Below are 72,089 nucleotides of genomic sequence, written 5' to 3'. Positions count from 1 at the left end.
ATTGGAGATGAATATACGTTATCTTAATATTGTTACAGAGAAAGCAATTTTGCAGTTGCTACCAGCATTGATTAGGAAAGGAAAAAAATCTGCACATAGCATTCCTATTTAAAGTTTAAACCTTTGTGGAGGGAAGTCAATATGACCTTCATCATCTTATTTACCTGTAATGTATGCGCAAGCAACAGTAACGTAACAGATTTTGGTGGAGTCAGTAGCTGTATCTCAACATTTCTCTTGAATAAGTTCATGAACTTCACATTTTAGCAGGATAACGAAGGTTTCTAATCATTCTTGTCTGGAATTGAGTTTTTCATTTTGAAAGTTATCTGGAGGTGTTACATTAGAGATGATCCTGGAAATCAGAGACCCGTAGACAGCAATAAAGGTTTGAAGGTTGGAAAAGAAGTTATAAATCATAGCATATTGAACTAGATGAGAACTGCATTTCAGCGGGAGAATTGCAGAAAGATTTAGCTGCAGCTTTTGAATAATATATTTTCGCCTAGTATATTTTAGTCAGCTGCTTATATTGTCTCGTCCAACCATCATCAACAACTATAGGTCATTACAATTTAATGTGAAATACTTCTTGATTTAGGAATCTCTATGTTTTACTTAGCTGGAGAATTGTTTAATATTCTATATGGAAGTAGAAGTTTCCAGATTTTAAATTTATTAGACATTCAATCCCGATTCAAATTATGATTTGATATCTTTCTGTATGAAATAAACTTGATACACCACATTTAAGGATTAACTTGGTGTTTCGTTTTAGAGGCAACTTGAATCATTACCGAAACGTGGAAAATGAATATCAGTGTTCTAGTAACTTCAACGTAACTTCCATCATTAGTAAAGTGTGGAATAAGAAACTTATCTGTCAGTTTCCGCTTTCTGCTGAATGGTGTAAGTCTTCATCCATGAGACATGAGTACAGGGAAAACAGGAGTGCCGCCCTACTTTGTCAAATTTTTGAAGGTTGATGCTGCATTTAGAACCACTTGAAGCATAACAAAGTATCTACTGATTGCAGAATCAAGAAAGCAACGACCACATGGCGTATTGGCTGTCAAATACCTCAACGTTGTTGTTCTTAATCCAAAAAAGTCTGAAATCAGGTGGCGCAGTTGGTGCAACTCCTACCCGCAAACCACAACCTCCGACATCTCTATTTGGGAGAATGACAATGGTATTGAAGCTCTTGAATTTTCCTCACCTCTTTCTTGTTTAAGCTTGATTCTAGTAATCTAGTCCTGTCAAGAGTAATAGAACTTAGCTTTAGTAGTTTGACTCTCATGTCTTTTCAAGCTGCTGATAGTGCTGTGTTGTTTTCAGGGATTTCGTTCGTCGCCTTCTGCAGTCAATCTTGCTGCAGCTGCAGCTGCATTGGTAGTGCGCCAAGTTGAAGCAAAATACCCTGCTCTGCTTTTCAAGCAGCAGCTTACAGCATATGTTGAAAAGATTTATGGAATTATTAGGGATAACTTGAAGAAGGAGTTGGGATCACTCCTTTCCTTATGCATCCAGGTTTGTTGAAAAATTCTCCCAGCAATTCACTAACTGCATTTGTAACAGCTTTCTGCTCTTCCTTATTGGCTTACCACTTCCGCGAGTTCAGGATGCTCTTAGAGGTTGATGCATAATTGCCAATCCTTTCCACTAAATTTTACTCTTATCTAAAGATTTTCAGTCAGTTTTCGTTCATAAGCAGATATCATGGCTCATAACAGTCATAATATTATGCGTCATGAGGTATTAGGTCAGAGTCTACAGAGGATATTCTCTGAATTTTTTTTGTTTTTAGGAGCTCGACATTCATGAAAGTTTTTTTTCCGTTTTTGTTTCCCTTGTCACTCAGTATAGGGTTTTTCATTCTCCTGAGAAAAGGGGAACAGATTATAATGCCTATTTCCTTCTTTATCACATGTATTTCATGAAAAATTGATTATGTGTGATATATCAAGTCCTGTAAGCATTCAATTAATATTCTCTTTGAATTTGATCATGAGAAAACCTATATACTTGTGCTTTTAATACTTGATTATCTTGGACTTGAGAAATAGTTCATCTGAAAGGAGATGCATGTATTTATAACATTTTAGGTTATTTGGTACAACAATATTTATAACTCACCAAAGATAACGATTGTTAGCTGTAAGTTATAGTGTTTAATATTTTGTAAAGATAAAGGAATTGAACAAGCTGAGCAGACTTGCTTTTTTTCTTTGGTGATAAGGTAATGTTTGTGAGGTGTTGGAGCAGACTTGCTAACGTGTCAATGGTCCTTTAAGGCAAAACCATTTCTGCTTAGCAAATAATAAAACTATAGGTTGCTATCAGTGCATAGGTATAGCTAGGGCTATGCAAGTTGCTGAAGGAGAGATGAATGTTGACATAAAATGATCTGTTACCACACCCACTTATGAGCTTAAGTTGCATTTGCAATGCCTGGGTTGGACTCAATGTTTCGCGGCCCTTAGCATCACTATGTGAGTCACTTCAGTGCGTGCTAAGATAAGCACTCATTTCTTCTAATGCGCACGAAACAGAGCTATCTCCCGCAGTGTTTAAAGCGATCGCTTCGTTGCTTTAAGCGAGAAGCGAATCGACAACTCGTCGCTTTTCTGAAGCTGAGGCGACTCGACCATCAAAAGCGATCGCTTCAACACCTGAAGCGTGACACAGAAGCGAGAAGCGAAAAAGCGATCGCTTCAGTCAAAAGGGGTCAATTTTTTTTTAAAAAAAGATTGGGTCTTTTTTATATTATACAAAACATAGACCCCAAAGTGAAGACATTTCTTCTCTTCTTCTATTCCATCGAGCAACGCTTCTGCTGCTAGGGTTCTAGAAGTCCGTCCAGCCTCCAGGTAATTTCTTCTTCTTTCTTCTTCTCCTTTTTCTTCTCCTTTTTTTCTCTTCTTTCTTACTCTTCCCGTCGACTGCTGCTAAGTGCTAGGGCAGGCAGCGGTCCTTTTTTTCCTTTTATTCTTCTTATTTAGCCTTTATTTATTAATTTTTGTGTGTATTTCAGTTTATAAACTTAATTATTATATTTTGAAATGTTGCTGCTTTGCTGATTTTAGTATATTAAACATAATTGTAAAAAAAATCCATTTTTTTTCCTTTTTATTTGAAATGTTACTGATTTCAGTCGTTAAATTTAATTTAATTAAGGTGTTGCTGATTTCAGTTATATATATGTATGTTATATTTTCAGTTTATTTCATTATGTTTGTCTCTTTGCAAGGTTTGACAAGAGTGGGTTGCTCTAGTGGTGACCACCCTCCACTTCCAACCAAGAGGTTGTGAGTTCGAGTCACCCCAAGAGCAAGGTGGGGAGTTCTTGGAGGGAGGGAGCCGAGGGTATATCGGAAACAGCCTCTCTACCCCAGGTTAGGGGTAAGGTCTGCGTACAAACTACCCTCCCCAGACCCCACTAGTGGGATTATACTGGGTGGTTGTTGTTCTTTGCAAGGTTTACTTTATGTTCTTTAAGAATTGCGCTTCACTTCAATGAAGCATGCGCTTCGCTTCTGAAGCGAGGCGAGCCCCTGTCGCTTTTTTGCGCTTCTCGCTCTCAAAAACACTGATCTCCCGGGAACTCCTCTCCTAGTAATGAGCTACTGACTATCGATCCTACTGTGAGAAATGAAAGCGCCGTCCCTTCTTTCTCTCGCAATCAGGATAGCGGTGCAGTTGAACATTGAGTTGTGGAGGAACGAGTATCTAAGTTGCATACCTGAGTGAAGAACTGAAATTTTGTTGCCTAGAATGTACATATACATATCATTCTCGCTCTTTTGGAGAAGCTAGTTTTAGGCTAGTAGCTATTCTTTTCCATTTATATGTTAATAGGTAAAACACCGATAAGAAAAATTAAGTAAAAGATCTGCTTCTTCTCGTTTGTGGTTGTTTCTTGAGATTGTTCGAATTTAGCACTAGATTTTCCTATTCCCTTTAAGTTTTTAGTGTAGTTTTATAGTCAGAGTTGGACTAAAATTTTCAATTGAAGCCTTCCTTCTACATACTAATAGTAATATGTTGAAATTCAGGCACCAAGGACTTCCAAAGGAAGTTTGAGAAGTGGGCGATCCTTTGGCAAAGACTCTTCGACAAATCACTGGCAGCGGATTATTGAATGCCTCAACTCTCTTCTCTGTACATTGAAAGAAAATTTCGTATGGATCTCATAACATTTTTCTTTTACCAAATTTCCAAGAAAAGCTAATGCTTGCAGTTTATATATGTCTATGGATGCGAATTTTAAAACTAATTTTTGTTGTTTGTTTTTCAGGTGCCTCCAATTCTTGTTCAAAAGATATTTACTCAGACCTTCTCTTATATCAATGTACAACTTTTTAACAGGTGAGGGAATTTTGGTATTCTAAGTTTTTGTCTTTATTATATGTTAGTTGTCAAATACTTATTCAGCTAAATTTGCAATTTGCAGTCTTCTTCTCCGAAGGGAGTGTTGTACATTCAGTAATGGGGAGTATGTTAAAGCTGGTTTAGCTGAGCTAGAGCTGTGGTGCTGCCAAGCAAAAGAAGAGGTAAGTTCCGCATGTCTGTAATTTTACGCATTGCTAGTCATGGCTCAATATTATTGAAACAAATGGAACTCATTTCCTTTTTTTTCTTTACTTGCAGTATGCAGGTTCATCTTGGGATGAACTCAAACATATTAGACAAGCTGTTGGGTTCTTGGTATGTTAATTTCTTTCATTGTGGTTCGATGAAAGTTTCCAGCATGGGCATGGTTAATTCTGTAACAAAACTCCCCTGACATTTTTTATAGAATTGAATGTATAGTGGCGGACTTAGCTGTTGAAGTTTTCTCAAGGCGTTTTAGCTAATCACTAGTTCTTGTTGTTTCCTTTGGTATTGCAGCTGTCATGACTTGTTTGTTGCCAGATAATTATTCCTCATTTTTTCCTTTTTAGAATTTGTTCATGTCTACTTTTTTAGATGTAAATTGCAACTCAGAATTGATATCAATTTTCCGGTTTGTTTTTATGTATTGCAAGAACAACTGATAAAATTGCCTTTTCCTGTTACTTGTCCGCAGGTTATACATCAGAAGTATAGGATATCTTATGATGAGATCACCAATGACTTGTGTCCTGTAAGTCTCTCTTCCTCAAATCAGCATTAGCTCTGTAAATAGTCTTGTCTCACGAAATTCATATGTTGAAATAAGAGTTAAAATTGGATTTTTTCCTGTTGCCATTTTGCCATTTAGATCGAAAGAGTTCTTTGTCAAATTCTCCACTTGAGTTTAACACAAAATACCATATGTACTCTTTCTGAATTTCTTTCTTTTGCAGATTCTTAGTGTCCAGCAACTTTACAGAATCTGTACGCTCTATTGGGATGACAACTATAATACACGGAGTGTTTCCCCAGATGTAAGATATGATATAGTGATGAATTTTTTCTTATTGAAGTCTACAGTGTGTTTTCGCACGAGCATAATTGAATGTTTTGAGAAATTCCCTTCTCCTTGACTACAGGTCATATCAAGCATGAGGGTGTTAATGACAGAGGACTCAAACAATGCCGAGAGCAACTCTTTTCTATTGGATGATAACTCAAGGTAAGCGATTGTCCTTTGTGTTGTGAATATTTGTCCTCTTTTGCCAACTACAAACCTTAAGTTTGTAGGGGGTCCTATGACCCCCTAAACTTGTGAGAAGTGAATTATTACCCCCTTATTTGCTGATGTGGCAAATAGGGTGTATTAACTCAATTTGAGGCGCATGAGTGAAAAACAGCGCAAAAGAGTACCGCTTATGGCCCGAATATACCATATTTTCTGGTCGAACACTATATTTTTCCATCAAAAGCGATATTTTCCGAACAAGAGTTGGGCAAATGTCATTCGTCTTTTTCCTCAGCTAGTGTCAGAGCCACTTCCAGTAAACGCTGCCTCCTTTTCTGTATAAAATTCGAACACCCAACCAGCTCAAATCTTTTAGTATACCTGTCATCACAGCCAACTCAATCTGCAGAAAGCATCAAAATTTTCAAACAAAAACTTGATGAAATGATTTAGGTCCTTTGATAATGATAAAAGAGATAAAGGGTTAAGATGATTTAAATCTTTTGATAATAATAATAACAATAGGTGGTTACGGTGGAAAGATGATGAGGAGAAGATGGCGGGGAAAAAAAGTAAAAAATGAAATAAAAATCACGTCTTGGAAAAAGAAAGAGGAAATATGATGGGGAAAAACGGGTGGCAGTGCGTGGAGTTACATTGCCCAACTTAAATCTGTTTTTTTGGTTTATTGGGGGTGGTAATAACCCTTATTCTCCAATAATTCGATGAAACTTTTTTCCTCGTTATCATCCCTATTTGAAAATTCTGCGGCTAGTGATATTATTTTGACAACCTGTTTCAATCGTTCAAATTCCGTGTAATTAAAAGCATGAGTATAATTATTTGCTCCCCTAACAAATAAATCGGTGCAAGTGTTACAGTGGTCGCCATTATATTTTCTCGACCACCATCACGTGTATGGCAAAAGTTTTCTTTCGTCTGTTGAAAAATTTATTAACTCATCCACTCATTTGACTTACAAATTGTGCTTTACACAGCTTTTCTAAACTTCTATTACTAAACTATCTGGGACTTTCTATTTTCTTCTTTAAACTTATCTTCTAATTGTCAAAGATAACTTTCTGTATTTGAAATTTGGCAGATTCACTTTATGTTAGTTTACTGATCCGTACTTGTCCTTGTACATAAGCAAGTTCTTGCATTTTCTTTTTCTGCTTATTATAAAATAGGATATCTTTCAGCGCTTCTACATACATCTGTCTTTTCTCTTTTTGACTAAGAATGTCAGTTCTTCTGTTTCTTTATCTTCCATATGATCCTCTAGTTTCTCTTTTTGTTCCTTGTATTATAATTATATTAAAATAAAAATATGAAAAAAAATGTCAATGTTACTTATTTTTTTTAAACTTCTTCCATGGGTTGAATAAGGAAGCATAGATTTCTGGCAATTTTTTCGCTAGGTATTGAGTTTGAGCAGATGTAGGTGTTTTTCCAATATTGGGTGTGTTTATTTTAATACGAGGTGTGGGGATAAGATTAAATTTCAGTTCTTTCAGATATGGACGTAAAACTGTGCCAGAAATCATTACCTTACCTTGTAAAAGAAAAGGGAAAAAAACAACTATGCCAGAAATGAGAAGTCAAAGGGCGAAGTAGGGCAAAATATAGTAAACAAGCTGGTTTCTCATCGTCCGTGCCTATATCACATAAAGTATCAAGTTATTATTAAGTTATCTCTGGGTCCCTAGGAAAATGTATTCTCCATTCAGTTAATTCAGATCTATAAATAATGTTTAATTACCTTTAAAGAATGGCATGTTAAAAAAGGGAAGATTCAGAAAGTTCATAGACTTTGTTAGTTGTCTTCTTTTGATTTTATAAGTTTAGGTCGGCTTATATAATAGTGATGCAATTTTTCATCAATTTCCTCCTTGCTCGTTGTATTCATTTTCTTAGACGTATTCTAACTGATACTAGAACAAATGTATCATAACTTATTTGAGACTTTCTCTAGCTCCTTATTGGAGGAAATTTGCTCAAATTTATATTGATGTTTTTGCAAGGGATAAATTGAAAAAAGGAATTATTTGTAAATCTTTTTCTTTGACCTTTTATTCTAACAGGGATTCATGTTTGATAAAATCTCAATACTGAAATATGAAGGCTAAATTTTGTACCAATAAATATGAGTTAAATCAATTTTAAGTACCAACAAGTTACTGCTCTTTTTAAAAATATATCGATACAATTGCCAGATGACCAATTTTAGATTTAGTGACAAGTTCTTTTCCTTAAGAACAGTGTGTAGTTTCTAATGACTATATTCCTTGTGTTCTAAGTGTTGGATTGGACATGATATAGACAACTTAAGACTTCAAGTGCAACAATGTGAAGTAGGTGAAAACATTAGCTATAACAAATACATGTCTTTGAATGCAGCATCCCATTCTCCATTGACGAAGTCTCGGAATCGCTTCAAGTGAAGGATTTTGCAGATGTTAAAGCTGCAACACAACTTCTCGAGAATCCAGCCTTCCAATTTTTACACGAGTGAGGCCTAGGAACCTCGAGGGTTTCGTGCATTTTCGTTACAGATTTGTATGTCCTAGGTGGTGGATATATTCAATTTGTTGTATATTCATTCTTCTTTTTCCCTTTTCAATTTTTTTACCCAATATAGAATATTTTTTGTTTGTTTGTTTATAATTGTAAAATTTCAATAGCATAAAGGTTCAGTCAGCAAGTAGTGGGAGTTTTGTATTCGTTTTGGTGCAAAGAGCAGCAGCATTCTTTTATTAGGAAAAAATAGGGGGCAAAGTATGTTGGTAATAGTGATGGGTGTAAAAGTTTTGTATTCTGTCCAAATTTCATATATGTAATGAAACAGAAACATACATTGAACTCATCTATTGTCTTATGAAAATCATATCAAAGTTGATTTTGTACATTGCGTTGCAATTTTATTTGTAAGGACGTTATTCTCTGGTTATTATGACTCATTTCTCAGCCTTGCTAGTTAAGTAGATTATATGTTTTGTATCATTGCTCAACATATACTACTAAAAAATTAAGGTAACAACCTAGGGTTTTGCAATGTGATGGATGAGATCCTTCCGCCCTTAATTAAAGGTCTCGGGCTAAGAATGATAAAAAATTCTAGTGCGAAATGCTTCCACTTTAATAAGGGTTTAGTACAATGTGGTACCGACACCGAATAGAAAACAAAAAAAAAAAGGTAGACCACGCATAATCATTGGGTGGAAAGGACAAGGTTTTAGTTGAATTTGCAATATAATTTAATGAAAAAATTGACGTATATCTGAAAATCAAGAAAGTACACAACATTTTGTAGACTTGGCGTTTTGGTACCCCATGAGGATGTGTCACATGCTTTTATTAAAACTAACCACACTCCTCCATGAGGGTTTTGGGACCTTAATATTAATTTGCTACACTTACTGGACCACCTTCCTAGTTTTTCAACCCACAATTCAAGAAAACAACGTAGAAATTATAAAGATAATCGAGTTCAAAACTTAAGCTGTTCTCGTCTCAATGCTAATTAAATTCTGTTAAAACCCTACTCTAGATAAAAGTATTTGATTGCAAAGAGTAAGTTAACATGGCTAATTTTGAACTAGGACCTAACTCGATCTACAAATTAATGGAAAGTACCATCTTTTCTTTCAAGCGGTAAGAAGATATATATGGTAAATTGACATTCTTCTAGTCAAAGATATAAGTAGTACGTTGTCGACAGTTCAATGTGCACAAACTAAGCCAATCTCTAGTCAACGGATATAGTAGGCATTGAGAAATGAAAAAGAGTTGGGTAAGTTATACATTTTCCCGATCAGTTAAGAATAATTAAAAATATATATTTCGTTGCCAATCTATATATATATATATATATATATATATATATATATATATATATATATATATATATATATATATATATATATATATTGTGTATGTTTAAAAAAAAGAATTAGAGGAAGGAAGATGGAGTTGTAAGGAACTGAAAAGGACAAATTGTGAATTCATTTCACCTGACTGAGTTATCCAAACACCCTGTAATTGGTCCATTTCCCATTAAAGGTATTCACACCACCATTCTTCTTTGCACTTGGTGTCACTTAAAGATTCTCTCTGTCCACCTGGATAATACTAAGTCCACGCCCACCGTAGGATTTTTCAAATCAATAATTTGCTATCTCATTCGCTTTCGGTGTCTTGTGTGATAAGAATGTGCCGATGAGACTTAAAGTTAAGTTCTACAAGGTTGTAATTAGACCGACTATATTGTATGGAGCAGAGTGTTGGCCGGTCAAGAACTCTCATACCTAGAAGCTAAAAGTAGCTGAGATGAGAATGTTGAGGTGGATGTGTGGGCATACCCTGTTGGATAAGATTAGGAATGAAGTTATTGGAAAAGGTGGGAGTGGCCCCTGTGGAGGATAAGATGCGGGAGACGAGGTTGAGATGGTTCGGGCATGTTAAGAGGAGAAGTATAGAAGCCCCAGTTAGGAGGTGCGAGCGGTTAGCCTCGGTAGGTAGCAGGAGGGGTAGAGGTAGGCCTAAGAAATCTTGGGGAGAGGTTATTAGGCGAGACATATAGCGCAACTGGAGCTGACCGAGGATATGGCCCTAAAGAGGTCAAAGATTAAGGTAGAAGGTCCGTAGGCGAGCGTTTCTCTTTGTCTTACTCAGTTCGCTAGCATTAGAGTTAGTACGATATCGTTTATCCATAGATGGCTATTACTACCTAGAGTTTGACTGCATTCTTAGATTCAAACTTATTTCATCTTGTTGTTATTCCTACTTCTTGTAATTACCCTTTCTTTTTCAGTCGTTCTCTAGCTGAGGGTCTATTGAAAACAGCCTCTCTACCCTTCTAGGGGTAGGGGTAAGGCTGCGTACATCTTACCCTCCCCAGACCCCACTTGTGGGAAAACCACTGGGTTTGTTGTTGTTATTCTGAGTTATTCACAAATTGCTTAGTTTAATTACATTAAATAAATTTGTTAAATTTCTCTATTTTGGGAATTTGGGAGTTATATTGGGCCTAGATGGCCTGTCAGCATTTTATTTTGGGGTATTATCACTTTTAATCCGCGCCAGAAATTATTTACATATGATAGCCGAAAAAGTATATAAAATTTGTACTATAATTTTTGTATATAACATACAGAATATATATATATACAAAAAATATATAAATTTTATAATTTTTTCGACTATTATTTTTACGTTGGCTATACAATGTCATTTTTTCTATTATTTTCGAGAATTGAGTAGGGAGTACTAGCTCAATGGCACCTCCACGTATATCTCGTGCCTATGGACCGTTATTCGGACCCTTCTCCCACTTCTATTGCGGGAACGCAAAATCAAATTCTAAAAGATCCTTTGCTTCTTTTTCCACCCCAAAAAACGGTTGACCGACAATTAATATTTTTTTTCTACTAAAATTATTTGAACGTTGAAAATGATTCTAAAGCCAAATGGGTTAGTCATTTTCCAATTAATGGCAATGTGACTGCTGCACAAAATCCATCTATTTCTCATCGTATAAATAGGATTTTATCACATTCGTGTGGAAATATGTGGCTCTTCTTTGTTTTCTTTCAAAAATTGGACCATTCAACATTCTCAATAATGTCTGATGAAAGATTCACCCTATCCATTCCATTAAGATTGATCTGGACCACAAGGTTAAAATAATACAGCAAAAAAATAAGTTATCCACCGCCACTATAATCCTTTTAATTACAAAGATATCCAAAAGTATGAATTTCTCTCATTTTCTTAGACTAAACAACATTTTCTAGTGAAATTAGTCGCAATTTAATAATGTTCATAAACTATTCGGGTCCTAAGCTCAAAAGAGAATTCAGTCTAAGCCCATTAACTAAAGCTGATTATATACTTTTTTAAAGAATTAATCTAAATAGCTGCATCCAACCGCTTAATTAAATTTTAAAAAGTAGTCCCCATCCACTTAAATTAAAAGTAGCTCGTTGAGGTATAATATATGCATAATTTGTGTATTATAGGTATATATTTGTGTATAAACAATATATAGTCTGTATAAGGCTAGAAAATGTAGATAATAAATGTGACCGACTATTTGTGTAATGATCCCTAATTTTCCCGCCAAGAAACTTCTCATAACTAGGTAAAATATTTAAACAAGGATAAAAGCAACCATTTATTTCATTTTCTAAAAAAATAGATAAAATTAGAAAAGTGGGTGAATTAATATACATATTTTATACACTTTTTATTAATCCAAGTTGCCAAAAATATTGAAAAACTAAAGACACTGGAGAAAAAAGAAAGAAGAGACATACTCCTTCTGCCCAACCTGTTGAATACTTTTCACTTGCAAGGGTAAATTTTACCAACTCAGTTTTGCGAGGATCAATTTGACAAAATTTTAAATCTTAAAATGTAACTCAAATTTCGCTTAATATGAATAGAAGGACGTAGAAACAATTTCCAACATTTTGAGATACTAGTCTTAGAGTACGCTCATTGCGCGTGTATTTAATAGTATCAATGAATATAAGTTTTAAAAAAATTCAAAGATATTATGCAAAAAAGAGTTTGAATTATCAACAACTCCAAATTACTTGAGAAAAAAAATCATCAACGTTAATTACATTAATCTAACTCAATAGATCTCTTCTCTACAAATGCCTTATTATTTGGACTTTCGTTAGGAATAAATTTAAGTTTTCACGCCATCCTTTCTAGGTAGATCCCTTCGTTATTATGATAAGAGATGATACTTGCTAATATATGTTGTTACTTCCTTTAACTTATTATATAGTAATTGCTAATATCGGTTAGCCACGCATTCCTAATTTGATATTTGTTCGCGATTACATACAATATTTATCCTCTAGATAGATTAATTGATACTATAAGAAACTATGAAACTCTATGGCAATATTTTTGGAAATGTTTATTAACATTTCTTTAAAAAGAAATATCTTAAATAGCTAATATTTTAAACATTACCAAACCGTAAATCTTAAAATTTTAGCAATCTGAAAATAATCGTGAGTTGCTGAGTATAATTTTTGTATAATTGTCTTTAAGTTTTCGTCTCTTGGTATTTTTAAAGTGGAAAACTTCTAATGTCACCTAGATTATTATCTTTTCGGGTGAAATAACAATTTCTAAAATTATAAATTATTGTGAAAATTAAGTTACTCAACTTATAATAATTTATCTTATTGTGTTTACATTCCTACATATTAGGATTTCCTATATAGTTTAAATAAAAAATATTTAATAGTCAAAATTTTAGTTAATTTCAACTTCCTAAATATCAAAAAGTACTAATTAAATGATGATTTTGTCTAATGTGAAATTTATTTTCAAATAATAAAAAGGTCGATCAATTTTGCGTTGAAGTTTTGTGCTTTTATAATAGTCTAGAGTGAATGAAGAAGACAAAATTAAAAGAAAAGTGAAACATTATTTTCCTATATATTTAGTAGTTTTTAATTTTAGTCTCACATTATTTCCCAATAATTTGAATAAATTAATGTAAGTTGTTGTAAATACTAAATGAAGTAATATAGTACTAGTTTGAGTGTACGCGCGTTGCGCGTGTACCCCTGTCTTAATAAATGTATAATTTTAAAAAATTTACATAAGTATTATATTAACAAATTCCGTTTGAGTTATAGAAAAGAAGTTAAAAAATATTAGTTGCTGAAAATGGTGATTGTTGATCTTATTTAGCTAACTCAATAAAGGAACGATAATAATATAAGTCCTCAATCTTATTAAACGGTATATAATCTTAAGTTCATTTTATAAAATACAAATAAAATCAAGAAATCTTCTTTTCTCGCAAGCAAAAAATAAATTGTTCTATTTCTTTGATCAATAAAAAAATACTATAGAATTTATAAACAACTCAAAAAATGATTTTTTTGTTGTTGAGAATTTGGCCAAATAAGCTCTATGTTAGAGAAACGAGGGTGGCGAACATTGTCAATTAACTTAAGTTTTATATCCGGTTGGAAAAATCATAATAGAGCATTAAGTCACAGACAACGTATTTTATATATATCAATTATGTATCAAACAGCATGCTGTATCCCTTACAAGAGTCCTCCTTTCTAGAAATTTTCGATGTCCTCGCCCTTTTCTTCAGATATAGATTATAGAGTGAGTAGAGTAACTCAATTAAAAATAGTAAAACAAATATGAAGTGTCCATTGTACGTTCTATCTCCCAACCTGACAATAGTTTTCCAAACTCAATTAAGAAGAGCTAATCACCAAGATAATAAAATAAAGTAATATTTTCAAATTGTCAAAGATAGTCCGAGAAAAGTATAAACATTGATTATTATATTAGAAAAAGGGACAAAACATACCTAGTCGAGAAAAATGACGGGAAAAAAGCTATAACCATAGGCCAAAGCAGTAGAGCTCCAAAGACAAAGAATTGAGTCCTAGTGTTATATTAATTTATATATTAGGTTATTAGACTTGTTTAGGTTTTAGTTGTAAATTTTTTATTCCTTTTACCTTGGATTTATATAAGGAAATATTTTAGTAATTAATTGTATAGTCCTATATATTAAAACTTACTATATAGTTCAAAAATAGTCCAAATAAAAAAGATTTAATTATTTAAATTTTAGTTGATTTCAAATCCCTAAATATTAGACAAATAATGAAATTACAATTTCATATAGATAGATATGGATATCTTGTTTGGCTAAACTTTTAAAAATTGCTTATTTTAAGAAGTACTTATTTTGTAAATTTTCTGTTTTGAAATTGATGTGTGCTAATTTTCTTTCCAATCTACGCACATTTTACATTTTCATAAAATTCTATTCCTCAAAATGTGTATATATTTCGAATGAAGACTTGAGATTTTTTTTTCCTATTTCAGGACTTGGAGATTTGTTAGTACTATAATCGCGACTTTAAATTTGATGTTAGCTAGTTTAGGCAGTCGATATTATTTCTACCTAGTCATTGTTTATTTGTAGTTGGCAAACTTTGCCAATTGATTAAAATGTAATTGACATGTCAAAGAGATAAAATTTTATTTTATTTGATCTTATTCTTGTGAAAGGATTTAGCTGATAATCAGAAATAATTCTTTAAATTAGAATACTTTGGATCTACGCTTAATTCTTATCTATGCATTACCAACCAAGTTTGGAGCCGAACCGCGTTTCCTTAATTCTTCTATCTATTTTCTTAATTTTGAGTTGGTATTATTTGTAAAAGATAAGTAATGACATTGATTTTTTTCAATTCTTTTATTTTCTTTATTGTCTTTTTCCCCTTTTTTGTGGAGAATTAAGACCAGTCACAGATTATGTAGGCATTGTATTAAAATTGGATTTTATTTTTTGTCAGTATCTCATCCATCATAACCGTCCAAAAACACTTCTTGGTCAATATCAGGTAAACAACTTAAATTTTGTTTTTTTTTGGGCAACTTAATCAACTAGAGGAAAATAATAATAATGCCCTACAGTTATTATTTTTAATATTACATTATGAGTCTTGGTGGAGGATTAAAGAAATGAAAGGGGTTTGGTCAAGAGAACATTTAATTACAAGTAGAACTAGTAATGAAACAATTAAGATGATCCATATGATTATCTCAGATATAGCACATGTTAATTATTGGATTCATAGTTTGGTATATCAGAAACCATAATTAGGTTGACTTATTTTCTTGCTAATAGTCGCTGTGAAGTCTAAATGCCATTTCCATCTGGTCTCATGTGTTGTTTCATTTTTTTTAGTTCCTTTGTAAATCTTGGTCAAACTTTTCTTCATGTTCCAAAATAATTAAGCATTTTGGTATAATATGTGGTTACCGTTATTATAGTTATCTTGTTAGTTATGCACTTTTTCCCTTTTGTTTTTTTTTATTTTTTTGGTAAGTTTAGAATAAAAGGTTCAGTTCTCTCTCATGTAAGAATAAAAGAAAACAAATTAAGTTTGACTGTATTAATGATATGGAATCGTTTTTTTTTTTGGGATAAAAAATGATTTGGAATCTATTCGTCGTGGATTAATTCATCGAAACAAATAGAATTAGGATTCAGTTATTTCCCAGTTTGGGGAAAAAAGAAACAGGAAAATACATTGGTCAAATCAATTGGTGATTCTGACGCACAAATAAAATCGACAGATTCGAATTAAAATTTTACTTAAGAATTTACTTGTTTAATATAAAGTTTCTCTAAGGTTTTATATGAAAATATTTATAGTTGCACCAAATCGAACACAATTTTTGTCTTTTCAACTTATTAGGCTCTAGAATAATTGAAATTAAATCATATGATGGGATCAGTTATAGTGTGTAACTTAAACATATAGAGATATTTAAATTGTATTACTACAGAGAAATCAGCAGGTTTAACTTCTTTGAACAATAATTAATTCATTTTTTAGTTTTCTTTTTTTCCCTCTTACATTACTTCTTTATATGTAACAAACCAAAGAGGAAATGTGCCCTACTTCCTGACCCTTTTTTACTTATGATATATTCACCACTTTAATTTCTCATAAATGAAGACTACAACAAGGATTTGACTTTCTAAATTAAGAAAGTGATAGGGCCAAGACCCCATATGCAAGAGTTCACGTGGATAGCCCTCTTAATTACTTCTTATCAAAGAAAAAAATTAAAACCATCCACTGGAAATTAAAACTTATGGACGGTCCAAATCTGATCATAATATTAATTAAGCAAAAAAAAAAAGAACATGCATATACACGTAAAATTTGTATTCGATGCCATGTGCTCACTCCGCCATTAATTCTCCCGTTATAGTATTAGTTTTAATATAATTTTCTTGTAAGTAGAGTAAACAATGAACCTAACATTTTCGAATTCTGCGTTGTTTACTTTTGAAGAATAACCAAAACTAGTGTATAGTTTAATATAAATTAATTAATTAAAGTCAATGGGTATGGTTGCATGCATTAATGTTATATCATCTTGATGGGATAAAATTTGAAGAGCATGCATGCATCCTTTGAGATTCCACGTAAAATGTTCTGCAGACTGCAAGTTGCAAAATTATGACGTGTATCATTTATGCGGGTTTGGACAAATTCAATAGTTTTTGTTTTGACCCATGTATTATATTATATAATTCATTAAATATGAATAATTTTTTAATTGCAAACACAATAACTAAGACGAATTATAAGTTTGATAACAAATTAAGAAATAATAAATTTCAAATTCTAGTACCGTCTCTGGTCTACCTCGTTATCCTAATAAGGAGCCTCCTTTAGGGGAATGAATTATTTTTGTGGTTAGTTTCGATCGAGGATCCCTTAACGACCCCTTCTGTTTAACTGACCCTTCTGCTATTATAAAAATGGATGTCATTCATTTTTTTTTTTTGTGGCCTTTTGAACTTAATTAGGATATGCTTCCACCCCATTACATTTAATTAATAAAATATTTTTTCAGTAAGATTGTTATATTTGTTATTCATAGCGTGGAAAGATCAAATTAAATTGATGGTCTAAGTAGTATTACCTCTTATTTATATACACCTTTTAAGAAAGAGATTTAATTAATAATTTAAATTAAAAGTATATATTTATCAAAACAATCATTTATTACGCTTTAAATATCTCATTTTGTTAATTCTATTGAAAAAGAATCATTTGTATATGCGCAAGTCACATTCTTCTAGGCTTCGCTGGAAGACATAATATACGACACGGCATTTTCGTTCAAATATATATAGGCCGACCGTACTTGTGATGGTTCCCAAGGATCCAATATGACCACTTAGGGGCAGATCTACGTTTGGGGGAGGGGGTCACCGGAACCCGTTAACCTCGACAAAAAGACTATATATATATTTTATTTATATCTATATATATAATGAGGAGCCCTTAAATATTTTATGCGGCCCTTAAAAGCACAAAAACTTAACAGAGGCACTGGTTTGCTGGTTTGTAGGAGTGCTTAAGTACCTACACTTTCTTGATGACCCAGGTTTGAATCTGGGCTCCTACAACTTAAAATTTTTTATTTTATTTTTAAAGTGGTACCCCCGCGATACTCAAATCCTGGGTCCGCCTATAATGATCATTTAGGTCTACATTGCCACATTATATTGTTATGCAACAGTCTGGTTAAAAAGATCATGTTAATTTAGGATGCACCAAGAGACAAAAGGGAGAAAGGGGTTGGAGAATGAGGGGATGGGGGAATGAATTGTGCCACCTCCGATTTTTCGCGTGTTAAAGAACCTAATTCTTTAACCTACGAATTATAGACAAAAACAGGAAGTGATCAAGTGCGAAAATTAAACAACACAATAATTTTTACGTGGAAAGCCTTCTTGCTCAAAGGAGTAAATTATACCCTCGTCGAATTAGCATCAAAACTTCACTCACTTCAAAGAGCGATTTTAGGTTACAACTCAATAATCAAAAGACTATAAACTCTAATACCTTAACCCCTACAATCAATCCAATCATAGCTATCCCTTCCTGACTATAAACTCTAGTCTAGAAAGCTAAATAGACTCTTCAAAACTGTTTACCTATGATTACACTTCTCAATAAGCAATATAAGTTACCGTTTAGAATAATTGACTAAAACCTAAAAACTAAAGAACTTCAGTAGCTTCGTTTTCTGGACCTGGTTCTTTAGTTGAGAAAGTAACTCTTGCTATGGATTGCTATTTGCCTTGGATAATATCAGTGTTTGCGCGAAATAGCAATAAGTCTCAATATTAGCAATATGATGCTTTATATAAGAGTGAGATTGACCGAAATCCGCTTCAATAATGCTTGTAGGTTTTAAGTCTTATTTCCACGAAAAAAATTTGAAATACGTAATGTTTTATCCTCATTTTCACTTTGCAAGAAGATAAATAATCAAATTAAACTCTCTCTCTTTTTTTTTTTTTTTTTGTTGTGAAAGGTTGGATAACTACCCCTCTCTCTCTCTCTCTAAAGCACAGTAATTGGGAAACTAAAATTATTGCAAGGGTTTAAGTGCCTAAAACCATAGAGTGAAGAGAGGGGGGCGGCACCTCGGTTTAGAGTTAAATTAATAATCTAAGGTTCAACTGAAAATTATACATATTAATATATTAATATACATACTAGTACTAGTTGATAAAAGAAAAAAAAATTAGACTGCCAGGTGCAGTGCTTCTAACATGGCATTCTCGATGACTAATCACACTACGGTTAGACCTCTCTATAACAACATTTCTTTAGTTTCTTTTAAGAAATAATGCAATAAATTGAAAAGGTATAACTTGACACTGAAGCTTTAGACAAACGGCTTTACCGACTTCAATAACTGTATTAATATCTATATTATCCATTAAACAAAGAAATTGAATGAAGTAGTAGTAATTAATTGTAAAGAAAGGAATGAAATCAAAAGGGAATTAAATGAGGTTAGCCACATTTCAACCTCTGTGAGTTATTGCTACTACTAATGGACACACAACCCAATCTTCATTAATTAGTTCTATTATTGACCTTGATAATAGCCATAAATCCTTGTTATCAGGAAATTGTATTACTTCACGTTCTCTTCCATGTGATTATACCAAAAAATGGGATCTTCAAAATGACATTAATATCTCCAACAAATTTAGAATAATCCTCTGTGTTACTTTCTTTTCTGGCCTCATATATATATATATAGTTGAAACCAGGAAAATTCTCGAATAGTTGAAAAGAAAAGGGAAAAGGGTCGAAATTGCTCCTCAATTATTGAAAATAAAACAACTATATCACCTGTTTGATTTTGGTTTCGCCGTTAGCCTTCTGATTTTAAAAACTATGCCCCTCAAAACTAATGGACATCTAGGTCTGATTTTGAAAGGGTCAAGATTGCCCCTCAACTTTGTTAGTAAAAGTCCGTTTAGATTAGCTGATTTGAAGTAACTGATAAGCATTAGGTGCTGAAAAGCACTTTTAAGTGCTAAAACTGATTTAATAAATAATCAATTACATGTTTGGATACAAGTGCTGAAATTGATAATAAACTGCTGCAGTATTTGATAAAAAAAAATGTTGATAAGCTCTTTTTCTGTTAAAATAACTTAAATAACCTTAGAACTGTTTACACTTATAGGGGCGTAATTTCTTCAAAATTTTAGATTCCACATCGATTCAAATACAAAATATTCTATTTGTCATTTTATTTTAAATATAATTGTGCTTAGATAAGATAATTTTTATGATAAATATAATTTATTTTATGATAAGCATATAATCATAAGTTATAATAATTAATAAATTGACAAAACTTTCTTAGTAAAAAATAAACCTAAATAGGACAAAATATTTGAAGAGAAACAAACACTATCTTCATCACCACAATATTTAGAAAGCAATACGCCAAAAATTTTATATGTCCTCATTTATTATATACAGTTCAAAGAATAATACACAATCACATAGATACAAATATGCAAAAGGAATAGAGAATTTGCTTATCTTAAATAGTCAATAAGAATTGCAGACTTGAAGAGGGGTTAGGTTGTAAAAATACTTGAGGCAGTGAGTATTGATGTAATAGTTTTGTTCTAAAAAGGAATATTTTAAGGATAAAATAGTAAAAATTTTGGTTAAACTTAAAGTGCTTATAAGCTAAAAATTCATAAGCTGGGGGTGACCAGCTTATGACTTATTTTTGACTTATAAGCACTTGACTTATAATCACTTTTAACTTTACCAAACGCGTAGATAAACCGAAAAGTACTTATAACCTAGTTTGACCAGGTTATAAGCTTAGCCAAATACCCTCTAAGTTGTTTACAATTTCACTTAATTGAACACAATAGAGTTTTGTGAAAGTAATTAAAAGAGTGTATCTTTTGGTTTGAAAAATATTTAAAGGAAAAGAAAAATCAGAGAATAAATTAATGAATAGGAGTTATGGGTAGCCATTTTACCAGCTACAGAAAGAGATAGTGGAGATATATATTAGTAGAAGATGGATTTAGATGAGGGAATCAAATAGATTTTAATTGTCTTAAACATCAGGAAAGACAAATTCGACAGATAATAATAATAAGAATATATCAATATGCCTAATAATTGTTACTGAGATATAGTAGTCCATTTATCGAGGGTCACAAGCCATATTCGGGAAAAAAACAAAACATAATTTGTAAGCAAATATTCCATTTTGTAAGAGCAAATCGATAAATGAAGGATTTAGTGAGTCACAGTAGATATAGCACAAGAAAACGTTTACATAATGAGGATTCTCTAAATCTTTCCTAACTTTTAATTTTTCCCATATAGATTTGCTCAGATTTCTTCTACTTTTCCTATTTTCTTCTTAAAATTTTATTTCTCTTTTTCTTCTAAGGTTCTCAATTCTCATGGTGCCATGTGATCCACCTTTTCCTTTGGTACCAACACGATTTTAGATGGAGAAGGTGAATCTTATATTCCCTGCAGCCTCTCTCAGCTGACTATACTCTTATTTAATTTTAACTACTTAATGAGGACAAATATATATATATATATATATATATATAGGTATGTAGTTATATATCGATTCAATAAATATTTTGACTAACTACCAGGAGCGTAATTATATGATTGTAACCTCTCAACCCTTAACTAAGGTTTCACTATAAAATTTAGTGTGCCTATCATACACTAATTTGGTTTAGCGACATCGGATGGCTAAAGAAATTACGCCAAGAAAAAAGAGATATGATCATCTTTTAGTATATACAAAAATATCTGTCATTTCATGTCAAGAAGAAAACCTTCATTTTCTCCAATGATTGAAATGGCCAAACATAATTGACATTAATTAGTATAAATACATATATACTAGGTTGGTTGAATAATTCCGGAATTTCTGTATGTGAAATGAGTAGGGATATATACATAACAAATGATTTAACAACATTATATATGTATTTAGGGGAGGAGAGAGAAATAAAATATTCATGTATTGAACCTAACTCCATAATCAATATGCTTTGCAGCACCATTTATAGGAGATATACTTGACATGTGGTTGACCAAGAGGAAGTTTTTAGACCAATGAATAAGACCTTGATTTGTAGGGTTACCTAAATAATGATTATGACAATAATTAATTAGGACTCCCTAATTAGTAATTATGTGGTGGAATGGAAGTGGAACTCTACTACTTAATTAATTAAGAGGTGTCATCATATGATTCAAAGATTAACAAAATCCTTCCATCAGTTATTAAATCCCTAATTAATGGATCCTTTAATCCCATAGAGTAACGTAACCTGTGTCAAACATTCCAAATTATTAATTGTTTATTCTTAAGGTTTTCTGTTTTGTTGGTTTAAAGGAATTTTGTCTGATTATCACATACATTCTACTGCCAATGCTTCTTCCTCCCTTCCTCGAAAGCTCCTTTTGGTGGCTTCACACAGAATCTGAATTTGAGTTAAAAAAACAAGAAAAGAACAATAACCTGCATACAATCCTTTTTATAGTAAGAAAAAGGAATACACTCACACATTAGAGTTATAATTTCCTTTTTCCTCGTCGTTTTTTCCCCCTAGCTCTCTTTTCTTTTCTTTCCAAGAAAAGCAAATATTACCATTAACAAGATAATCTAGTCAAGTAAGAGAACAAAATGAGTACGTTATAGGCCTCATCACTATAATGCAAGCAGAAAAACAATATAATTTGATGAGAAGTACTTATATATGCTTAATTGCTCGAACTTGGTAGAAGTACTTAAAAACATGATAAGCCAAGGCTATCAATAATTAATATGATTAGAAGATTTTAAACTTAATACAGTTTATATATGAAATTCGGCATAATAAATTGCTTAATAAAGATAATTTAAACCCTGAGAATTTACCATGCGTTCGTTAAAGAATCCAAATGTACAAAATCACCCCACCTTCCCAATTCTTTACCCTAAAAATTGTTCGCCTATTAAAGCGGGTAATGAGTTGGGTTCATGAGATAGTTCTAGCCACATTCTTATTTATCTTAACATCTTTGAGAGTAGCAGCTTTTTCGTCGAACACTTTTTGTATTTTTTAAAGATGCTTTTAGGTGGAACCTTCAAACCAACAATATAATGGAATATGTATATGCAATTAGCTAGGGAGGAAATGTATGTTGTACAAAATTCCAAATCACTTCTTTCAATTATGGTGGGTACAATTCGGCAATACTTTTACTAAAACTAAGATCAGTGGCTCTGCTAAAAGCTTTGTAGATCTTAGCTAAGATATTTGGAATTTGTATTAATTATTACTCAACTTTCTGCCGAACCAAGAATAGGAGAGTTGGTAGCTCAGCTTTCAGGAAGTGTACTCTTCTTTTTTTTTTTTTTCAGTTTCCTACTTGGTTCCGTAGAACTCAATAAATTTGAATTCGCATCGAAAAATCTCGTTTTAAAGAGTAAAATATTTACTATCAAAAGTGATTTTATTTTTAAAACTCGAATTTGAGACAATTATTAAAGATGAAGAGATACTTAGTTACTATCCCATCAGAGTCTTTGACGGTAAAAATATATTGTTTTCTAAAATTTTAAAGAGGAGAGGAGAGACACAAGGAATTAATATGATATGCTAATTATGATTTTTATCTTTTTTTCTCCAACTTTAGTTTACGCGTGACCGAACTCATCATAGGTTTCATCAAAAGCTACACTTTTGTGTGTGTGCTGTATAAAACAAATTCATTAACCGCTTTTTGTTGCGTTTTTAATTTGTTTATTTGTTTCTATTTTTAGTTATTAGTCCCAAAATACAACTAATTAAAGATATTCTTCCCAATACACGGTCAGCCGACCCACACAAAGTTAAGAGGGGTCGAAACGAAGCTCCTAGGTCCTTGCTAGTACAAATTAAGAATCAAGTGGAAAAAGAATTAATTGTTATAAAATATAACTCAAAATAACAAAATGGAACAAGAAAAAACAAGCTAAGAGATATATAGAGAAAGAGAGAAGAGATTCTTATTTTTTTTTTTCAATTGTGTGTATTTTCCTATCTATTACAAGGCATTTATATAGGCATGAAAAGTGAAGAAAATATGTCATTGAATATGTCATTAAACATAAAAAATATGTCATAGAATATGTCATTAAGTATTTGAGATGAAGATCATGGAGGAAGAGTAGACATCCACCATAATTTGATATTTCTTATAACACTCCCCCTTGGATGTCCATAGATAATGTGCCTCGTTAAAACCTTATTAGGAAAAAAAATTCTAGTGAAGGAAAAAGAGTACAGATGTTTAGGAATACGCTTTTTAGTTGTCTCATTAAAAACCTTGCAAGAAAATCCAGTGGGACAAAACCTTGTAAGGAAAAAAGAGTACACCGCGTATTAACTCCCCTTGATGAGAGCATCAATTCACATCTTTGAGCTTTCGCATCCCAATCTTGTACAGTAGTTTCTTGAAGGTTGACGTCGGTAGAGATTTGGTGAACAAATCAGCCATATTATCACTTGAACGGATCTGTTGCACATTGATATCACCATTCTCTTGAAGATCATGTGTGAAAAATAACTTTGGTGAAATGTGTTTTGTTCTATCTCCTTTTATGAATCATCCCTTCAATTGAGCTATGCATGCTACATTGTCTTCATACAAAATTGGGGGTAATTTGTCACACTTCAAACCACATTTGTCTCGAATTAGGTGTATTATAGATCTCAACCATACACATTCTCGACTTGCTTCATGAATAGCAATTATCTCAGCATGATTAGATGAAGTAGCCACGATTGATTGCTTAGTCGATCGCCAAGATATTGCAGTGCCTCCACATGTAAACACATAGCCTATTTGAGATCGAGCCTTGTGTGGGTCAGATAAATACCCAACATCGGCATAACCAACAAGAACGGGACTGCAATCATTGCCATAAAATAAGCCTATATCGGTAGTCCCTTTTAGATACCGCAATATGTGTTTGATTCCATTCCAATGTCTCCTTGTAGGAGCAGAACTATATCTTGCTAAGACATTAACTGAAAAAGTTATGTCAGGCCTTGTAGTGTTAGCAAGATACATTAGTGCACCAATTGCACTAAGATATGGTACTTCAGGACCAAGAAACTCTTCATTCTTTTTTTGAGGTCGGAACGGGTCCTTATTCACATCAAGTGATCGAACAACCATCGGAGTATTAATGGATGTGCTCCATCCATGTAAAACCATTTCAATACCTTTTCTATGTAGGCAGATTAATGAACAAAAATCTCGTTTTCCAAATGTTTAATTTGCAAACCGAGATATAATTTTGTCTTTCTAAGATCTTTCATCTCGAATTCCTTCTTTAAATAATCAATTGCCTTTTGGAGATCTGTAGGAGTCCAATAAGGTTTATGTCATCAACATATACGATAAGTACAACAAACTCCGATGTTATTTTCTTTATAAAAATACATGGACAAATGACATCATTTATATAACATTCCTTTAATAAATATTCACTAAGGCGGTGATACCACATTCTTCCTGATTGCTTTAGACCATACAAAGATCTTTGCAATTTGATTGAAAATATTTCCCTGGACTTTGAATTATGTGCGTTAGGCATTTTAAATCCATCGGGAATTTTTATGTATATCTCATTATCAAGTGAGCCGTAAAGGTAGGGTGTAACCACATCCATTAAATGCATGTCAAACTTTTCATGGACATCAAGACTAATGAGATAACAGAATGTTATAGCATCCATAACAGGAGAGTACGTCTCTTCATAATCGACACCAGGCCTTAGTGAAAATCCTTGTGCAATAAGGCGTGCCTTATATCTTTGTACTTCATTTTTCTCATTTGTTTTACGTCCAAAGACCCATTTATAGCTAACAGGTTTAACACCATTAGGTGTTTGTACTACAGACCCAAAAACTTCACGTTTCGCAAGTGAATCCAACTTAGATTGGATTGCTTCTTGCCATTTTAGTCAATCACGTCTTTGTCGACATTCTCCAACGGATTGAGGTTCAAGATCCTTATTATCTTGCATAATGCTAGATGCAACATTATATGCAAATACATAATCCACAACTATATTCAATCGATTCAAATCTGTCTCAATATCGAATGGGTTTATTGATAGTTTTTTTATTTTCTTGAGTCTCAGGCTCATTGATTTCCTCGTGAATTTCAGGATTGGTTAAATCATGGGTTTCTTTCTGAGACTCATTCGTAGTGTCATCTTGATCATTTTTTTTCTAAGATTTTGATTCTTAGAACCCAATAGTCTGCCACGCTTTAGGCATGCTTTTGACTCATTAGCTATGACACTAGAAGATTATTCAATAGGGACATCAATACGGATTGGAACATTCTTTGCAGTTATATGTGATTCTGTTATTCTTTTTAGAGCTGTAAATGCATCTGGCATTTGATTTGCTATTTTCTCCAAATGGATAATCTTTTGCACCTCTTTTTCACAAATAGAGGCACGTGGATCAAGATGAGATAATGATGTATTTTTCCACAAAATTTCACGTTTGGTGAATTTTCCCCCTAATTTTGGGAAAAATGCCTCGTCGAATCGACAATCTGCAAATCGAGCAGTGAACAAATCTCCCGTTAATGTTTCAAGGTAGAGAATAATGGAGGGCGATTCAAACCCAACATATATTCCTAACCTTCTTTGGGGATCCATCTTGGTGCGATATGGCAGTGCTACACGCACATATATAGCGCATCCAAAAATTCTTAGATGGGATATATTAGGTTCATGACCCAAAACTAATTGCAACGGGGAATATATATGATAATTTGTCGGCCTGAGATGAATTAGCATTGCTGCATGCAAAATGGCAAGACCCCAAATTGAGGTGGGTAATTTCTTTTTCATGAGTAACAGTCTTGCTATAAATTACAGACGTTTAATCAAAGACTCTGCAAGGCCATTTTGAGTGTGAACATGAGCTACAGGATGTTCCACTTTTATCCCAATTGATAAGCAATAATCATTAAATGCTTGGGATGAAAACTCAACAGCATTATCAAGTCGAATAGACTTAATTGGATTATCGGGAAACTATGCTCGTAATCGAATTATTTGTGCCATTAATTTTGCAAACGCCAGGTTGCGAGATGACAATAGGCACATGAGACCATCTAGAGGATGCGTCTATTAAGACCATAAAATACCTAAACGACCCACTAGGTGGGTGAATAGGTCCACAAATATCCCCTTGTATACGTTCCAAAAACGCAGGGGACTCAATCCCAACTTTTGTTGGTGATGGTCTAATAATTAACTTGCCTTGATAACAAGAAGTGCAAGAAAAATTATTATTTAAAAGAATCTTTAAATTCTTTAATGGATGCCCATTTGAGTTTTCTATAATTCGTCTCATCATAATTGATCCAGGATGTCCCAATCGATCATGTCAAAGTACAAAAGTATTAAAATCAGTAACCTTTTGGTTTACGATAGAATGTGCCTCAATTGCACTAATTCTTGTCCAATACAGGCCACAAGATAAAGATGAGAACTTCTCAATAACCCTTTTCTGGCAGAGACATTCTTGGTAACGATGAGATATTCGATATTATTCTCATCTATTGTCGCAATATGAAATCTATTTCGACGAATATCTTTAAAATTCAACAAGTTCCTCTTAGACTTGGAGGAGAACATTGCATTCTCTATGATAAGTATTGTTCCATTAGGCACACTTATAGTGGCTCTTCTAGAGCCTTCAATTAGATTACTACTACCAGAATTTGTAGTAACATCTGCCTTACACATACCTAAATGAGATAAATATTTCTTCTCTTTGAATATTGTATGTGTCGTACATTAATCAATTAAGCAAATATTTTTACAATTGAAATTTGATCTAAGTTTGCTTTGAGAGATATCTTGTGATGACCCAAAATATCATCTTTAAATTTAATAAGTAATTCTGTATTCTAAGACCTCAAAAAGTACCATTTATCATTCCTTGACCTGTGTGCGAAGTACGAAAAATTTTCCGGAAAGTTTTTATGTGAAAAATGTATTAAAATGGGAAATAGAGCTTTAAAATTCAAGTGAGTTGACCTTAGTCAACATTTTTAGCAAACAGACCCGGATCGGTATTTTGACAGTTCTGTAACTCAGTATCGTGATTTGGGACTTAGGCCTATGCCCAGAATTTAATTTGGAGGTCCCTAACTCAAGTTATGACCATTTAACGGAACTAGCAATTTAAAGGCTAAATGTTCCAAGTTTGATCACGGGGTTGACTTTTTGATATCGAAGCCGGAATCCGATTCTGGAAATTTGAACTGCCCCGTTATGTCATTTATGGCTTGTGTGCCAAATTTAAAGTCATTCCGGACTGATTTAATATGTTTTGGCACGAGATTTGCAAATTAAAAGTTTAAAATTCAAAGTTCGAATCGGGGTGTGAATTATAATTTCAATGTTGTTTGACGTGATTTTAGATCCCGAGTCAGTTCGTATTATGTTACGGGACTTGTTGGTAAATTCTAGCGGGGTCCCGAGTACCCCGAGAGTGAAACGGATTGAAATCGGAACAGGAATTGGACTTAAGCAAAATCTGAAATTTTGAGTTTTGGTGTAATCGCACTTGCGGAATTTTGACCGCAGGTGCGAGCTCGCAGAAGCGAGACTTCTATCGCAGATGCGGTCTTCGCAGGTGCGACCCTTTTGCGCAGAAGCAGACGTCGCAGGTGCGACGTTTTTTTCGCAGGTGCGGAACCTCACCTGGCAGCCCCACTTCGCAAATGCGAGCTTTGTCTCGCAAATGTGAGACCGCAGGTGCGAAAATATAGCCCACAAATGCGAAAATGCTGGGCAGAATACATAAAATCGGGTCTTAGCCATTTTTACTCATTTTGGAGTTTTAAGTCTCGGATTTGGGCGATTTCAAGGAGGATTTTTACGACTTTGACTGGGTAAGTGTTCTTTATCATAAAGTGATTATATTTCACAAATCCATGTGTATATTCATCATTTATTTCGGATATAGATGGAAGAAATTAGATTTTTTGTAAAACTTTCCAAAAACGAAAAATTAAGATTTGAAGGTCCATTTGATATCGGAATTTGACAAATTTTGTATGGTTGAACTCGTATCGGAACGGGTGTTCGGATTTTGTGAGTTTTTACGGAATTTGAGACGTGGGTCCCATTGTCGAATATTTTAATAAATTTTGGATTATTATCCGGAAAAAATTATAAATTCATATGGAATTAATTCCTATGATTAGTATTGAATATATTGAATTGTTTGTGAATAGATTTAAAGCTTTCGGAGGCAAATTTAAAAGGAAAAGTTCTTGTTGAATAATTGATTGGAATTTGCAAAGCGAGGTAAGTGTCGGGATTAACCTTGACTTGAGGGAATAGAACCATTAAATTGTTTGTTATGTGAATTGCATGTAAACGACGTATAAGCGAGGTGCCGAGTGTCTATACGTCGTCAAATTAATTGTTTGCCTACTTACTTGAAAAATCATAAATTATTTTTAATCATAAATTAATTATTATAATAATTATTTCTCTCTTATTCTTTGCAAATATAAATGTTTGAATTCCTGCATTAATTGTTACATGCTATTTGAATTATGTGCCTTAATTGTTATTTGACCTTTAGCATAATAAATATTAAACTGCCTATTTGCTCCCTGATTTCCATAATAATTTGCTATTTGTCATTGTTTGCTTCATAATTAAACCATAATTATTGTATGCTTGTTGTCTCGAATTTTATATTAATTGTTACATTTATTGGAAAAAATTTCTTCTATAAAAATTGGTAAATGAAAATGTTGGAGGAGGGGGTTGTGCACCGCAACATGATTGATTATAATGAATATATTGGATGATCGGGTTGCATGCCGCAACAGACATATCAAAAGTCAATATTGGAGGATCGAGTTGTACGCCGCAACAGACTTATTAAAAATCAATATTGGAGGATCGGGTTGCATGTCGCAACAGACTTATTAAAAGTCAATATTTGAGGATCGGGTTGCACGCCGCAACAGACTTGTTAAAAAGTTTATATTGGAGGATCGGGTTGCACGCCGCAACAGACTTGATTAAAATGAATATGTTGGAGGAGTGGGTTGCACGCCGCAACATAACTGGATGTGGATTTATTGTGAGAGCGGGTTGCACGCTGCAACAGAAAATAATGGAAATGATAATTGGTTATGACTGCTGAGTTGCCTTCAATTATTATAAATGAATTACCTGATTTATTCCTATTATTGTTGTTGTTACTAATATTGCGTATAGGTTAATGTAAGTGAACCGCCTTAGCCTCGTCACTACTTTATCGAGGTTAGGCTCAGCACTTACCAGTACATGGGGTCGGTTGTACTGATACTATACTCTGCACTTCTTGTGCAGATTTTGGAGTTGGTCCCAGCAGCGTACCATAGACTTGCTCGGATTTCAGCTATCAGAGGAGACTTGAGGTATAACTGCATGACGTCCGCAGTTCTGAAGTCCCCGTCTATTGTACTTTAGCTGTGTCTTTATTTCTAGACAGCTTTATATTATTCAGACCTTTATTTGTATTTATTCTAGAAGTTCGTGCACTTGTGACACCAATTCTGGGATGGTATTTAGACACCGTTGTTTGATGGATTATTTCACTATATTTCAAACTTTGCTTCCGCATTTGTTTTCTTGTTATTAATAAATTTAAAATTATTTTAAAAATGGATAATATTATTCTAACGTTGGCTTGCCTAACAAGTGAAATGTTAGGCGCCATCACGGTCCGAAGGTGGGAATTTTGGGTCGTGATATATCCATATTTGCTTAGTCTTCTCAAAGAGCTTCTTGAGACGGTAGAGTCTCGTGCTGATAACGTGTTATAAAATATAACTCAAAGTAACAATATGGAACAAGAAAAATATGCTAAGAGATATATAGAGAAAGAGAGAAGATATTCTTATATCTTCTTCGATTGTGTGTGTTTTTCTATGTATTACAAGGTCTTTATATAGACATGAAAAGTGAAGAAAATATGTCATTGAATATGTCATTAAACATAGAAAATATGTCATTGAATATGTTATTAAGCATTTGAAATGAAGATCATGGAAAAAGAGTAGACATCCACCATAATTTGATATTTCTTATAACACGAATTTTAATTTTATGCCCTAAAAATTTTCTAAGTTAAAATATAAAATATTGATAGGTAAACTTCATGTTAAATATTAACGTGTCATCTAACATACTATATCATATTAAATTACACTACTTACGTAAAAAATCTATCACCGTTATATAACTTAGATAATTTTTTTTTTTTGAAAAATTAAAAAAATGAATAATCCTAAAATAGTAAAATTGGCCACGAGATGATGAGCTCCCAAGCTGTGAGGAGGAAAAATTGGGATAAACGAAACAACACATATCCCCATCAAATTGTGCATGGAATTTCCCTATAAAGTTTTATTGCTATTTTTTTTTTCAATCCGCCTTAGCATTTTTTGTTGATCAGTTTTTCTGGCTTTTGGGGGTTCGGTCACCGGCCCAGGCAGAGGTGGAAGAATGATTATGGTACGTACTGCTGATTCCAAAGCCATTTTCTTTCCCGGCCTTGTTTTTAATTTATATAATACTATAGTATATGATGCTTAATATTTAAACCTTACAAAAGCCAAACCCTAGCTCCCAAACCTTTCATAAAAAGCAGCGAAGCTCTATAATACCAAGGGCTCGTGCACATGCTTCCCTCTTCTTTCCAATGAATTCGCACTCGAAAGCATGAGTGATGGTGGGGGTACAACTATCATTTCTCCATCTCACTACTCTCTCCCATAAATGTTTTGAGGATATTTAGTTTAATTTTGGTATATTAATTTGAATTCACCTTGTATATATAAGACATTTATTAAAGGAGAAAGCGATCTTAATTAGGAATTACTTTATTTCAAAGCTCAAATCAGAAACCTAATTAGCTAGGTCAGGTATCGACAATGCTATCGATCATATTCCTTGGAGATAATATTTTAAAGATTTTAGTTATATATACACATTTAGTATAAAGAATCTTAGTACTATTTTATGTAATATAACTGTTTACCCGAAAAATGGATAGAGTTGAATTTATACGTAGTTTCGAGGATATGCGGCGTAACTTAACACAAATTGTAAGGATAAATAGAAATGTAAACATGGATTACAGAGAATGCGAAATAAAAAAAGTTGTAAGGAACAATGAATCTTAGGACTCAACAAATAGAATCAATCTAAGAAATCTGAAAGAACGATTCTTTACTGTAGAAGAATATAGCGTTTTTATTACAATGTAAGCCTCAGGAAAAACTGTCCTACAGAAATGGTAACCAAACCCTTTTATAGTGGAGGGATTTGGCTCTAAGCATAATAAAATAAACATTCAGTAGGAGACCCATGATAAGTCAGCTTTTCCACAATTTATGCGAAGATTCTCTCTAGTGGGATTGCAACGACTTTTGTCTGCGAGCTCGATCTTGCTTAGAGCCCTCGATTTTGGTTTGAGCTTGATTACGACTCAAGCTCTTGATCTTGGTTCGAGCCCGATCCTGGCTCGAGCCCTCGAATTGATTCGAGGTCAATGTTGGTTGGTCTCTGGATTATCAGCATGATAGATCTACTCTGCATCATGGTTCGATTTCGATTCGAGCTTGATAATGATATCGAACTCTACACGGATCGGCCCCCCCGGGTTCGAGGTTAGTTTGTTCCACCTTCGGGATCTTACTTCGATAGATCATCGTTCGAACTCGATCGGATGTGCGAACGCCGAAATCTATTTCGACCGTATACAATAACTTTTAATAATAAGTTATTATTCTATTTAATAAATTGTCATATCAAGTTTGTTGCAAAGAATTACCTATTGTAGTGATCCAATTTAAGCTAATAAAGTACAATCTATAATTCTATATACTGGTGTAAAGAACTTAAACTATCTTTTTAAACACTTCAAAATTGATAAAACCCTATGAAGCATATATACAAGTATACAAGAGCCTCAACCTCTGCGCTGTAATAATAATAAAAAGAAAATACTATTGTACTTGAAACTTTTAAATTACTATCACAATTACCAACTAAGCAATGCATCTAAATGCTACTTTAATTTCTTTTCAGTTATCATGGCATAACGACGCGTGTTCACACTAAAACCAAGATTATAATTAGGTTTATGCTGTTGTGGATCAATTTCAGCCTTACACATGAAAAGGTACGTATTAAGCATGCATGCGAGCTTATTAGGGTTTCACAATATATATGTTACATTTAACTAGATAGAGGTTCTAAAAAGTAATCACGATATTCTGTCATGAGTTAAAAGCAGTGAATCTAGGTTAGTAGAATTTAGACTGTAAATCTTTCGTACAACCTTTTAACTATATTAATCACCATTACATACGATCTTTCTTAATCCCATGTGCCTCGAATCTAATTGGCCTAAGAAATGCAGAGTGTTTTGAACTTAATTAAGACATAAATCTTCAAAAAATAGAAATAGAAATAGGATTGAGGCTCTCTCTCTCTGTTTAATTTTATTTTGCTTTTATAGGGTAGCACACCTTTAAATGTTGTTTTACTTTGATACTCGCGGGTTTGATACATGCCAACTTACTTATGTAGATATGTGCAAAAACAATGTCAATTTATCACCCACACAATTTGACTTTTAAATGATCAGTATTTAGAATTGTACTAATAGCTTTAACACTTTTTAATCTCTTGTCTTAAATTATTATTTACTCTTTTTTTTAAAAATAATAACCCTGTATATCAAAGAAAAATTACTTTATATATATATATATATATATATATAATGCTTTTTCCCCGCAAAACGATATTGTATGTTGAAGACGCCAATTCCCTTGGCCGCTTCTTTTCTCCCTCTTTTGCTCCTTTGTTCTTTTCCTTTTTGTCTTCAGCATTATTGGATAAATTAAGTTGATAAATTAACTCGAGTAAACCGTAAATTTCATGATGTTAACAGATGATATAAATTTTTATCTTCCCATGAATTGAGGGCGTTCACCTTTAATGTGAGACGTAAATTAAATTAAGCACCTTAATTTTGTACTCAAATTTAATGGACTCCTTCTTTGTTATAATCTTTTATTGATTGTAAGCTCGTGAATACTGAAGATGAACAAAAAATGTAAAAACGGGAACAGCGTACTGATATTAAAATTCTGAACGGCTGAACATAGCTAAGGTGTCACACAAGTGAATTTGGTAGTTAGCTAAATAATTGTTCTTTTCTCCTTAAAAAAATGAAAACAAAACGTAGTTGTTTAGGTGAGGGTTTCTCATGTTTGTTTGAGGGTAGGTGACTAGGAAGTAGAATGGATAATAGGTGAAAAACTATCACCAAGAGATATGATGAGATGAATTAAATGAGTTTCAGTATTCTAAAATAGATATCTCATCTGATTCGAATATTCTTGAAATTAAAGAACCCTTTGATAGGGAGCATTTTTACCTTAAATGAACTTTACACTATCCAAATACTATAAATTATTGGAGCCAGTGTAGGGAGAAATGAGATGGTGGGAATCAAAGGGGTCTTAGGCTGGCAGGAATGGGCAATTTGTACCCATAGGAGTTAGCAGTCAAGTCACTACCTCAGGAGGGTTAGCCCCCTTCTAATCTTATAGTGTGGGCACTCCTTCAAATTGCTCCATTATTTCAGTAACTGAGTTGACGTTAAATCCCCCACTGGCCATATCATATCCACGTGGGCATCCTTGCTTTATCCTAGTCAGCCTCCTATTGCCAGGTAAGCTTCACCATATAAAGATTTTTGTGTAATATTCTTCAGTGTATAGTGAATTTCAAAAAAGATTGGAGAGTTGATATTCCAATTTGTTTACAAAATTAGAGGCGTAAACATTGAACTTCCAATACTGTTTTTGGGGTAATTGAAGTGAGTAAGTTTAATCAGTACTACGTAATTCATTCCCATTGGTGAGAACTGAAATATAATAATACTGTTACTTGCGAGCCATCATTATATTTAATAGAACCGAGTAATTTTGGCTCAAGTTAGGTATTTATATTAAAAATTTAATTAATAAGTATAAATCTATTCAGGATCTAATAAACAAAAATAATTATGATCTAAAATTGTCTATAAATTAAAAATTCTAGCTCCACTCCTAATTATTTCCGGTTAGTTTTACAAATGGGTCCCAATTATCTGCTTCTACAGCATCAAAGCGAACTCTGTACTCACCAAATGTGATCGATTTTATCATTTATGTTAATGTGAAATTAAAATCTCAAAGTTATAAATATAAAAAAAGAGATTCTTGTTGTATAATATACTACATTGGACCTTTAGAATGCACAACATCACCAACAATTCTTGAAAATTTTATCTGAATGTTAAACATAGACGTAGAAAGTACGAAAATAAACATGCCATGGTCGGTCCTAAGCATCTTCAACAATCGTCACTTAGTTTATACACTTCAATAAAAATTATACTAACTCTTAAAGCTATAAAAGGAAAAAAAATTACTAATTCAAAATAAAAAAACAAGGGAGTTAAACCTCCACACAACCCCACCCCTCTTCCCAACAAATATAAAAATCAAAGTGTATTATTTTAGTAAGATCCAATAATTTATTGATTAAGTATCATGAAATTTAAAAAAATAGAGGGCAGACTTTAGCTTATGATTTGAGAATGACCCCTCGAAAGGCATTAACTTCCCACCTTCTGTCACATGCATCTTTCATTTATCACTGCCCAACACTTCTATATAAAGAGCTTCTCCCCTCTCATTTCTTCAAACAACTTCTAAATTGACTTATCTCTCATTACCAAAACAAACAAAACTTCTCCAATTCAAAAACCTTCTAAAACAACTTCATTATCTCTCAAGAAAGAAAAACACCAACTTTCAGCAAAAATGTTTAGTTTCTCAGATAACGATTTCTTTGCTCGTAGATGTGTTTGGGTAAATGGTCCTGTAATTGTAGGTGGAGGCCCATCAGGATTAGCAGTGGGAGCTTGTTTGAAAGAAGAAGGAGTTCCTTGTGTTATCTTGGAAAGAACAGATTGTATTGCATCTTTATGGCAAAAAAGAACTTATGATCGTTTGAAACTTCATCTTCCTAAAAAATTCTGTCAACTCCCAAATTTCCCATTTCCAGAACACTACCCTGAGTACCCTACAAAGAGACAATTCATTGATTATCTTGAATCCTATGCCAAAAAATTTGACCTCAAACCACAGTTCAATGAGTGTGTCCAATCTGCTAAGTACGATGAAGCTTGCCGCTTGTGGAGGGTGAAAACTGTTTCAGGTAATGGCTCTGAAGTTGAGTATATTTGCCAGTGGCTTGTTGTTGCCACTGGTGAAAATGCTGAAAGAGTTGTGCCTGAAATTGAAGGGTTGAAAAATTTCGGAGGTGAAGTAATTCATGCTTGTGAGTACAAGTCTGGCGACAAATTTCGAGGAAAGAAAGTTCTTGTTGTAGGCTGTGGAAATTCTGGCATGGAAGTTTCACTTGATCTTAGTAACCATAATGCTCAACCATCAATGGTTTGCCGTAGCTCGGTAAGTTATTAATACTGAACTGTAACTTTTAAATGAAATGATCACACAGTTTAATTTCGACAAATTTCTAATATAGTTTTGTTCTGTTTCTTTTGTTATTCAGGTTCATGTTTTGCCAAGAGAGATTTTCGGGAAATCAACTTTTGAGCTGGCTATGATATTAATGGCATGGCTACCACTTTGGCTAGTCGACAAAATTCTACTTATTCTAACATGGTTTATTCTTGGAAATATTGAGAGTTATGGACTAAAAAGGCCATCAATTGGACCATTAACACTCAAGAATACTCAAGGAAAAACCCCTGTACTTGACATTGGTGCTTTGGAAAAAATCAGATCAGGAAAAGTTAAGGTTGTACCTGGAATCAAAAAGTTTAACTGTGGCACTGTTGAACTTGTCAATGGTGAAACACTTGAAGTTGATTCAGTTGTTTTGGCTACTGGCTACTGCAGCAATGTTCCTTACTGGCTACAGGTGAGAAACTGTGCTACTATTTAAATAAAAAGGAAATATTAAACAACATTCTTGAATAGTTGACTAATATTGTTTTGTTATGTTATTACAGGAAAGTGAATTTTTCTCAAAGAATGGATTTCCAAAGGCACAAAATAACTGGAAAGGAAAATCTGGGCTATATGCAGTTGGATTTACAGGGAGAGGGCTGGCTGGTGCTTCTGCTGATGCTATTAGAATTGCTAAAGATATTGGAAAAGTACATCAAGAAGATCTTAAGCAAAAGAAGCAAAAGGTTCCAACACACAGACGTTGCATCTCTACCTTTTAAATTCATGTGAAGAAAATCATAAAAAAGAAGAAGAAAAACCCCAGAATTTCCCTTCTTATTTTTTTTCACAGGGGGAAAGAGATAGATGTAAAATACTTGTGTAAAAAACATATACTACAAAAGCCAGAAGATAGCCATAGGTTTCAGCCCTCTCCAAAAATGCCCAAGTTTTGCTACTGTTTGGGTGTTTTGTATGTAAGGATGTAGAGGCGTTTTAGTTCCTCTTTTCTTTTTTTCCCCAAAAATTTATCATATGTTTTTATTTGTATTGACATTTCATACATGTACAATCTCTACTGATGATTAATTACAATGACAAAGGTATATTTTTTTATCAGTTTAAGTTATATATACTAATAGTGTATAAGTTTTATTAACATCAAATTAAATTGACTTTCAATTATAAACAACTCTTTGTCCTAAACGTGATATTAGGAAACTCGAGAAATAAGGAAATAACTTGCTATAAAATTGATTAAATTAGGGTACCAATTTTTTATATTGTCAAACGTTTATAAGTTAAAGCCTTCCTTCATTTCTAGAAAAATTAACCTAAATAGCTAGTCAGATTGATAATATTTGCTTAATTATGTATAATCAACACTTAATCTATATATATCCACTAGGAAAAATAAATATGAAATCCGACTAGCTATTTATCAATTCTCTTTGCGAGATTAATGCATGTTCTATGGTTGATGTTTTCCTTTCGTCACAAATTAAGTACTGATGTCGACGACACGATTGGGGGATCAAAACGATAAGCCTTTAGATAGAAAGAAAACAGAACACTTTTCAATAATTTTGGGTGCAATAGTACTGCAATGAAAATGATGAATGAGAAAATGACTCTTCAATTTGCCATTTTTGTGCATACTTGAAAAGGCACTGATATAATTTGAAGTATTACAAAAGGAATGTACTACTTCTCAAGTTCCTTTCAAGTCTCAGTCAGTACAGTTATGAGTTCTGAGTTTTGACAGCAACCACTCGTTACTTCAGCACACTTTTTTGGGTACTCATACGTACTTGCATATGAAGAATTAATTTTGGTAGATTTAGTTAAAAAGTTTATAAGTTGTGTGTTTTGACTTAATAATATATGAATTTTTACCTCATGAGGTAAAATTGACTTACAATAATAAATATCTCTTTTGCCTAAAAAATGAGCTACTTTTACAAAGTTTATATGATACATTTTTTTAATTAGTTTTTTTAAAAAAGAAAGACAAATTTATATATTTGAAAATAATTTTACTTTGACTTTTCAGTTTACTCTTAACGAGAAACTTTTAGAGTCATTCAAATATTATCGTATATTTAAGACCATAAATTTTAAAAAATTTATTTTTTTCTTAAACAACGTGCTGAGTCAAATTATGTTTCATAAATTAGAATGGAGGAAGTACAACCAATAAATTATGTAGTGTAAAATTCTTTTGAACTGTCAATATATACAACTTTTCTTTTTGTTATATTGTAATTGTATACAACTTAGATCCTATTTAAAAGGTCATGACTCAGAGAACAATTTAAATGAATTTCATAAATGGTTCCCTTAGGTCTCAAAATTTTCTTTAGGGGTCATGTGCTTACTGATATATACCAGTTCTTACGGATCATCTTATGTCCTAATTAAACAATGTGATGAAATAGTTGAAGAAATAAATAAAAGACAAATAATGTAAGCGGTTCCTTCATATCATGACAAATCGAACTTGTTAAGATATGAACAATTGTATTTGTAGCTAGGAATAAAATGAAATGGAATAGTCCAAGGGTGATTAATTGTTAACCAACTTGCCAATGATTAAATGCATTTAAGTAGATGAATAGGATGGAACAAAAGATTTGACATATATCTTTGGTACATCACACTCAGATGATCATAATTATTATTATTCCTTTTCATTTGATTCCTTCCAGATGAGTAAGAAAGAGTTGCACATCACACATTGCTTTCATTCTTAATAATGATCGTCTAATTATACTAGAGTACGTTTGACTTAGTTATAATCATCAAACTATAATAAACTAGCTACTATCAACTTCCTGTTTCTAGCACATGGAATGATTCATGCCATTGGTGGAAATTTTTGCAGTTACATCTTCGTTGTACAGAACATGATTATTACCATATGAGTTAATACTGCTACAAAGAATAAACCTAGAAGAAAGTATGAAAAGTTTGTTGGTACGTAGTCTCAGCTGGATAGCATAATTAGAGAAAGACCGTCACTTGAATTGTGACACTAACTATATATATGGGGTAAAATCGGTTCGTATTAAAATACTCGAATAATAGAGCGATACGTGGAACCGGATACAGACAGAAAGTAAGGCAAGTAGAAACCAAGATCGGGGACAACAGTTTCAGTTGACATCGGGAAGACCCGAAGGGAATATCGCTAATGAAGACAAACAAATGTTTGCCACCCGAGGGCATTCAATGAGGAATATTCTTCAGTATTAAATGCACAGTCCGTTATAGAGAATTTTGACATTCATAGCATGCCGTTAAATATTCATCAATGGTCCCTATAATTGTCATTGAAGAGAGCTTGATCCTAGGACCTTGTTCCATAGGTGTGAAGAATAAGTGGTTAATAGGTGGTTAAGTAGTTAAGCTAGACTCTAGTTAGTTAAAAGTAGTTAGTGGTGGGTCCCAGCTGACCATGGTTAAGTTATTAGAACCGCAGTTAAATTAGTAGTACATATACACCTGTAATTATATTTTGTGATATATAGAATTCATTTCTCTCATTTTATGCACCTATCTTCTTCTCTCAAGTTTCTTCCTAAATTGAGCTTCATCTGTGAATGCATGGATGGATGTGAGAGATAGACTCAGATTCATCAAACTCACATGGTATCAGAGCAGTGAAGATCTATAATTCTGCAAATTTTATTCTATTTGACAATAGTTTCATCATCGTCTTCCTCGCGAAGCTCTGGCTGACGATCGTCAATGACGGCCGAAAAAATTGATCACACGCATCCTTTGTTTGTTCATCCTTCAGATACTCCTAGCTCGATTTTGATTCCTGTAAAGCTTACAGGATCAGAAAATTATGGACTGTGGCGTCGATCAATGCGAATTACACTGCAAGCTAAGAGAAAGCTAGGGTTTGTGCTCGGGACATGCAAAAAGGACTCATTCGAGTCTAAATTATATGAGGACTGGAAACATGTAATGCAATTGTACTTTCCTGGATCATGAACACAGTTTCTCCGAATTTGCTTAGTGGCATTGTATACGCATCTAATGCGCATTTAGTTTGGGAGGATCTCCGAGAAAGGTTCGATGAGGTGAATCGTGTGAGAATTTTTCAATTACATACAGAGATAGCCACCATCTCACAGGGAACTGATTCTGTATCTGCCTATTTCACTAAGCTTAAGGAGCTGTGGGCAGAATATGATGCAATGGTGTCCACTCCAAACTCGAAGGAATATATTGAGCACCTTCAGCAACAAAGATTAATGCAATTTCTGAGTGGACTTAATGAGACCTATGATCAAGCAAGACGACAGATCCTGGTGAAAACTACAGAGCCAACACTGAATCAAGCTTATGCTCTAATCATTGAAGATGAAAGTCAAAATTCCAATTCTACTGTAAGGAATAGAGGAGATCCTATTGCTATGCAAGCAGGTGGAGGATAATTAGGAATGCAAGCCAATAAAGGACAACAATACAAAGGAAAGAAGTCATTTGTGAAGTGTGAATACTACAACAAACCTGACCATTCAAATGAGAACTGTTACAAGCTTGTTGGTTACCTAATTGACTTCAAAAATAAGAGATCATATGCGGCTAACATAGTGACTGGAGGTTCTAAAAATGATAAGCCAATACAAGAAGATGAAGGGAAAAGCAGTAGTGATGGATTGAAGGCAGGGCCATACTTCATTGTATGGGAAAAAATCGGTTCGTATTAAATATTCAAATAATAGAGCGACACGTGAAACCAGAGACAGACATAAAGCAAGGCAAGTAGAAACCAAAATCGGGGACAACAACTTCGGTTGACACCGGGAAGACCCTTAAGTCAATGTTGCTAATGAAGACAACCGAATATTTGCCACCTGAGGGCATTCAATGAGGAATATTCTTTAGTATTAAATGCACAGTCCGTTATAAAGAATTTTGGCATTCATAGTATTCCGTTACATATTCATCAATGGCCCCCATAATTGTCATTTAAGAGGGCTTGATCCTAGGACCTTATTCCTTAGGTATAACTATAAATAGTGACTTCAGCAGCCATTGTAAGAGACACGAATTTTCTGACAAACTTATGCTATATACTATTCAAAAGCTCAATAATATTTTATTTCTTGTCTATTGATATTGGTATTACTACCTTTAGAAGCTATGCTTCGGGAACCAAGCTATTTGTTGTCTTATCTCGGTTTCAACGTTAAGTTTTGCGTTTTGTATGATTTATTTATCACTTTGGGATCAAATCGATTCACTTGTCTATAAACCACATTACAAATTCAACTGTATCATTTTATGGGTAAACACTATGGATTAATTTTAAAAAAACACTTTTTGATATTGTAGTACAATGCTGTCATCCGATAATAAAGTCGCATTATAGAATTATCGAGCATCAAACAAAGTCTCAGCAAAAGGAGATACAAAAAATTAAAAGTGAAGATGGACTGATTACTTATTGTCAAACTGTTTTCCTCTTATTGTAATTATTTATTGTGCGTGGACAAAGCCACTATTATACACATCTAAAGGGAGACAAATAAATCTGTAGATTTTCTGGCAAAAGAAGGCACGAAAAACATAAAGAATTAATTTGAGAAGATGCGCTCAAGGAAATGAAGGTAATTCTCCTTACAAACTTAAGACATGTAGCATATGAAAATGATTAAAATGTTCATCCAGTTTTTTCAATGTACCCACACAAAAAAAGAAGATAAGCATTCCATTACTAGAACCTTCCAATGAACATGGTAATAAGCAAGGTTCTATTTGAAATTATCTTACTGCACTTTGTTGCTTGAAAAATCTTCCTACTAAGTAGTAGGAAAGGTCAACAACAACCTAGTATAATCCCACCAGTGGAGTCTGGGGAGGGTAGTGTTTATGCAGACCTTATCCCTACTATGTGATAGATAGGCTGTTTCCAATAGACCCTCGGCTCACTCTTTCCAAGAACTCCCCACCTTGCTCTTGGGGCGAGGGGATCTGGGGAGGGTAGTGTGTACGCAGACCTTACCCCTACCCTGGGATACAGAGGCTGTTTCCACCTTCGGCTCCCTCTTTCCAAGAACTTCCACCTTGCTCTTGGGGTGAGGGAAAAAATGATTGCAAAAGAATAACAAATGACGTCGCCCGGACTCGAACCGGAGACCTTCAGTGTGTTAGACTGACGTGATAACCAACTACACCACGACACCGCCCTGTCAAGAAACTATGTCTTTAGCAATTTATAAATAAAGTTGTTAGCCTAAGATCCTCACCAGACTGAGAAGGCCTATGTAGGAATGTCAAATAACACCTCCTAACGTAGTTATCAGTCTATTGATCAATGAATCCCATTTGTGTGGTCCATCACCTTAATTCTTTAAAGATAGGCTTCTGCCTATTAATGGTTCCACTACATCTACAGTCAAATAACGTAGTTATCAGTCTATTAATTACGTGTACAATTAATAATAGTACGAAAGATCTAAGAAGATCATTCACTCGCTTAGTTCCATCGGGCTGGAATCGTCAAGCTTTGAGTACGACTCGTAACGTAAGACAATAGAATTCAATGTTTTCGCTCTAAGCTGTTTTTATTTGGAATTGACTGATTTCTCGTGTCTTAGATCTATCCAAAAAAAATGTGGAGTTACCCTACCCTCGAGTTTGTAGCATCTTAACCGAGAAATTTCAACCACATTTTTAGTATAGTTTCATTTGTTTTACGCATATAAATGCATAGAAATTGCCTTAATGTTTCTCTATATATCTCACGAACACCAACTTAGGAAAAGCCAAATTTTCGTTCGGTCAAATACAAGCTAACGTTGGGAAGAAAATGCAATCTAACGTAATAAATACAGGAAATTAAAAGAATAATATATATAGACTTTAATTTAACACTGTTGTTTCAGTTGAATTCCATATATAGGAATAGAGACTGAGAACAAATCACATGTTTCTTCTTAATGTTTTGATGGCCCCATAGATGTTCCTTAGTGTTTACTACAAGCACGTTCTCAAAATTGAGACCCCAAATTCTCACCGCATGCAACTTTACAGCTGCAAAGAGGCGTCCTCATATATTTGGTTTTGTTCTGTTTGTTACTGAGATTGTTTGCTTCTTCTTTGTTTGGTCAGTTCAGACACCTCTTACAAACATTGGCAGATTACCACATGGGTAGGTCCGAATCTCACTTCTCTCTTTCTCCTTCCCTCAATTCTGATAGGTGTTAGAAAATAATCAGAAGAGTGAAAACGAGGCTTGAGGCGCGAGAACGAATTTCCTTTAAGAAGTTATTGTCCGTATGGGATCGGAAAACACAGACAATTTTCTTCAAGATACAATAAGCCACTATTTGATACTTGCAGATTGGATTCTCACTATTATTTATAAGGCAAAAGTTAGGCCTTTTTCGAAAAGTCACTTTATTTCATTAACAAAATGTGCCCGTTTATTCGAATCTTAAAATTCAGATAAAATTGATTTTCTACTATAGATAAAAAATAAATAAAAACATTAGTTTAATATGCGACCCGACCGATAAGTTTGTTTATTCGAATTTTAAAATTCAAATAAAACTGATTTTCTGTTATAGATATAAAAAATAAAAATATTAATTTAATATCCGGCCTGGCCCAAGTCCAAGTCCAAGTACTCCCTCCATTCAATTTTATTTGTCCATTATACTAAAAATATATTTGTATTTTTACTTTTTCACTATACTAAATTAAGAGAAAGGCAATCTTTTTTTTTCCTTCTGTTTTACCCTTATAATTAATTACTCATTCCCCAAATCATTTTTCAAAACTTTTGAAAATACTATCATTAATTATTATGTGTAAAATTGTAAAATACATATTTTATTTTTCTTAAAGAAAATATAAAGTCAAAAGTGGACAGCAAAAGTGAATGGAGGGAGAATTTAGTAATAATATATATTTATATAAGTACTTGCACATAGACTTAATAGTGTATATTCTTAATTAAATACATAAAATGGACAAGAATATTCTTAATTAAATACAAAAAATGGACAAGAACTTAAAAGGCCCATAAGATTGCTTTAGATGTGGGACTTTCCCACATTCCCCACATGAATAACAAACTGATTGTACAATAGGCCCCTTCAGGGTTAAGAAGGAATTAACCCAAATAGTCGCTCATCCAGCTGCTTAAATTAAAAATAGTCGGTAAAGATATAAAATATGTATTATATGTATATAATTATATATAATTAATATATAATTTATGTATATAGCTAGAAAAAGTAATTAGTGAATATGACGGTCTATTCGTGTAAAGATCCCTTCAGTTAACTACCCTTTCGTTTCTTGGACATGGTTTTATGTTATATTCAATAACAATATATGTAACGATATCTGTACTATCACTGTGAGTGCAAGTTAGTTACTAGTTTTACTTCACACCATACTCATCAGAAAGATTTGCTAATCATTACCTTATAAAAAACTTGATAAAAAAAGCCTAAACAAATCTAGTGTTATACAAACTCAATAAACACATAATATATGTCTTTACACGAACTGTTTAGTCGCACTTAACATCACCTCAATTATATCTCTAACCAAAGCAAGTTAATATTGTTTGGTATAAATATTAGATATTGATAAAAAGAATTGGAATCTGATTGTGTAAATACTTTTTACAGCTTTTTTTACGTCCTTTTATTTTGTTGTTTTCTTATAACAATACTGTATAAATTTAGAATTTTTATACAAATAATCAGTTGTATTCATTGTTTACAAGTATTTCGAAAGTGATGGTTTAATTGAAGTAGCCCATCATGCATTTGCTGGACTTGAAAAACATCGACCTATTATCCTTCCACTGCACGCCGTATTTTTACATCATTAGTGTAAACTTAAACTCTTTCGACATATGCATACTGTTCATGCCAACAACATTTCGAGGCATTCTTCACTTTGGTGATTTATGAAAATAATTTTAATTACAAAAAACACATTTCGAGATATTATGTTTTATTTTGTGGCTATCGATTGTCATTAATTTTTTCCGGATGGCTATAAGTGATAATAGTTCAGAATTTTTTCTGCATATCTTTCACTGAACCTAATTCTTTCAGCCTAGCCCAATCAAGCTCAACAAGTGTATGAGATAGAAAGAGAATCTTTACACATATAGCCAGCAAATTTACTGTTTACTTCGTTTAGGTGGTATATATATAGATATATATACTATTCATTCGTTAGCTATTTTTAATTTAAGCAATTGACTGGACGGTTATTTAGGTTAATTCTTTAATAGGAAAATTATACATTAAAGTTGTTTAGAATGAGCCTAGTGCATATCAACTTTGTAGCTCGAAACAGATCATTGGAGTTGGCTCAAACACAAAAGATAAGCACGCCATCCGCCTACTTGCCTAGCGAACTTAATTTAGTCAATTTTGATGGGAGATAAATATGTCTTTTTGTTAGAAATAAATTCTTATAAGAGGTAATCTTATTTTTTTTTTTCCAGATTAATTTCCCGAAAAAAATAATATAAGCATCAAATTTATTTTTCGCTAGTCTATATCTGATTTTTCTTGTATGTACCTTTTCAACCTTTTGAAAGTACTTTCCTTTAAATGTCAATGTACTGAAATTTATACCACTTCTCAATATGAAAAGCTTACATGGGCCTTGGGCCTACTAGACTTCTGTAGGGTGAAATTTAAAAATAACCAGATTTACAAGTAGTGGTGATTGAAAAATAGCTACATTGTCAAAAATAATCGAAATTTAGCTATTTTTTATGTAAAAATAAATATGAATGAAAATATTGTTCAAAATCCGAAAAATATTTCAGCATAATATACTGGAGTTCGAATTTCTTATATGTGAACTTCCAGTATAATATACTGGAGTTTCCGCATCATATACTGGTCCAACATAATATGGTGGAAGTTCATACACATGTGCACCAATCTAAAAGTAAACAAAGGGAGTATTTTTTATTATCATTATTTGTCGTCAACATACTATTTTATGGGATTTTTACCTTCCTATACACTATTTGAAATCTTATTACCCTCCCTACTCAAGTTTCAATTTAATTACATGGTCATATACAATTTACCAATTATATATAAATAAGTTTTAAATGAGTATCCCTTTATATTAGGAATTGAATAAGGAATATCAGTTATTTTCTTATCCCTTTATACTTGCCCCACTCTCTCTCTCTCTCTCTCTCTCTCTCTCTCTCTCTCTCTCTCTCTCTCTCTCTCTCTCTCTTCGTCTCTCTACTCTCCTTCTCTGTTTTCCCCCAAATATTTTCTTCATTTGATGTTCTCTGTTTTTTTATAATTTCTTGTTGTATAGAGTTTTAATGGAATTCATCAATGGATTTCAATCGTTTAGTTCAGATTAGACTACAAGTCTTCACTGCAACTTCAATATGTTGGAAGATAAGATTTGATTTTGGCTGAATTTCAGATTGAAACTCGAAGATTGAAACTCGAAGTCGAAGAAGAAGACATGATATACAATTTACTTACGAAATTGTTATAAAGTGGTAGTATAATTGTATGTAAATTATATTCTGTTGTAGTTATATATTTTTTTTATTTGAATGTTGTATGAAAGTTGAACAATAGTTGTATAATATGTGAATCATTGTATAAAATTTGTATTTAAGTTATCAATACAATCATTTTACATAAAGTTATTGATATGTATCAAAATTGTATTAAGAGAGTAAGTTTTGATTGAAATTTTAGAGAGGAAGAAGCACACACCACAGACAAAATATATACAAATTAGATACAATACATATACAAAATACATATTGTATAAAAATTGTATAAAAATTATATTTAAGTTGTATGATATTGTAGTTATATTTAACTGAGTAGAAATAATGTATGAAAGTTGTAGATAAGTTGTAAATAAGTTGTGTAATATATAATATGTGTATATTCGTGTATGTGATATACATGGATATCAATTGAGATATATTTGAGATACATGTGTCGTAAAGACATTTTTCAACTAATTTCAGTTACGAATTTTGATTCAAACCAGTCCAAATCACTTTCAATTTTTCTCAACTTTTGTATATAATTTTGTTCAAGTATTTTCGATAAATTTCAGTCACACCAACTCAAAAACAACTAACAAATTTTCAGATTTCAAAGTTAAAGTTGAATATTCTAAGATTTTTTAATTGAAACTTTTGCAAATTTTAGTTTCCTTTATCGACTTCACCAATAAAATGACTTTCAATGCTGAGACAATTGAAGTAATCGACTTTAATTATTGAATCAATTTCCCCGTTTAAATTATTTGGGATGAAAATTCCTATATTCTTTTAAGTTAATTGTTGCTAACCTAGTTGTTGTGTCGTAATCCTTGAATTTTTTAGATGAAAACTGCTACTGGATTTGATTGCTAAATATTTTCGATCTGGAGAGAAGAGGGGAGAGAGGAGAAAAAAAAAGAACAAGGTGTAACTAAATCCCTTGATTGAATGCACTAATAATGGATTGGGAGCCTTTTAAGTTGGAATATATATAATTTGTAAGTAATCCTTGTTTAGGGCGGGTAATATACAAAATTAGAATAATTTTAATAAATAAGTTTCAAATATTGTATATGTTTAACAAAAAAATAGGATTTTCTGTCAAAAACCTATATTTAGAAGAAATCGGGTTACGGATAACCAAATGATACTTTACTTCCTCAACAATCCGTTTGAAAATAGAGAAATAAATATAACAATATAAATTAGCAAAAATAAATAAGGAATGACAGTTGATCCCTCAAATTAAGTAGAAGGCTTTGGTAAAGCAAGAAATTATAAGTATATTTCAGTAATGCTTGGAACTTGTCCTTACAAGCGAGAATCTCTATCATTATATAAGAATGTCTAATCATAATGTTTTTCTCTATTTATGACGAATTCATTATGAGCATTAATGATATTGATTGCTTGTTATTGTTGATAACCATAACTGACGCATTCGTAGCTATAAATGCCTTATAACGATTCTAATTCCCTTTCCTTATTTATTATTGGTTAATGAATCTTTTCTCCTTTTTGGCCTTGATTCATTTCGTTCGCGCCTCTTCTTTGACAACTGTTTAGGGTCGGTCATCTGTTCTTTACTATCTCGTAGGTATTTGATCTGTATCTTCCTTGTATTCTTAATTTCACTAATTGAGTATGCCAGTTGTCACTTCACCATTGTTCCACATGTCATGCTTTGTCAGCTCAGTAAGGTTTCACGTGTGACATCTTTTTCTACCAGTACAGATAGTCCCCCCACTTTCTGAATATTCTTCAATTGAATAGTCAAGAAGTGATAAGTATTTATGGCGGAAATTCTTTGCCGCCGCTTTTCGAGTATCATTATGTTTCGCGACGTATGTCATGTCTATTTAATTCATGTAATCACGTGCCTACTTTTTCAGCAACTATGAAAGTTTTTGAAGAAATTCCCAACTTTCGTGCTTGGGTAGATAAACTGCTAACTGTTGCCCATATGGAGAGAAGATCTTGGAAATACCTTTCACAAAGATTTGGCTGGAAAGCGAAGACACACGGTACTTCTTCCGCTTACTATCTTTCCTCTTCTCTTCCTTGTTGGTTCAAGAGTTTCCTATTTTGCAATTTTTCTTTGCTAGGATTTCCTATTCGCGGCATTAGTCCCGCGTATGTTCCATCCACAAGGCTTTTCGTGACTCTTGCTTAAGAAAGAATTTTGAGTTCTTCTTCTTCAAAAAGGAAGATCGATGGAGCTCTGGCTCTGATGGTGAAGAAGACGCTGAAGAGGGCTTTTTGGTGCGAAGGCCACGTGTCAGAAGACGCATGATTTCAGATGGTGAAAATATTCCTTCTCACGACCCTTTACCAAGTTCAATCCCTTTCAGTCTTACGGATGAGCCAGTGAGCGCTCCTTTAGTGATTTCTGATGAAGAAGCTAATGATCCTCCCCAAGATTCTGTTGAAAAATTATTTGCTCGTGGCTTCGAAGATGATGAAGATTTTGGACCTATTTCTGAAGAATTGCCCCTTGCCTTCCTTCTAATCTCAGTCTCCATTAATCCACGTGTGTCCTTACCTGATGCTACTTCTGATGCTACCCCCGTGGCTGCTTCTACTTCATCTGCCATTCCCGTGACTACTTCTCATGTAGAAGTTGAACCTTCTAGTATCAAGAGGGCAATAAAGAGAGTTGTTGTTGAGGTTCCTAAAAGTGGAAACTTGTTGAGAAAATCTAGGCAAGCCGATGTGTGGTTGAAACCTCTGCTAGGTCCCACAGAGAAGTCGAAGTTGGAAAGTCATAGCTCGTTGACCTGTTCATTCTTCCTTGAAGGTACGAGTTCAATTATATTTCCTTTCTCTTCTTTTGTTTACTCATAACTCGATCCCCTTTTTTGCAGATCAACTTGATTGGTACGGAGCTTATGAAAAGAGATGTTCATGCGGACCAACAAGTTATTGACTACCGCACCGAGGCTGATAATTGTAAAGGACAATTTGAAGGTCTTCAATTGGAAAAAGAAGTTTTAGTAGAGGAGAAGAATACTTTGGTACAACAAATGAGAATGATTTCCACTGAATTAGCGATTGAGAAAGCTTCTTCTAGTCAAGTTGGTAAAGATAAGGATATTCTTGAATCCTCTTTTGCTGAACAACTTTCTAAGGCAACTAAAGAAATAAGGAGTTTGAAGGAGCTTCTTAATCAAAAGGAGGTTTATGCAGGAGAGTTGGTTCAAACACTTACTCAAACTCAGGAAGATCTCCGCGCCTTTACTGATAAGATTCAGTTCTTGTAAAGTTCACTTGCTCCTTTGAAGACAACTTATGATGCCTCTGAAGTAGAGAATAAAGAGCTTAGAGCCGAGATTGACCAGTGGGAGAAGGATTATGAGATTCTCGAGGATAAACTAACATTAGATGTGAGTTGGTCTTTCCTGAACACACGCCTCGTGACTCTAGTTGAGGCCAACCAGGAGGGTTTTGACCTTAATGCTGAAATCGCCAAGGCTAAAGAAGCAATTGGGAAAACTCAGCAACATCAAAGCTTTTCCTCACCTGAAGTCGAAGACCTCAGAGGTGATGGAAATGGACTCGTTCCTGGTGGAGCTGATGTTCAAGCCTCCTCTTTTCAAAATAATCCCTCTTCTCCCGTTGATGATGTTCCCGTGGATGATACCCCCATAGATGATGCTCCTTAGTTTTTCCTTTTTTATTTTGTTGTTTTGTTCACAACCTTTTGGTAGAAAGTTTTTGGGAAGGTTGTATTTACCATTTATTTTTCTCTTTGATATTTGAGCATTTTCTTTGCATTTAAAAATACTTAAACAGTCTGTGACTTTAATAAACACGGATTTTTATAAAAGAGGGCCCTTTTATGTTAACGGCACTGATGAAGATGACGTCTCATCTTCATATTGGTGCAAATATATAAAAGACGAAGTAGACATGAAAAAAAAAATTTGAGGAAGTTTTATGCTTTGAACTCTCAAATTTCGTACATCATTTTCATTTATGCATATAACACTTGTACATCATTTATGCTTACAACACTTTCATAACTGCTTTCTTTGTAACAGATTTTTGAAATACAAAATCGGGTCTATTATCCCCTGACTAATTTTTGGCCGTAATCTAAAACTCGTAACTCGTGTCCTTTTTTCAAGTTTATGCCTTTCCAAGTTTTCTTCAAGGTTTTTGATTCAGGCTTCTATATGCATAGCCCCCCCAGTATTGGAGCTTTGAAGTATGAAATCTCGAACACTGGATTATTCCTTGCTTGTGGTCCACTTCCTGGAAAGGAAAATACAAACGGGACTCGGAGATATATATTTAGATGATGACTGCATAACCCATTTTCTCATCAGAAAGGTTGTAACCTTGACCGGAAATTATTTAGTATTCCACGTGCCTTTCGGGTCTAATATCATCATTTGGTATGAGCTAGCTTTTTGTCTATCATCTAAAATTGTTAGTATAATTGAAAAGAACAAAATAAATTTGTAACTGAGTGATACCCGCCCATGGGTACTTTATTCATCTAAAAGTAATATTTCTTCAGATGAACAACATTCCAATTTGATGGTAGTATCTTGCCATCCATGGTTTCCAACTCATATGCTCCTTTTCCAGCGATGCCTCGAACCCTATAAGGGCCTTCTCAATTTGGACTCAATTTTCCTGTATTAGCCGCTTTTGTTGATTGAAATACCTTTTTGAGGATGAAGTCCCCAATCTTGAAGTATCTCAGATTAGCTTTCCTGTTATAATATCGCTCGATCATTTATTTTTGAGCCGCCATCCTTATTAGCGCCGCTTCTCTCCTTTCCTCCAGTAAATCTAAATTCATTCGCATCTCTTATTCATTTAACTCCTCAGTTGCATGTGTATACCTCGTACTTGGTTCACCTATCTCAACTGGGATTAAGGCTTCAGCTCCATAGACAAGTGAAAACAGAGTCTCTCCTGTGCTTGTTTTTGCTGTCGTTCGATGAGCCCATAAAACTCCTGGTAACACTTCAGGCCATTTGTCTTTTGACTCTTCTAATCTCTTCTTTAAGTTATTAATAATAACTTTGTTTGTTGACTCAGCCTGCCCATTGGCTACAGGATGATAAGGTGCCGACGTTATCCGTTTAATCTGCCAACTCTGAAAAAATTCTGTGTTTTTCGTGCTGATGAACTGTGGGCCATTATCACACACGATTTCTTTTGGAACTCCGAACCGACAGATAATGTTTCGCCAAATAAAGTCCGTGACTTTTTTTCTCGCACCTGTTTAAAAGCTCCTGCTTCTACCCATTTTGAAAAATAATCTGTCAAGACTAATAGAAACCGTACCTTTCTTTTAGCTTGAGGTAAGGGACCCACGATATTCATACCCCACTTCATAAAAGGTCACGGTGAAATAACTGAATATAACAGCTCCACTGGGAGATGTATATTGTTGCCATATCGTTGGCACTTATCACATTTGGCGACAAAACTTTTCGCATCTTCTTTCATTTTTGGCCAATAATACCTTGCTCTAATTAGAGTTTTCACCAATGATCTTCCTCCAGCGTGATTTCCACAATGCCCCTCATGTACTTATCTCATCACATATTCTGTTTGCGAAGGTCCGAGACATCGTGCTAAAGGTCCTCTGAACATCTTTCGGTATAGATTTCCACGACTCAAACAATACCGGAAAACTTTTCGGTGAAGTAACTGAGACTTTTTCTTGTGTTCAGGTAAAATTTCATACTGCAAAAAGTTAACAAATTCGTTCCTCCAATCCCAAGTCAAATTGTTAAAATTTACCTCATTTTTATTTTGGTTGAGAGCCGAATGAAATAAATGTATTACTATAACATTTTCTGCATTTGTTATTTCTGCAACAGACGCAAGATTAGCTAACGCATCTGCTTTTGCATTTTCCTCCCTGGGTATTTGCACAACCTTCTATGACTGAAACTGTCTGATCAATTCCCGTGCCTTTTCCAAATATATTTGCATTCGTGCCTTGTTATGAGGTTGGATGACTCCTTCTGCATCTTTATCATCGAAGAACAAAGTCCCCGTGGGTGCGTAATCTTGAGTCCGAGATCGCTTTTCCCTCACAATCGATATTTTAGTGCGTTTAAGCTTTGGTCCTTGAGGGGTATCGGCGCTGCCGATGATCATCTGAATGACGTGCTGCGGTTCTTATTGTTCGTTTTGCTTGCCAAAATCCCTGTTTTTAAAATGGTTCTTCGACCTATAACTCAGAAATTCCTGAAGGTGCCCTTTGTTAAATAAGTGGGCTACTTCCTCTCTTAGTTGCCTGCAATCTTCCATTATGTGACCATGGGTGCCATGATATTCACACATTTGATTATGATTCCTTTGGGCAGGATCGATCTGCATGGGTCGATGCCACTTGGTGTCTTTAATGCGTCCGATAGCCGACACGATGGCGGATGCACCAACGCTGAAGTTATACGCTGGTAACCGAGGTGCTTCTATAGGATCGGGATATTTATCAAAGCCGCCCTTCCTCATAAGTCCCCGAGAATATTTCCCTCGATCAATCCTTCGATTGTTCCGAACTGTATTGCGTGTCGGGCCGTTGTTCATCAGATCTGCGACATACAGTTGATATCGGTCTATGTTCGACCTTTGTTCTTTGTCGATCTCCCTTTGGTTTTTAGTAGCTGTCCTGTTCTGATGCACAGGTCCATACAGAGCTCCCAACTGGTCATCTTCGACCCTAATTTTCAATTGATATCGGTTGTGTATATCTGCCCAAGTTATTGCTGGATACTCGATCAAATTTTGCTTCAGCCGACGTGACGCTTTCGAACTCAGCTTGTTCATACTCGATCAAATTTTGCTTCAACCGACATGACGTTGTCGAACTCAGCTCGTTCAACCCTTGGGTGAAAGCTTGTATGACCCAATCGTCTGTGATCGGTGGCAATTGCATACGTTCTATTTGAAATCGGGATACGAATTCCCTCAGCATTTCATTACCCCTTTGCTTTACTTTGAAGAGGTCTGATTTCCTTGTTGCAACCTTTATGGCCCTAGCATGTGCCTTTACGAACGAATCTGCTAACATGGCATAAGAATCGATGGAATTAGGCGGTAAATTGTGATACCAGATCATTGCTCCCTTCGAGAGGGTCTCCCCAAACCTTTTCAACAACACGGATTCGATCTCATCGTCCTCCAAATCGTTACCTTTGATGGCACATGTGTGAGAGGTGATGTGTTCGTTAGGATCGGTCGTACCGTTATATTTGGGAATTTCGGGCATACGAAATTTTTTGGGGATTGGTTTTGGGGCCGCACTCGAGGGAAAATGCTTTTGTATGAATTTTTTGGAATCAAGCCCTTTTATCATTGGTGGAGCCCCCGGGATTTGATCGACCCCAGTATTGTACGTTTCCACTCTCTTGTCGTTGGCTTCGACTCGTTTTGTGAGTTTCTCGAGAAATTTAGTAATTTCGGGAGTGGTCCCCGATTCTTGCTCGTTTGATTTCACTATGGCGAGCTCCATTCTGGGGGTGATTTCTCGAAGCGGTTTGAGATCCGGTCTGCTTTGTATATGAGTTTGGCTCTGTAACTGGGCTACCGCTACTTGTTGGGCTTGTAGCATCTCGAAGATCAACGTAAGCTGGCTCCGATTTTTCCCGCGTTATGGGTATCTCGGGCTACGGATCGAGTACCGCCCTGAATATTTTTTCCGGTTTGGAATGCTGATTCGTCTCCAGAGCTATTCATGAATTGACATCCAATGGTACTTCGGCTCGAATTTTGGGTACTTCGATTCGAGTCTTAGTTCCATCGTCAAGTGGCCTTCCGCTCCCGAGTGCCAAGTTGTTGGTTTCATCTTGAAGGCCGGCTTCGTGGTCGATAGGTAAAGCCATTGCCGATTTGAAGTTGTAAACTGGTGTGTGCTGGAGATTTATGTCAAACAATTACTGTTATCCTTAACCCCCACGGTGGGTGCTAAACTGTTTACCCAAAAAATTGGATAACGTTAATTTTGTGTATGGTTCTAAGGATACGTGATATCATTTGATACAAATCATATAAAGAGATAGCAATACGGATATTCTTGACTATGCCAGTGGGAATAATGAATCAGAAAGAACGAATAAAATAAAGTAAAACAAGCACAAGGAGGTATCTTTTATTTTCCAGTGTATTCAGTGTGTCCATAGCTTACAAGGATCCCCATTTTATAGTAGAGGGTCATTATTTTATTTATAATAAAAAATAATAAAATAAAGCATATAGTGGAGGACCCATGATGATTTGTCTCTTCCTCGATTCCCGCCAAGATTCTCTCTCTTGGTGCGGTTGCAACGACTCTTGTCTGTGAGCTCGATACTGGCTTGAACTCGTTACTGGGTCGAGCCCTTTGGTCTTTGGCTTGAGTTCGACCTTCAGGATGGGCGTCGCGCATTTTCGACCTTGAAGTAATGCCTTGCGGATCGATTTGGTCACGGGCTCGATAAGATTATCGAGCCTCGGCAGCCTTCGGACTCGAGGCTCGTTAGTACTGTCTTCGGAGCTCACTCCCAAAATTCCACTCCGACTTCTTACCACTTGAACTCGATCGAACGTAGGAAGACCGAAATCTGTTTCGACTATATACAAATTTTAAATTATCAAAGATAGTCCGAGAAAAGTATAAACATCGAGTATTATATTAGAAAAAGGGACAAAACATACCTAGTCGAGAAAAATGACGGGAAAAAAGGCATAACCATAGGCCAAAGCAGTAGAGCTCCAAAGACAAAGAATTGAGTCCTAGTGTTATATTAACTTATATATTAGGTTTAGACTTGTTTAGGTTTTAGTTGTAAATTTTTTATTCCTTTTACCTTGGATTTATATAAGGAAATATTATAGTAATTAATTGTATAGTCCTATATATTAAAACTTACTATATAGTTCAAAAATAGTCCAAATAAAAAAGATTTAATTATTTAAATTTTAGTTGATTTCAAATCCGTAAATATTAGAAAAATAATGAAATTACAATTTCATATAGATAGATATGGATATCTTATTTGGCTAAACTTTTAAAAATTCCTTATTTTAAGAAGTACTTATTTTGTAAATTTTTTGTTTTGAAATTGATGTGTGCTAATTTTCTTTCCAATCTACGCACATTTTACATTTTCATAAAATTCTATTCCTCAAAATGTGTATATAATTCGAATGAAGACTTGAGATTTTTTTTTTCCTATTTCAGGACTTGGAGATTTGTTAGTACTATAATCGCGACTTTAAATTTGATGTTAGCTAGTTTAGGCAGTCGATATTATTTCTACCTAGTCATTGTTTATTTGTAGTTGGCAAACTTTGCCAATTGATTAAAATGTAATTGACATGTCAAAGAGATAAAATATTATTTTATTTGATCTTATTCTTGTGAAAGGATTTAGCTGATAATCAGAAATAATTCTTTAAATTAGAATACTTTGGATATACGCTTAATTCTTATCTATGCATTACCAACCAAGTTTGAAGCCGAACCGTGTTTCCTTAATTCTTCTATCTATTTTCTTAATTTTGAGTTGGTATTATTTGTAAATGATAAGTAATGACATTGATTTTTTTCAATTCTTTTATTTTATTTATTGTCTTTTTCCCTTTTTGTGGAGAATTAAGACCAGTCACAGATTATATAGGCATTGTATTAAAATTGGAATTTATTTTGTCAGTATCTCATGCAGCATAACCGTCCAAAAACACTTCTTGGTCAATATCAGGTAAACAACTTAAATTGTTTTTTTTTGGGCAACTTAATCAAATAGAGGAAAAATAATAATAATGTCCTACAGTTATTATTTTTAATATTACATTATGAGTCTTGGTGGAGAATTAAAGAAATCAAAGGTGTTTGGTCAAGAGAACATTTAATTACAAGTAGAACTAATAATGAAACAATTAAGATGATTCATATGATTTTCTCAGCTATAGCACATGTTAATTATTAGATTCATAGTTTGGTATATCAGAAACCATAATTAGGTTGACTTATTTTCTTGCTAATAGTCGCTGTGAAGTCTAAATGCCATTTCCATGTGGTCTCGTGTTGTTTCATTTTTTTTAGTTCCTTTGTAAATCTTGGTCAAACTTTTCTTCATGTTCCAAAATAATTAAGCATTTTGGTATAATATGTGGTTACCGTTATTATAGTTATCTTGTTAGTTATGCACTTTTTCCCTTTTGTGTTTTTTTAGTTTTTTGGTAAGTTTAGAATAAAAGGGTCAGTTCTCTCTCATGTAAGAATAAAAGAAAACAAATTAAGTTTGACTGCATTAATGATATGGAATCGTTTTTTTTTTTTTGGATAAAAAATGATTTGGAATCTATTCGTCATGGATTAATTCATCGAAACAAAAAGGATTAGGATTCATGTCACGACCCAAAATCCATAAAGGTCGTGATGGTGCCGGACTCCACTGTCAGGCAAGCCAACAAAAAAAACTTAATTGGGTTCTCATTTTTTTTATTTTTGAAATCATGTTTTTCCTTCAATTTAAATCGTAAAAGATGAAGTTCACAAAAATAAATAATAATATCTTTAAAATTTCCAATACAGCACAACCCATAATCCTCCCAAAACCCGGTGTCACAAGTGCATGAGCATTAACTAGGAATGTAAAATAAAATACAACAGCTGTCCGGAATACAAATTGGACAGGAAAAGAAAATACAATACTCTCAGGGAAACTCCGTTGACTGCGAATCGTCGTAAAGAATGCAACTCACCTAAGTCCCTGCCATAATCGCGCTTCTGCGCCCGCAAGGCCGCTAAACATATGTGTATCTCCGCAAAAATGTGCAGCAAGTGTAGCATGAGTGCGTAAATCAATGCATACCTAGTAAGTATCCCGCCTAACCTCGAAAAAGTAGTGACGAGGGGTCGATTCAGACACTTACTATGAGCTATAATTAATATACCAATGATATGATTAAGCATGGATCACGTAGAACGGATGTAAGCCCGATATCATGAAATAAGTAAACAATTCTTTTGTTAACAAGAAATTTCTCAAATTTATTTTCATCATTTTAATAGTTTATATCTTACGCCAATGAGGCAATATCAATTATTATAATCTCCGAAGCAATTAATACAATCATGCGCAAGTCATGCCGAGGTCGTACGACCCGATCCAACAATAAAAATAAACTATGCACTGGCGAGGGTCGAACGACGCGAACCATAGATGCATCTATAAATTTCCCCGCTCGCGAATCATACATGCGACGCGATCTCCGCTCGCGAATCATACATGCGACGCATTCAAATATAAATTTAAGAAAATACCCCGCTCGCAAATCATACCTGCGACGCGGCCAAATATAAGTTTAACATTTAAATCATATTTCTTTCTTGATTCTTTTCAAAATAAGGGAAATTCAACTTGAAGCTTTTTAAGGAAATTACCCCGCTCGCGAATCATACATGTGACGCGGTTACACATAGATTTCTTAAGCTATTATAATATTTCTCAATTCTTTTCGAAATTACGAAATTCAAATAAAACCTTTTAAATATTAAATAATTATTTAAATTTTCATTCTTTCAAGACAATCATTACTCAACCTCAATCTTGCTACTTCTCAAGGCAAACAATAACATAAATCGACATCAATGTTAACAAGGCATGATGTAAACCTAGACTACCCGGACATAGGCATAACTAGTAGCTATGTACGGACTCTCGTCACCTCGTGCGTACGTAGCCCCACAATTAGAAGCATATATTAATTTAGTTCAACCTATGGGTTAATTCCCTCTTATAAGGTTAGAAAGGACACTTACCTCGCTCCGAAATTCCATAACCGGCTCCCAAACTCTTCAAATAACTCGAATCGATGCACAACGCCCCAAAACTAGCCAATAATTATGCTAACCCATTAATACATACTCAAATACTCAATATAATCCAAGTTGTAATAATTTTTAATCTTGATCGAAAAGTTGATAAAAATCACCCTCGGGCCCACGGGACCGAATTCCAAAAACTTTCGAAGATAACTTTACCCATAACCTCACGAACTCAAATATATAGTTTATTCTCAATTCCATGCCCAATTTCGTGATCAAAATCCAAAAATACCAAATTCTAGGCCTTCTACCTAAACCTCACAATTTATACTAATTTTCATGTTTAAATCCTTATACAAATCATGTATTTAACTTATAATAAGTGGGAATCACTTACCTTGACATTGATGACGAAGAATGAGCTCCAAACTCGCTCCAAGACCGGCTCTCATGGAGAAAATGAGGTGAAAATGAGCCAAGCCCTCGTTTTTAAAGAACACATTGTCCAACCCCGACGTTCGCACCTGTGGCCTCTTCGTTGCATCTGAGGTCTCGCAGGTGCGGCCAAAACCTCGCACCTGCTCATTCCCTCTGCCTAGCACGACTCTGCACCTGTGCCCTTCTTCCACATCTGTGCCTCCACAGGTGCGGACAACCCTCGCACCTGCGCCTCCACAGGTGCGGACAACCCTTGCACCAGCGCTCCCAGATTCTTCTCTCACTCTCGCGCCTGCGACGCACCTCCGCATCTGCGACCTCGCAGGTGCGGACAACCCTTCGCACCTACGGTCATTGCCTAGCTTCGCCCAAACCTCACGTGCGACCACTGGCTCGCACCTGCGGCCCTTATTGCGTAGGTGCGATCACACTAGATATCAGCTACCTCATCTTTTCTTCCAAGTCCAAACTCGATCTGTTAACCATCCGGAATCCACCCGAGTCTCTCGGGACCTCAACCAATTATACCAACACGTCCCAAAATACATTACGAACTTAGTCGAGCCTTCAAATCACATCAAACAACGTCGAATTCATGAATCGCATAGTTATGAGGTTATGACCTGATTCTCACTATTATGACAATTGAAGTAATCGACTTTAATTATTGAATCAATTTCCCCGTTTAAATTATTTGGGATGAAAATTCCTATATTCTTTTAAGTTAATTGTTGCTAACCTAGTTGTTGTGTCGTAATCCTTGAATTTTTTAGATGAAAACTGCTACTGGATTTGATTGCTAAATATTTTCGATCTGGAGAGAAGAGGGGAGAGAGGAGAAAAAAAAAGAACAAGGTGTAACTAAATCCCTTGATTGAATGCACTAATAATGGATTGGGAGCCTTTTAAGTTGGAATATATATAATTTGTAAGTAATCCTTGTTTAGGGCGGGTAATATACAAAATTAGAATAATTTTAATAAATAAGTTTCAAATATTGTATATGTTTAACAAAAAAATAGGATTTTCTGTCAAAAACCTATATTTAGAAGAAATCGGGTTACGGATAACCAAATGATACTTTACTTCCTCAACAATCCGTTTGAAAATAGAGAAATAAATATAACAATATAAATTAGCAAAAATAAATAAGGAATGACAGTTGATCCCTCAAATTAAGTAGAAGGCTTTGGTAAAGCAAGAAATTATAAGTATATTTCAGTAATGCTTGGAACTTGTCCTTACAAGCGAGAATCTCTATCATTATATAAGAATGTCTAATCATAATGTTTTTCTCTATTTATGACGAATTCATTATGAGCATTAATGATATTGATTGCTTGTTATTGTTGATAACCATAACTGACGCATTCGTAGCTATAAATGCCTTATAACGATTCTAATTCCCTTTCCTTATTTATTATTGGTTAATGAATCTTTTCTCCTTTTTGGCCTTGATTCATTTCGTTCGCGCCTCTTCTTTGATAACTGTTTATGGTCGGTCATCTGTTCTTTACTATCTCGTAGGTATTTGATCTGTATCTTCCTTGTATTCTTAATTTCACTAATTGAGTATGCCAGTTGTCACTTCACCATTATTCCACATGTCATGCTTTGTCAGCTCAGTAAGGTTTCACGTGTGACATCTTTTTCTACCAGTACAGATAGTTCCCCCACTTTCTGAATATTCTTCAATTGAATAGTCAGGAAGTGATAAGTATTTATGGCGGGAATTCTTTGCCGCCGCTTTTCGAGTATCATTATGTTTCGCGACGTATGTCATGTCTATTTAATTCATGTAATCACGTGCCTACTTTTTCAGCAACTATGAAAGTTTTTGAAGAAATTCCCAACTTTCATGCTTGGGTAGATAAACTGCTAACTGTTGCCCATATGGAGAGAAGATCTTGGAAATACCTTTCACAAAGATTTGGCTGGAAAGCGAAGACACACGGTACTTCTTCCGCTTACTATCTTTCCTCTTCTCTTCCTTGTTGGTTCAAGAGTTTCCTATTTTGCAATTTTTCTTTGCTAGGATTTCCTATTCGCGGCATTAGTCCCGCGTATGTTCCATCCACAAGGCTTTTCGTGACTCTTGCTTAAGAAAGAATTTTGAGTTCTTCTTCTTCAAAAAGGAAGATCGATGGAGCTCTGGCTCTGATGGTGAAGAAGACGCTGAAGAGGGCTTTTTGGTGCGAAGGCCACGTGTCAGAAGACACATGATTTCAGATGGTGAAAATATTCCTTCTCACGACCCTTTACCAAGTTCAATCACTTTCAGTCTTACGGATGAGCCAGTGAGCGCTCCTTTAGTGATTTCTGATGAAGAAGCTAATGATCCTCCCCAAGATTCTGTTGAAAAATTATTTGCTCGTGGCTTCGAAGATGATGAAGATTTTGGACCTATTTCTGAAGAATTGCCCCTTGCCTTCCTTCTAATCTCAGTCTCCGTTAATCCACGTGTGTCCTTACCTGATGCTACTTCTGATGCTACCCCCGTGGCTGCTTCTACTTCATCTGCCATTCCCGTGACTACTTCTCATGTAGAAGTTGAACCTTCTAGTATCAAGAGGGCAATAAAGAGAGTTGTTGTTGAGGTTCCTAAAAGTGGAAACTTGTTGAGAAAATCTAGGCAAGCCGATGTGTGGTTGAAACCTCTGCTAGGTCCTACGGAGAAGTCGAAGTTGGAAAGTCATAGCTCGTTGACCTGTTCATTCTTCCTTGAAGGTACGAGTTCAATTATATTTCCTTTCTCTTCTTTTGTTTACTCATAACTCGATCCCCTTTTTTGCAGATCAACTTGATTGGTACGGAGCTTATGAAAAGAGATGTTCATGCGGACCAACAAGTTATTGACTACCGCACCGAGGCTGATAATTGTAAAGGACAATTTGAAGGTCTTCAATTGGAAAAAGAAGTTTTAGTAGAGGAGAAGAATACTTTGGTACAACAAATGGGAATGATTCCCACTGAATTAGCGATTGAGAAAGCTTCTTCTAGTCAAGTTGGTAAAGATAAGGATATTCTTGAATCCTCTTTTGCTGAACAACTTTCTAAGGCAACTAAAGAAATAAGGAGTTTGAAGGAGCTTCTTAATCAAAAGGAGGTTTATGTGGGAGAGTTGGTTCAAACACTTACTCAAACTCAGGAAGATCTCCGCGCCTTTACTGATAAGATTCAGTTCTTGTAAAGTTCACTTGCTCCTTTGAAGACAACTTATGATGCCTCTGAAGTAGAGAATAAAGAGCTGAGAGCCGAGATTGACCAGTGGGAGAAGGATTATGAGATTCTCGAGGATAAACTAACATTAGATGTGAGTTGGTCTTTCCTGAACACACGCCTCGAGACTCTAGTTGAGGCCAACCAGGAGGGTTTTGACCTTAATGCTGAAATCGCCAAGGCTAAAGAAGCAATTGGGAAAACTCAGCAACATCAAAGCTTTTCCTCACCTGAAGTCGAAGACCTCAGAGGTGATGGAAATGGACTCGTTCCTGGTGGAGCTGATGTTCAAGCCTCCTCTTTTCAAAATAATCCCTCTTCTCCCGTTGATGAAGTTCCCGTAGATGATAACCCCATAGATGATGCTCCTTAGTTTTTCCTTTTTTATTTTGTTGTTTTGTTCACAACCTTTTGGTAGAAAGTTTTTGGGAAGGTTGTATTTACCATTTATTTTTCTCTTTGATATTTGAGCATTTTCTTTGCATTTAAAAATACTTAAATAGTCTGTGACTTTAATAAACACGGATTTTTATAAAAGAGGGCCCTTTTATGTTAACGGCACTGATGAAGATGACGTCTCATCTTCATATTGGTGTAAATATATAAAAGACGAAGTAGACATGAAAAAAAAAATTGAGGAAGTTTTATGCTTTGAACTCTCAAATTTCGTACATCATTTTCATTTATGCATATAACACTTGTACATCATTTATGCTTACAACACTTTCATAACTGCTTTCTTTGTAACAGATTTTTGAAATACAAAATCGGGTCTATTATCCCCTGACTAATTTTTGGCCGTAATCTAAAACTCGTAACTCGTGTCCTTTTTTCAAGTTTATGCCTTTCCAAGTTTTCTTCAAGGTTTTTGATTCAGGCTTCTATATGCATAGCCCCCCCAGTATTGGAGCTTTGAAGTATGAAATCTCGAACACTGGATTATTCCTTGCTTGTGGTCCACTTCCTGGAAAGGAAAATACAAACGGGACTCGGAGATATATATTTAGATGATGACTGCATAACCCATTTTCTCATCAGAAAGGTTGTAACCTTGACCGGGAATTATTTAGTATTCCACGTGCCTTTCGGGTCTAATATCATCATTTGGTATGAGCTAGCTTTTTGTCTATCATCTAAAATTGTTAGTATAATTGAAAAGAACAAAATAAATTTGTAACTGAGTGATACCCGCCCATGGGTACTTTCTTCATCTAAAAGTAATATTTCTTCAGATGAACAACATTCCAATTTGATGGTAGTATCTTGCCATCCATGGTTTCCAACTCATATGCTCCTTTTCCAGCGATGCCTCGAACCCTATAAGGGCCTTCTCAATTTGGACTCAATTTTCCTGTATTAGCCGCTTTTGTTGATTGAAATACCTTTTTGAGGACGAAGTCCCCAATCTTGAAGTATCTCAGATTAGCTTTCCTGTTATAATATCGCTCGATCATTTATTTTTGAGCCGCCATCCTTATTAGCGCCGCTTCTCTCCTTTCCTCCAGTAAATCTAAATTCATTCGCATCTCTTATTCATTTAACTCCTCAGTTGCATGTGTATACCTCGTACTTGGTTCACCTATCTCAACTGGGATTAAGGCTTCAGCTCCATAGACAAGTGAAAACAGAGTCTCTCCTGTGCTTGTTTTTGCTGTCGTTCGATGAGCCCATAAAACTCCTGGTAACACTTCAGGCCATTTGTCTTTTGACTCTTCTAATCTCTTCTTTAAGTTATTAATAATAACTTTGTTTGTTGACTCAGCCTGCCCATTGGCTACAGGATGATAAGGTGCCGACGTTATCCGTTTAATCTGCCAACTCTGAAAAAATTCTGTGTTTTTCGTGCTGATGAACTGTGGGCCATTATCACACACGATTTCTTTTGGAACTCCGAACCGACAGATAATGTTTCGCCAAATAAAGTCCGTGACTTTTTTTCTCGCACCTGTTTAAAAGCTCCTGCTTCTACCCATTTTGAAAAATAATCTGTTAAGACTAATAGAAACCGTACCTTTCTTTTAGCTTGAGGTAAGGGACCCACGATATTCATACCCCACTTCATAAAAGGTCACGGTGAAATAACTGAATATAACAGCTCCACTGGGAGATGTATATTGTTGCCATATCGTTGGCACTTATCACATTTGGCGACAAAACTTTTCGCATCTTCTTTCATTTTTGGCCAATAATACCTTGCTCTAATTAGAGTTTTCACCAATGATCTTCCTCCAGCGTGATTTCCACAATGCCCCTCATGTACTTATCTCATCACATATTCTGTTTGCGAAGGTCCGAGACATCGTGCTAAAGGTCCTCTGAACATCTTTCGGTATAGATTTCCACGACTCAAACAATACCGGAAAACTTTTCGGTGAAGTAACTGAGACTTTTTCTTGTCTTCAGGTAAAATTCCATACTGCAAAAAGTTAACAAATTCGTTCCTCCAATCCCAAGTCAAATTGTTAAAATTTACCTCATTTTTATTTTGGTTGAGAGCCGAATGAAACAAATGTATTACTATAACATTTTCTGCATTTGTTATTTCTGCAACAGACGCGAGATTAGCTAACGCATCTGTTTTTGCATTTTCCTCCCTGGGTATTTGCACAACCTTCCATGACTGAAACTGTCTGATCAATTCCCGTGCCTTTTCCAAATATATTTGCATTCGTGCCTCTCTCTTGCTATGTAAGTCCCCTGCATCTGGTTAACCACTAGTTGCGAATCACTTTTGATTATAATCTGTTCTATACCAAGTTCTCGTGCTAGCTTCAAACCTGCAATCACAACTTCGTACTCCGCTTCATTGTTAGTGATGGGATAACATTTTATTGCTTGTCTTATGATTTCACATGAAGGTGGAATTAGTACAATACCTAAACCCGCTCCTTTAACATTCGAGGAGCCATCGGTAAATAAAATCCAAGTCCTCGGATTAGATCCGATAATTTCTTGTAGTTCCTTTTTTGCTTGAGGAACTATATTTGTGCTGAAATCCACCACAAAATATGCTAAAACCTGCGATTTTATTGCAGTTCTAGGCTGATATATGATATCATATTCAGTGAGTTCTATTGCCCATTTAGCTAACCTACTGGATAGTTCTTGTTTATGCAATATATTCCTTAGAGGAAAGCAGTTACTACAGAGCTAGGATGACATTGAAAATAAGGTCTCAACTTTCTAGATGCCATAATTAATGCTAAAGCAAGTTTTTCTAAGTGAGGATATCGTGTTTCAGCATCCAACAAAGATTTGCTAACATAATAAATTGGAGATTGTTTACCTCTATCTTCTTGCACCAATATTGCGCTTACCGCCATTTCTGATACGGTGAGATAAATGAGTAGCCTTTCTCCGTCTTTCGGTTTGGCCAGTAAGGGCGGATTTGACAAATATATTTTTAGATCTTTGAGGGCTTGTTAGAATTGGTCAGTCCACTCAAATTGATTTTGCTTTTTCAATACTAAAAAGAATTTAAAACTTTTTTCTGAAGACTTTGAAATAAATATTCCCAAGGCTGCTATCCTCCCTATTAACCTCTGCACCTCTTTTTTGCTTGTGAGTACATTTGGTATCTCCTCAATGGCTTTAATATGTGCAGGATTCACTTCAATACCCCTGTTAGAAATAAGAAAACCTAAAAAATTACCTGAAGCCACGCCAAAGCACACTTTTCTGGATTTAGCTACATATTGTATTTGCGGAGAATTTCGAAAGTGCTTGATAGGTGTTGAAAATAATCCCCTGTTTGTATTGACTTGACCAACATATTATCAATATAGACTTCCATAGTCTTTCCTAGGTGTTCTTGAAACATTTTAGTCACCAATCTTTGATACGTGGCTCCAGCGTTTTTAGTCCGAAGGGCATAACTTTGTAACAATAAGTCCCTCTGTCTCTAATAAACAAAGTTTTTTCTTCATCTAGAGGATCCATATTTATTTGATTATAACCTGAATATGCATCTAGAAAACTTAACAGCTTATGACATGCGGTATAATCAATCAATTGATCTATATGCAGTAAAGGAAACGAATATTTAGGGCAAGATTTATTTAGATCAGTATAATCTACGCAAAACCGCCATTTTCCATTCTTTTTTAGAACTACCACAGTATTACTAACCAGTTTAGGTACTTTACCTCTCGTATAGATCCAATTTTTAAAAGCTTTTGTACCTCATCCTCAATCACTTGATTTTTAAAGGACCCTTGCTTCCTTTTCTTTTGCTTGATTGGTGGGTACGATGGATCCTCATTCAGTTTGTGGGTCATTACCTCTGGTGGTATACCTGTCATATCTGAATGCGACCAAGCAAAGCAATGTGTGTTAGCTTCTAAAAATTTAACAAATTTACCTCTCATTTTTGGGCTCAGTTTTGCTCCGATGTAAACTTTTCTATCTGGCCAGTGCTTGAATAACATGATAGCTTCGAGTTCTTCGGTTGTTGTTTTGATGTTTTCATTCTCTTATGGCTCTTGAATAACATCGGGTCTTGAATCTACATCTGTTTGTCCTGAAATGCTTTCAGTTGAGGTTTGTATTATTATATCCTCAATTGAATTCTATAGTTGCTATTTCTCATCTGCCACATTATTCGATGTGCTTGAATTTGCCACTGAATTGATACTTTTAGAGGCCTGCTGATCTCCACGAATTTGTCGAATCCCCCATTGTGAAGGAAACTTAATAACTTGATACAATGTAGACGATACATCGTCCATATCTTGAATACATGGCCTTCCAAGAATCATATTATAGGCCATATCAGCATCTATCACCTGTAATTTTGTATCCTTGATAACTCCCTCTTCAAATGTGGTAAGAACTATTTCCCTTTTTGTGATAACACTTGAATTATCAAATCCAGACAAAGATCGTGCCTTTGGTACCACCTTGTCACTAACTTGCATTTCATTCACCACCCTTAGCAGAATAATATTTACGGAGCTACCTGGATCAATCAAAACTCATTTTACGTTAGTTTCGTGTACAAGTAAAGATATTACCAGTGCATCGTTGTGAGGAATTAACAAGCCATCCGCATCTGCATCATCAAATGTTATACTGTCTTCATCCAAAACGCGGCGAATTCGCTTTCCATGAGTAACCGTGAGTTTTGACGTCTTTTTTGCAGTTGTATATGTCACAACATTGACCTCATCTCCCCCACTTATCACATTGACTGTTCTATTTGGAGACGGAGGTTTCGGAGGCTCTTGTCTATTCTTCATATATGATTGCCTACCTTTATCACTGAACAAGTCAGTTAAATAACCCTGCTTCAACAAATGATCAACTTCGCTTTGTAATAACCTACAATCTGTTATTTTATGTCCATGATCGTTGTGAAATTCACACCAGAAATCTGGATTTCTTTTGATCGGGTTTGATTTCATTTCTTTAGGCCACCGCACCATATCTCCCATACTTCTTAAAATAGCTACCAACTCGGAATTACTAACATTAAAACTAATCTCCAATCCTCGCATCTGTATTGGAATCTATGCCTCACGCATCCCGTCCTTTTCTGAAACTGGATGATGAACCCGCCTATTTGTGCCTTGATCTGGAGTCAGATCATATGTTTTCCTGTTTAGACCATGAATCCCGTCCTGTAGGTCCCATGTAAGGTTCATACCTATTTTTCCCGGACCTTTTTTCAAATTCTGAACGTCTCGAACTTGATTTTTCATCAACCCTTGGTTGTGTAACCGTATCTTTTTCTATCCGCGGCTTAGTGCTGTACCTGTTGTACATATCATTCCATGAAACTCTCGCAAACTTTCCAATTAGTCTCCTCGTAACTTCTGAATTTTTCTCGTTTAAATTGCCCGTGAACGCCATAGCTGCCCAATTATCAGGTACTCGTGGTAGCATCATCCTTTCTCGTTGGAATCTATCCACAAATTCCTTGAGTAATTATGTATCTCCTTGTTTTACCTTAAAGATGTCTTCATCCTTTTTTGCAACCTTCTGAGCTCTCGAATGTACTTTTATGAATGAATCTGCAAGCTTAGCAAAAGAATCAATAGAGTTTTCAGGTAAAAGAGAATACCATATTAATGTCCCTTTCATGAGTGTTTCTCCAATCTTTTTAACCAAAACTGATTCGATTTCCTGCTTGGTTAAGTCATTTTCCTTCACGCTAGTTGTAAATGCAGTTACGTAATTTCGAGGGTAGGTTGTTCCATCATATTTTAGAATACCAGGCATTTTGAACTTTTTAGGAATTGGCAGTAGAGCCGCACTTGGCTTCCAAGGTTGCTGCGATTACTTATCAATATTCACATCTTTTATTACGGGAGGTACGCAAGGTATTTGTTCTATGCGGTCGTTCTGCTCTTTCAACTGTTTCTGCAAAGTTAGTACCAAACTTTATAAATCTGAGTTATTAGGCGTACCTGACTTCCCATCACGATTGGGAACTCCTCCACTACCAGAGTTATCGAGCCTCGAGCATGGGTTTTCTAAAGTCGCCGACTCGCCGTATTGGTTGGTGGAGGAGTTTGTGGCACGTTCGGCAACCCCCTAACAAAGGCTTGAAGAGCATTATTCACGTGCTCTGTAATTAATTGCTTTAAAACGTCTTGTTCTATGGTTTGTTAATCCCCCTGATGATCATTAGCGTGTGATGTGGATCTCTCAGGTGATCCTTCACGGGACTGACGAGGGGATTCTGTTGGAGAGTGATGTGGTGATGTTCCCTCTTGTGGGTTCAGTTGGTTATTTTCGTTACGAGTTGACATAATTTGGTTGTGAGAAAGAAGATTTTGGAAAGTAAAAAGATTATCAGATTTCCGGTAACGGAATCAATTTGCTTAACCAAAAAATAGGATTTTCAGTCAAATAATACTTTACTTCCTCAACAATCCGTTAGAAAAGAGAGAAACAAAAATAACAATATAAATTAGCCAAACGAAATAAGGAATGAGAGTTGATCCTTCAAATTAAGTACAACGCTTTGGTAAAGCAAAAAATTGTAAGTATATTTTAGTAATGCTTGGAACTTGTCCTTACAAGCGAGATTCTCTATCCTTATATAAGAATGTCTAATCATAACATTTTTTCCTATTTATGACAAATTCATTATGAGCATTAATGGTATTGATTGCTCGTTATTGTTGATAACCATAACTGACGCATTCGTAGCTATAAATACCTTATAACGATTCCGATTCCCTTTCCTTATTTATTACTCGTTCATGAATCTTTCCTCCTTTTTGACCTTGTTTCCGTTCGCGCCTCTTCTTTGACAGCTGTTTAGGCTCGGTCATCTGTTCTTTACTATCTCGTGCGTGTTTGATCCGTATCTTCCTTGCATTCTTAATTTCACTAATTGAGTATGCCATCTGTCGCTTCACCATTGTTCCATGTGTCATGCTTTGTCAGCTCATTAAGGTTCCACGTGTGACATCTTTTTCTACCAGTACAGTATAGAAACGAAAAAATTCCCTTTGAAAACTAGCTAGCCTGTGCTATTTTTACACTTGTGTAACTGCTTGAACTCTCCGCCGCCCATATGTCACAGGCCATCGATCCAGTTAATCAATAGGCCACAGATTTCAAAAGCAAGATATCATCGACATTGTTTCATTTTCCAAATATATAAATTATCCTAATACAAAACGTATACACAGACATATATCTTAATAACCATACAAAGAGCTCATTATCTGCTCATAAAGGAGGTTCCAATTAATAGACTAGTTTTTCACAATACAAGCTAGTAATGGATAACAGTTCAATCTGCACTGAGTAAAACATAGGAATAGGATACTTGTACTTTAGACTCAAAAGAGAAGAAGGAAATGTTCAAGACTTGATCAAACAGGGAACATACTTAGAATATCTCTATTATTTGGAAAATATATATGTCCTCAACCTTGTGCCGCTGCTACAACCATTTCTCGACGACGTTTGAAATAAGCTAGCATTGCATCCCGATGTGGGGTATTTTGTTTGATTACAGGGAGTTGCTTAAAGTTATGTATCCAAGCATGTAAACGAGGAAAAGTACTAACTGAGTCGAAGACCTTTACTTCAGCAGCTTCTTGTATGACTTCCAGCCATAACGCTATCCATCCAAAGACTATGTCACTTAATCCAATTGTGTCCCCGCTAAAAAACTTCTTCTCTCCAAGACCTTGCTCTTCTATAATTTTCAACACTTCCTTTGCTTTTTCAGTTGCCTTGACTTGCTCTTCCCCTATCTTGTGAAATATTGCGAAAAATTCTGGGCTCTATATTAAAAAGATATAACATGTTACTTGTTGTTACAGGCCTATAATAACTAAGTAAATTTGATCCATGTCTAATAATATAAGAGCTGAGTTCTTCAAGTCTCATTATATTGTTGTGACATATGAACAAAATTTTCATGTTTTTGGCTCAAGAAAAATGAATTAAGCCTGCAAGTGATGGTGTGTCGCAGACCTATTATAAATAAAGTATAGTATCCTTCATTTAGCGCTTAAAATTTTAGATGAGGTAATTTACTCGATTTAACACTTGACAATAACTAGCATGTACTACCAAGTTGGGGCCAATTATATGAATCCTCAGTAAAAATATTTTAATGCTAGCTAGAAGTACTCTACATTAATTTCCTTCTGATATTTAGATTTAAAAACTCTTGGCAAACACTGGACCTAAAGTAAACATACTAACATGATTAACTTACCTTATCTTCTCCGAACTTGATCCAGAATCTAGCCTGAGCCCTTTCATGAGGATCCTTTGGTAGCAAAGGATTCTGAGGCCATGTCTCTTCGATGTATTCAAGGATGACTGTGGACTCTGCTATTGGTTTTCCAGCATGTACAAGAACAGGAATCATCTTATAGATAGGGTTGTATGTCAAAAGATCATGGCTCTTATTTGAAAGATCTTCCTCTATGTATTCATAGTTGATACCCTTGTGTTTCAGAGCCCAAATTACCCTATAACTAAAGGGACTTGGAAAAGCTCCTAGCAGTTTCACTTGGTCTTCCATTTTTTTTCTCAGTCGAAGCTAATACAAGTTGTGATTGTTTGCAAATTTCAAGACTCAACTTATTGCCATTGGTAATTTATCTTGACGCTTGCGCCGGTCTTTGAAATTTCGACCACATATTAGAATTTTTTATATGAACACATAGGTCAATTAGTAACGATTTAACTTTTTCTACCAAGTTGAATAAAAATCCTACTTAAAAAATGAGACAGGTGGAGTCACAATAGAGATTCCATATATATATATATATAATGATCTTCTGATGGCTACTTAATATTTGTCTCACCTGACAAATGAGCAGGTAAGCGTCGGTCGGTTCTGTTCGATTTTGTAGAAGTTAGGTTCGGTTTATTCGATTTTTGGTTTGTGATTTTAATAATCAAAATCGAACCATAATAATTTCGGTTCAATTCGATTTATTCATGTTCGGTTCGGTTTAATCGATTTAGTTTTTCGGTTTCAAGCCATCGAAAAAATGTTACGAAACAACAAAAATAAATTTCTTGTTGACAGAAAAAGAAAAAAGAAATAAAAAATCCCGTCAAATGCACGAAAAAGATAAGAATCTTTATGCAAGAAAAATCATTCTTCATTACAAAAACAGAAAAGAAAATAGTATGAGCAGTATCTTGCGTTAAGCTTGCATTGGTGCAAAATATTTAAAGTTAAACTATAAAAATTCAAAATCTTCCTACTTTAAGTTTTGTCTTAACATATATTAATCTGGCATGATTCGATTTTTTCACTCATTTGAAAAGTAACAAGTAAGATTTATTTGATAAGTTTCAAATTGAAATTGTTACTTATTGTCATTTTATGTTTCTCTTTTTATTGATATTCCGTGATAGACTTTTGATTTTATGTATTTATGTGATTTCTGGTAGTTAATTTCTTTTTGTTACTAGCATATACAAATTTTATTCAGATGGTTCAAATTTCCTGCCGTACATGTTTTTTGTAAAAGATATGTCGAT

At 34.5% G+C, this 72,089-nt stretch overlaps 4 protein-coding genes and 1 non-coding gene across 5 annotated transcripts in view; 3 read left to right on the top strand and 2 right to left on the bottom strand.

Moving 5' to 3' along the window:
- The window catches only part of LOC107781370 (myosin-6), a 20,279-nt gene extending 11,771 nt beyond the window's left edge, over positions 1 to 8,508 (top strand). Inside the window, exons 30-39 of the mRNA XM_016602062.2 lie at positions 1,037 to 1,192; positions 1,339 to 1,530; positions 4,056 to 4,181; positions 4,298 to 4,368; positions 4,454 to 4,553; positions 4,651 to 4,707; positions 5,069 to 5,125; positions 5,328 to 5,408; positions 5,514 to 5,596; positions 8,003 to 8,508. Coding sequence (XP_016457548.2) covers positions 1,037 to 1,192; positions 1,339 to 1,530; positions 4,056 to 4,181; positions 4,298 to 4,368; positions 4,454 to 4,553; positions 4,651 to 4,707; positions 5,069 to 5,125; positions 5,328 to 5,408; positions 5,514 to 5,596; positions 8,003 to 8,117 — 1,038 coding nt within the window. The 3' untranslated portion in view covers positions 8,118 to 8,508. The remainder of the gene's footprint in view (positions 1 to 1,036; positions 1,193 to 1,338; positions 1,531 to 4,055; positions 4,182 to 4,297; positions 4,369 to 4,453; positions 4,554 to 4,650; positions 4,708 to 5,068; positions 5,126 to 5,327; positions 5,409 to 5,513; positions 5,597 to 8,002) is intronic.
- Positions 8,509 to 35,341: 26,833 nt separating this feature from the next.
- LOC107764098 (putative indole-3-pyruvate monooxygenase YUCCA8) lies at positions 35,342 to 37,254 on the top strand. Its single transcript, XM_016582625.2, has 3 exons — positions 35,342 to 36,135; positions 36,239 to 36,610; positions 36,702 to 37,254. The coding sequence occupies exons 1-3, from the start codon at positions 35,485 to 35,487 to the stop codon at positions 36,918 to 36,920; spliced, it is 1,242 nt and encodes a 413-aa protein (XP_016438111.1). The 5' UTR covers positions 35,342 to 35,484; the 3' UTR covers positions 36,921 to 37,254.
- Positions 37,255 to 39,888: 2,634 nt separating this feature from the next.
- Positions 39,889 to 40,586, top strand: LOC142173467 (uncharacterized). The gene is made up of 2 exons (XM_075239064.1): positions 39,889 to 40,046; positions 40,166 to 40,586. The coding sequence occupies exons 1-2, from the start codon at positions 39,889 to 39,891 to the stop codon at positions 40,584 to 40,586; spliced, it is 579 nt and encodes a 192-aa protein (XP_075095165.1).
- Positions 40,587 to 42,267: 1,681 nt separating this feature from the next.
- On the bottom strand, positions 42,268 to 42,341 carry TRNAV-AAC (transfer RNA valine (anticodon AAC)). The gene has a single exon. It is a non-coding gene; the product is annotated as a tRNA-Val (tRNA).
- Positions 42,342 to 69,769: 27,428 nt separating this feature from the next.
- On the bottom strand, positions 69,770 to 71,214 carry LOC107823913 (glutathione transferase GST 23-like). The gene is made up of 2 exons (XM_016650626.2): positions 70,804 to 71,214; positions 69,770 to 70,363 (listed from the first exon to the last, which is right to left on the bottom strand). The coding sequence occupies exons 1-2, from the start codon at positions 71,113 to 71,115 to the stop codon at positions 70,001 to 70,003; spliced, it is 675 nt and encodes a 224-aa protein (XP_016506112.1). The 5' UTR covers positions 71,116 to 71,214; the 3' UTR covers positions 69,770 to 70,000.
- Between the last annotated feature and the right edge of the window lie 875 nt (positions 71,215 to 72,089).

This window comes from Nicotiana tabacum, chromosome 19, assembly GCF_000715075.1.
Source record: "Nicotiana tabacum cultivar K326 chromosome 19, ASM71507v2, whole genome shotgun sequence".
Taxonomy (NCBI): Eukaryota; Viridiplantae; Streptophyta; class Magnoliopsida; order Solanales; family Solanaceae; genus Nicotiana; species Nicotiana tabacum.
The sequence above is the reverse complement of the archived record's forward strand: the minus strand, read 5'-3'. Positions and strand labels throughout refer to the sequence as shown.

Excerpts from the sequence above, each read along its gene's own strand:
- LOC107764098 (XM_016582625.2), top strand. The coding sequence starts at position 35,485 with ATGTTTAGTTTCTCAGATAACGATTTCTTTGCTCGTAGATGTGTTTGG. Across the intron at positions 36,136-36,238 it reads CAATGGTTTGCCGTAGCTCG|GTTCATGTTTTGCCAAGAGA; the intron begins GTAAGTTATTAA and ends TTTGTTATTCAG. Across the intron at positions 36,611-36,701 it reads ATGTTCCTTACTGGCTACAG|GAAAGTGAATTTTTCTCAAA; the intron begins GTGAGAAACTGT and ends ATGTTATTACAG.
- LOC142173467 (XM_075239064.1), top strand. The coding sequence starts at position 39,889 with ATGACGGCCGAAAAAATTGATCACACGCATCCTTTGTTTGTTCATCCT. Across the intron at positions 40,047-40,165 it reads CAAGCTAAGAGAAAGCTAGG|TGGCATTGTATACGCATCTA; the intron begins GTTTGTGCTCGG and ends GAATTTGCTTAG.
- LOC107823913 (XM_016650626.2), bottom strand. The coding sequence starts at position 71,115 with ATGGAAGACCAAGTGAAACTGCTAGGAGCTTTTCCAAGTCCCTTTAGT. Across the intron at positions 70,364-70,803 it reads TCAAGTTCGGAGAAGATAAG|AGCCCAGAATTTTTCGCAAT; the intron begins GTAAGTTAATCA and ends TTTTTAATATAG.